Source organism: Lithobates pipiens, unplaced genomic scaffold (assembly GCF_037356315.1).
Source record: "Lithobates pipiens isolate NorthernLeopardFrog02 unplaced genomic scaffold, aLitPip1_a1.2 Scaffold_19, whole genome shotgun sequence".
NCBI classification, from domain to species: Eukaryota; Metazoa; Chordata; class Amphibia; order Anura; family Ranidae; genus Lithobates; species Lithobates pipiens.
This window is the reverse complement of record NW_027507764.1, coordinates 501127393-501199481: the sequence shown is the minus strand read 5'-3', so window position 1 is coordinate 501199481 and position 72089 is coordinate 501127393.

Here is a 72089-nt window from a genome sequence, read left to right as displayed (position 1 = left end):
TTGAGAGGAGGGAAGACGATGCGTTGGCAGCTGCTTTGCTAGTACCCTGAGCCTGGGTGAGAGAGGATGAGGAGGATGAAGAAGGCTTGGTCATCCACTCTACCAAGTCGTTGGCATGTTGCGGCTCAACATGTCCAGCTTCCGAAAAGAAGGACAAGCGTGTCTCATGGCCACGTGCTGATGATGACGATGCACCGCGTCCACAACCAGCACTGTTGTCTCTAGACACAGAGCCTGCTTGCCCTCTTTTATCGTCTCGTGCCCGTCTGCCTCTCCTTGCTGGCCTTCCAGACATGGTAATGGCCTGAAGGGAGTTGGGAAAACCAGCAATTGGGTAGTGTATATTGTGCTGGAGGCACACACAACTTCCACTAACTCCTGCAGATGGCAGATGGCTCAAATAGAGAAGAGCTATGTAGGTGGATATAGCGGTGTATACTGGGTTCAGAGCACGTACAATCTCCTACCACTGACTGCAAGCTCTATTTAAAACGAGCAAGATAGTTAGCTATATAGGTGGATATAGCGGTGTATACTGAGTTCAGAGCACGCAGACAGCACGCACAATCTCCTACCACTGACTGCAAGCTCTATTTAAAACGAGCAAGATAGTTAGCTATATAGGTGGATATAGCGGTGTATACTGGGTTCAGAGCACGCAGACAGCACGCACATCCTCCTAACACTGACTGCAAGCTCTATTTAAAACGAGCAAGATAGTTAGCTATATAGGTGGATATAGCGGTGTATACTGGGTTCAGAGCACGCAGACAGCACGCACAATCTCCTAACACTGACTGCAAGCTCTATTTAAAACGAGCAAGATAGTTAGCTATATAGGTGGATATAGCGGTGTATACTGGTTTCAGAGCACGCAGACAGCACGCACAATCTCCTAACACTGACTGCAAGCTCTATTTAAAACGAGCAAGATAGTTAGCTATATAGGTGGATATAGCGGTGTATACTGGGTTCAGAGCACGCAGACAGCACGCACAATCTCCTAACACTGACTGCAAGCTATATTTAAAACGAGCAAGATAGTTAGCTATATAGGTGGATATAGCGGTGTATACTGGGTTCAGAGCACGCAGACAGCACGCACAATCTCCTAACACTGACTGCAAGCTCTATTTAAAACGAGTAAGATAGTTAGCTATATAGGTGGATATAGCGGTGTATACTGGGTTCAGAGCACGCAGACAGCATGCACAATCTCCTAACACTGACTGCAAGCTCTATTAAAAAAGAGAAATATAGCTAGCTATATAGGTGAATATAGCGGTGTATACTGCGGTCAGGGCACGCAGACAACAACCACTACAGAAGAGCAAGAACGAAAAATCGTCCGATAACGATCGGTGTATACAGTGTTGAAGGTACACAGGACACCCACTAACTCCTACAGACGCCAACACACTACACAAGGCCGCCGCGCTGGCGGCCTTATATAGTGTGGGGCGTGTACTACACAGCCTGAGCTGTGATTGGCCACAGGCATCCTGCCTGTGGCCAATCATGGCTCTCCTCGCTGCCGGCGCTGTGATTGGCCAAGCATGTTGGGTCACAGTGCATGCTTGGCCAATCATGAGCCAGCAATGCACTGCGATGGCGCAGTGCATTGTGGGCCGTGAGCGCCACACGAATTTGGCGCGAACAGCCCATAACGTTCGGAATTCGCTGAACGGGCGAACAGCCGATGTTTGAGTCGAACGTATGTTTGACTCGAACACGAAGCTCATCCCTAAATGTGAGATTCTTATGGTCAGTGAGAATGAAAACCAACACAGTGGTACCTTGAGGAGATGTCTCTATTCTTTCAGGGCTAAAATGATCACTAACAGCTCTCTGTCACCAATCTCGTAATTGAACTCCGCAGGTGAAAATTTCACAGAAGGGTGCCAACTCCAGTCTCAGAAGCATCAACCTCAAGGATAAAAGGAAACGTAGGATCAGGATGTGCACAGGAGCAGAAACAAAGGCAGCCTTGAGACTCTCAAAGGCCTTAATGGACTCTGGAGACCAACTCTGTGAGTTAGTGTCCTTTCTGGTCATATGAGTCAGGGGCTTGACCAGAGATGAGAACTTACAAATAAACTTCTGATAGTAGTTGGCAAAGCCAAGAAAACGCTGCAGAGGACGTAAACCCACGGGTCGGAGCCACTGCAGGGCTGCTGAAAGTTTCTTTGGGTCCTTCAAAAAACCAACAGTAGAAATTACATAATCTACGAATTTACCCTGTTCACGATGGAATTCGCACTTCTCCAATTTACAATAGAGACTGAAGCAGATGACAGACATCTGTGTGGTGGCTCTCCAGGGACTTGCAAAATATGAGGATATTGTTGAGATAAACCACCACACATAACTGCAACAAATCTCATAGGACATTGTTAATAAATTCCTGGAAAACTGTCGGGGCATTACAAAGGCCAAAAGGCATTAGGAGGTACTCATAATGGCCTGTTCTGGAATTAAACACATTCATCGCCCTTCTTAAACCTTTACAAAATTGTATGTCCCTCTCAAATAAAGCTTTGTGAAAACAGTTGCTCCCTTGAGGTGGCCAAATAACACAATAATCAACGGAATTGGATAGGCATTCTTAATTGTGAAACGATTGAGACCCCTATAATCAATACAAGGTCTCAGTTCACCACTCTTCTTCTTCACAAAGAAGAAACCAGCACCAGCAGGAGATGAGGATTTGCAGATGAAACCTTGAGAAAATACCTCTGCAACATACTTCTCCGTGGCCTTAGCCTCCAAGACCGACAAAGGGTAAACCCGGCCACGAGGGGGTATGGCACCAGGTTGAATGTCAATTGCGCAATCATACGACCGGTGTGGAGGCAAACTACTGGCTTGACCTTTGACATCGCTAAATTTGCGGTACTCCTCCGGCAAGGAGGAGAGTGAAGAGGTGCACAGGACCTTGGCTAGCTTCTGGAAGCATGTCTTACTGCATTGTGGTGACCAGGAGAGAACCTCAGCAGGGAGCCAATCAAAAGAGGGGTTATGCCTCTGTGACCATGGATAACCAATAACCAGGGGAAACTTAGGTGAGGAAATAACTTGGAATTGGATTATCTCATGGTGAAGAGCCCCTACGGCCATGGACAATGGAACAGTCTCATGAGTCACATGGGCAGGCTGTAGATGTCTCCTGTCAAGTGCCTCAATGGCAAGTGGAGTGTCACGCAGCTGCAGCAAAATCGAGTGCTTTGATAAAAAGGCACCATCAATGAACAGGCCTGCAGCCCCAGAGTCGATTAGAGCCTGTATCTCAATGGACGACTCAGTCCAAGAAAGGGTAACCAAAATCAGGGGCTTATCCTTCTGGATAACTGGGTATGAAACAAGCCCACCTAAGGTCTGTCCGTGACAGGATCTCAAGGTTCGGGCATTCCCTGGACAGGTAGAATAAGACTTCAAAAAAGGGACCTGCCTGGCCACAATAAAGGCACAATCTCTCTCTCCTCCAAAGGGTTCTCTCATCCGCAGAGAGACACGTGAAGCCCAAGTGCATGGGTTCACCTTCATTGACTGACTCGGTACCAGGAGGCATGGGAGCTGAGGGAGGCAAGGGTGGGACTGCAAAGCTCAGAAACAAATGTACAGGAGGTTTCCGCAAGCGCGTCATAAAGTGAGCCTTTTTGAGTCTGGAGTCAATGAGGATGGCAAACGTGATCAACTTTTCCAGCTCAGTGGGTATATCTCGGGCTGCTATCTCATCCTTGATGGTATCCGAGAGACCATGAGAAAAAGCAGCCACAATGACCTCATTGTTCCAAGCAACCTTTGCTGCCAGAGTAGGGAATTCAATGGTGCAATCTGCAACAGTTCTCGCGCTCTGTTTGATGGACATGAGGCACTTGGCAGCAGAAGTAGAGTGTGCCGAAATGTCAAATACTCTTTTAAAAGAAGCCACAAACTCAGGGTATATCAAGACAACAGATTTTTGCATCTCCCATTGAGGGTTTGCCCAGGCCAAGGCTTACTCAGAAAGCAAAGATATCACGAAAACTACTTTGCTTCTGTCTGTGGGAAACGCTTTGGGCAGCATCTCAAAGTATATCTCAACCTGATTGAGAAACCCTCTGCATTGGACTGGATCGGCCCCAAATCGCTCAGGAAGTGGAGTGAACCAGACATAGCTCTAGACGGCGTACACCGAGATCGAGGCTTGGTTCAGGTCCACAGTGGAACACAGGCGTCGAGCGTGGTGATGTCACTGCCAATAGCGACAACGTTTCTGAGCATGTGCACTGCGTGTAGACAAACAGGCATGCTCCTTCCTCAAGCTTAGGGATACTCAGGCTGTGTTCAGCCTTAAATGTGCTGGCCAATTTGGCCTGTTTGTCTACAAGCAGTGCGCATGCTCCAAAACATCGTCGCTATTGGCAGTGACGTCACCACGCTCGATGCGTGTGTTCCACTGTGGACCTGAGCCAAGCCTTGATCTCGGTGTACGCTGTCATACAGGGAAGTTCTGCGGGTTGGGACCCTCCATCTGATGGGAAAAACATCTACAGGCTCCCTAATGCTGGCTGACGCCACTGAGGACTTTTGTGCTGGAAATTCTCATAACTGTATGCACCTGTGTGTTTCAAATAAATGCAACTGTTTTTAATCTGGTGGCGCCTTTCCTGTCTCTATTTTTGCATGTAACTTGGAGTCTGCTTCCAACTCCCCTCTGAAGGCTTGCCCTGGAATATGGACTTGTTGCTAAGAAAACACAATAAGGTTTTTCTCCTACTTGCTTTTTAATCATTATTATTTCATCTCCAAATTAGAACTGCGTTCCTCTGAATGGACAATAAGATCTTAACACTATTATTCGAGTAACAGCGCCACTTTCCCATTTGTTTCATCTTTCCCTCAACTCTGACCAGTTTCCCAGTCCTGACTGCTGAAAAACATGGTGTTCTTTGGGTAATGTGATGTGTTGGGTTTGTGCCAGACATAGCGATTTCTTTGATGGCCAAAAAGTAAAATTTTATTATCATTAGACCAGAGCACCATTTGGGAGTCTCTCACATGCCTTTTTGCAAACTCAAAACGTGCCATTTTGTTTTTTGCTGAAAGTAATGGCATTCTTCTGGCCACTCTGCCATAAAGCCCAACTCTATGGAGCATATGGCTTATTGTCGGCCTATGTACAGATACTCCAGTCTCTGCTGTGGAACTTTGCAGCTCCTCTAGGTTTACCTTAGGTCTCTGTGCTGCCTCTCTGATTAATGCCCCCCTTGCCTGGTTTGTGAGTTTTAGTGTGCGGCCGTCTCTTGGCAGGTTGGCTGTTGTGCCATGTTCTTTCCATTTGGTTATTATAGATTTGATGGTGCTCCTAGGGATCATCAAAGATTTGGTTATTTTTTTATAACCTAACCCTGACTTGTACTTCTCAACAACATTGTCCCTTACTTGTTTGGAGAGTTCCTTGGCAGTGTTTGGTTAGTGGTGCCTCTTGCTTAGGTGTTGCCACCTCAAAAAGGTGTGTATATGTAATGACAGATCATATGACACTTAGATTGCACACAGGTGGACATCATTTCACTAATTATGTGACTTCTGAAGGTAATTGGTTACACCAGAGCTTTTTATGGGATTCATAACAAAGGGATTTACACACATGCCAATTATCATTTTTTTATTTCTGAAAAATAGTTTTATGTATATATTTTTCTAATTTTACTTCACCAACTTAGACTATTGTGTTCTGATCCATCACATATAATTCAAATTAAAAAAAACATCAAACTAAAGAACTAAAGGCTGTAATATATTAAAATAGGTAAAAAGCCAAGGTGGGTGAATACTTTTGAAAGGAACTGTATAGTCTATACTGAATGCACAGTATATATACACTATACCAGTATGTCGCTGGATTGGAAGAGTGATATCTCAGTCATCACTACAGCAAGGATCGAGATATAATTTTTTACCCCAGCCATTCTGCACAATGTAAAAGTAATCCTAGTGGCTAAGAAGCTACTGCATTACTTTTATAGGCAGTGGAAGGGGGTTCCACCACCACCTTTACTGCCTTTAACCACTTCAGCCACAGAAGGATTTACCCCTTCCTGACCAGTGCATTTTTTGTGATTCGGTACTGCGTCATTTTAGCTGACAATTGTGCGGTAGTGCGACGTATTACCCAAACAAAATTGACGTCCTTTTTTTCCCACAAATAAAGCTTTGTTTTGGTGGTATTTGATCACCTCTGTGGTTTTTATTTTTTGTGCTATAACAAAAAAAAGCAATATTTTTTACTTTTTGCTATAATAAATGTCCCCCAAAAATATATATAAAAAAACTAATTTCCTCCACAGTTTAGGACGATATGTATTCTTCTACATATTTTTGGTAAAAAAAATTGCAGTAAGTGTATATTGATTGGTTTGCGCAAAGGTTATAGCGTCTACAAAATAAGGGATAAATGGGGACGTACAGGTACGCCCTTTTGCCTGCCTGTGGCATTCTGCCGATGTAAATCGGCGTGCGATGGTCGGCAAGTGGTTAAGATGTGACCAGTAGCATCCAGTTTCTGAGACACAGTGAAAGGGATGGAAGTTGTTCCTCCCACTGTGTGATGCCAGAAACCGGCAGAGACGATCATTTTATCAATTCCGGTTTTGGTCTCATGTAAAGAAGCCATTACCGGCTTGAACAAGAATCTGATCAAACTGATTTTGGTTTGATCAATTGCTTTGGAGGCCAGAGGACAGATGTGGCCCATGCTATCACAAGGGATGTTTTTCATCCCTTGTGAAAGCAAAAAAGACAAGAAAAAATGTTTTTTTTTATTTGTAATAAAAGACAAGATTTTTTTATTTGTAATAAAAAAATAAAATAGAATTTAAAAGAAATTTAAACTGCCCCTACTCCTTCATGCTTATTAATTGCAAATGCATGAGTTGGCTCCGCACGCATATGTAAACCTGCATTTTGTTTCAAGCCGGGGTCAGGGACGGGGCCAGGGGTGGGGTCAAGGGCATGGTTGAAGGGGGCCCCATCAGGTGGGCTGTCCGGTGCCCCATTATTTCTAACAGCGGACCTGACTACCACCAAAGAACAACCCAAAATAATTTCTCCTGCTCCTGGTGATAGCAGTGATACCACATATGTACCCGTAGTACAGAGTAGAAACAATAGTGCGCATTTTGATTTTTTTTTTATCCTGCCTAAAACACACTGACACTAACTGACACTGATACTAACGCTGTGCGGCATGCTCCCAGCACAAAGGGAGATACCCAAATATGCGGCCCAACAGAAAAAAGCCCAGTCCAGTGGGGCCGCATATTTGCCTACAGTCAGCGTAAAGGGGTTAACCATCTCATTGCAGTTCAGCTGATGCAGTTCATCTGTAAATTGAGCCTTAGCAAGTAAGATAACCCCTTTTGTGATGGCACAATTGTCACCTTTTAAGGTCACTACATTGCCTTGTTGTGTGAGCTTCTTCACAGACAAAAGATTAATTTCAAGAGCAGGGACATACAGGACATTTTTCACAGGTATCTTTCTGGTGACACTCTGGGAAATAGGAGAGTAAAGAAAACTGTTTCCATTTTCTTCTGATTACATTATTTGCCCATTAGCTGTGGTGATGTTTTCTGTTTAGAATGCATTAAGATCAAAAACCTTCTGCCTTAAGTCTTGGTTCACATTGATGCTACTTTGAAATCGCGCTACTTCATTTGAAGTAGCGCGATTTCAAAGTAGCAAGGTCAGCGCGATTTCAGGTGCTACTTGATAGACATCTATGTGGCTTCATGCACAGATGTCTATTGAAGTCGCACCGGAAATCGGCAAAAGTAGTGCAAGAACTACTTTTGCAAATCAGTGCAGCACCGCAGAGTCGGTGTTGCACTAATTGGAACAGTGTCATTGCATCCAATAGGCTGCGACTTGTCATGCGATTTGATCTCTCAAATCACATGACAAATCGCTCCAATGTGAACCTAGGCTTAGAACCACTTTAATACATTCCTATGTCAGTTCATCATCTGGCTTGCATCAAGTGCTGTGACAAGCTTTTATAACTTTCTGGTGATTCACTGATTAATTGTGCTGCAACATGAAAACCTTTTATTTCTTCTCTTATATCTCTCATGCTTTCAATCATTTTCAAGGTGTGCCTTATACAATCCTGCATATCCTGGCCTTTCATCAGTTGGTTTGGTATAGCTTTCTAATCACAGTTTATTGCTAAAATTAACTCTCTAGTGCACATTTTGTAATCCTTCCCACATTTCTTTAGCAGTTGCACATTTACGTAATTGTACAATTTGATCATCTTCTATGCTAAGAGAGATTGTGCTCTGAGCTTTTGGGTCTTCCTCTATTCACTCATCTGAAGGGTTTTCTAGCCTGACTTCATTTATACATTTCCACGTACCTTCTCTTATTAGCAGCAATAATTTCCAAGACTGGTAGTTCTGGTTTGTCAGATTTGCAAATGAAAGCTTCGTTGCAGCTGTGTTACTGGCCCTTTTATTTTATTTTTCTGCAGTCTTGTTTCTGTTCATGTATCTTGCACATTCCTGCTGTAGAGGGGTGGGTGTCTGGTCTATACCTGGGTCCATAACCTGTTAGAAATTCTGTATATAGCCCTACAAAACAAACAGTGCACAGTCCACATGGGCTTTATCTGCTGCTTAACTGCAAACAGGAAACAAGGACCTTTATTATACAGAGAAAAGACATAGCATTTAACCATAGATACAGCCAAAAATGTATAAACACTGCCATCTACTGGCTGATATAGTTGTTGCACAAAATACATGAACAGTGTATTCCAACAGTTTTAGCGTCCTGTTTGCATGAGGTCTTACATGATGTGTCTCTCTTTTTATGACCTGAACCATCCATATACCTGGGGGTGTTGTGTAGCTGTGAAGAAAACAAGTTGAGGAGGAGTACTGCCTTTTTGATGGATAACTATATATATGAAAGATAAACTCAAGCCTTGTTAGCCTAATATAGGCTGACATTTTTTAGTAGTGAGAGTCCAAATGACTGGTGAAGGGATCAGGAAAATCACTATGCAGGTTCAGTAGTGTGGGCAGCCTGACACACAAAATGAATGCCAAAATCTAAATTAAATTCTCTCATATTTACCAGGTAGTTTAGTTTAAATTCAAAATGTTAAACTTCAGTCTGTCTCTAAATAAATCTTATATATATACAGAATGTTGGACAGTTTCTAGAGACACATCCACATCCCTGGTGAATATAGAGAAAATTGAAGAGAGCACACCAAACCCTCATAAAGTGGTGGGATTTTTAAGGATGTGTTTAAAACTGTCACTGGGGTAAGCACAACCACAAAAAAGTGTTCATAAAATTATTACATTTATTACAAAGATTAACAGGTTAAAAGGTTACAATAATGACATTTGGTCACAGAGAAGTAGACCAATGATCAATACAACAATAACATCTGGCCATAATTGATACTCAATACACATGATAAAGGCAGATGCTTGTATATGTGGAAAGCCGAAGCGTTTCACAGACTTCTTATCTGCTTCTTCAAAGCAGCTATAACATTGTGTAGATTATAAAATATAATACCAATAACAATTATTTTATTCACATTTATAGAAGATTATACAATGGGTATAAGTGCTTACCAAACTTGTGGTATTGATTCTTCAGGGACCGCAACACCAAAAGGGAGTAGAGATGACACACCTTACAATGATAGGGTGGTGAAGCCAGATTCACCAGCCTGATCTGATGGACATTGGACCGTATAGAAGAAAGCTCGATATAATGAGGCCAATGATCACCTAGGAATACCAAACAATATTGTTCAAAGAAAAACGGGTCTATCTTGCCTATGCGTGTGTGTGCTATGGGTGCATGAGGGGTATGGATTGATCCTAAAGGGGCTGAACCTGGGTTAACAGTAGGATTAGTTTGACCAATTTTGGGGGTAGCTCCAAGTTCTTTTTGTACATTTGTATCACACTGTTCCTCGCCAAACATTGATATCTGGGCAGTGCCTGTCACCAAATCACCACGGATGTCTACTGGTGCTATCATCCTTTCTCCCTGTTAGGGTCCCAGGTGGGGTGCCTGAGATGAAACAATATGCTTTTTATTGGTACCCCCCTGTGTTTCATACCCACTACCGTTACCATGCTTTGGTATGCGTCCTTTTCCTGAGGTTCCTTTGTGGATCTTGTTTTGTGATCTCTGGGAGGAAACAGAAGAAGAAACAGAAATATCAGAGTCAGATCTATGCATTGGTGTCTCATAATAGGGGTACTATCGAGTAGGTCTGCCTGTCCTGTTAGAGAATCCCTTCTGCCATTTATATGCATAGTTGCCTGAAAAGGCTAGTTTATGTTTGTAGAATTTTTGATCCTTTTTAAATACTACTATTTTTATTGTATTTTTCTAAGTACGGTATTAAATCCTGTTTTTTCCTTTTAAACTCAGTATTTTGGGCAAATTGGTTCCCACTAGTACGTAGAAGTAGAAGCCAAATGGATCTATAACCAAAGAGCAACTAGTCCGCCTGGTATGAACACAGCACTTTCTTTTAAACCTTTCCTTTAGTAATCTGATATCCACCCAATTCTGGGACCAGGTACTACTCCTCTAAATTTATGTCATAACACCATGGTTATTGCATTTATAAAATAACATCTCCTACATACCCAATTCATAACACTATTGAATTTTTAATGTTGTTGTTTTCGGAGCGTGTTGAGATTGAGGTGCACTTGTACCCTACTTCTCGGTCTTTTTGGGATATTTGTTCTCGACAGTCACTTCGAGGTAATGTCCCATATATTTATGTTTTAATAACCCTAACATATATTCATAGGCATTTAGGATTTGGGTTCTGTTTATCCCACTTTCTTATTGGCAAATGTATATCTAGCAGGTACATTACATTGTGGCAATGGTAGTTTTCCCTATGCCCCATGTTTCTGGTTTATTTATTTATAGTGCAATGGCCATAGCCATCCTACTCGTTAATGAGGATGATTACCCCTGCTGTCCTAAGCTTTGCTCTTTTTGTGTGTGGGTGAGAGGCTGTGATGATTGTGGTGGTGGGGGGGGGGGGGGGGGGTTTGGGTATGGGCCAATTGGATGTCTTATATCCATGCCTTATCCCTGAACTCACCTTACCATTTGCCACATATGATATATATATATATATATATATATATATATATATATATATTGCTATGGTCATGGGTATATAAAGGGTTCTATTCTTTGAACAATTTTGTTTGGTATTCCTAGACGATCATTGGCCTCTTTGTATCGAGCTTTCTATATTGTCCAACGTCCATCAGTCCAGGCTGGTGAATTGTAGGGTGTGTCATCTTCGCTCCCTTTTGGTGAAGTATCAATACCACAAGTTTGGGGAGCACTTATACCCATTGTATAATCTTCTATAAGTGGGAAAATATTTGTTATTGGTATAAATGGTATCTTTTTATAATCTACACAATGTTATAGATGCATGCTGAGCTGCCTTGAAGAAGCAGATAAGAAGTGTCCGAAATGCCCTGGCTTTCCGAATATACAAGCATCTGGCTTTAACCTGTGTATTGCGTATCAATTATGGTCAAATACTTATGACCAAATGTTATTGTTGTATTGATCATTTGTCTACTTCTGAGACCAAATGTCAATATTGTAACATTTTAACTTGTTAATCTTTGTAATAAATGTAATAATTTTATGAACATTTTTTTTGTGGTTGTGCTTACCTCAGTGACAGTTTTAAACACGTCCTTAAAAATCCCACTACCTTATGAGGGAGTGGTGTGTTCTCTCCAATTTTCTCTAAATAAATCTCAGTTTGTGTAGAATGGACTAGCTTACAGTATATATTTTTCTTTATGCCGTTTGTTAAGGGAAGTGACCTCTTTAATACAATGTAGAGACATTACATTTTTCTGTTTGGAAGTATCAGAAACACATATTTCATATTTCTGTGATTATTATCCTGCAGCTACATTTTATTATATGAAAACAGTATGACTCCAGTGTAATGAATGCAGAGCAGCTTATTCTTCAGACCCTTTGGCAAATCTTGTTTTTTTTCTCATTGGGTAGTCAAAATCATTTAGACTGTAACTCTGCAAGCAAGCTGAACCAACAATAAACTCCTTCTGAAATATTGTACTTTTACTGAATCGTTCAAGGTTGTGTATTTTTCTGAAATATAGTATTATTGCTCCAAAAAAATGCCACCAAACGGCATGAGTTCCACCCAAGCCGTTTCCATATGAGAATATACTCTTATGTCTCGTACACATGATCTGACTTTCCGCCAACAAAACCGTGAATTTTTGTTCGAAGGATGTTGGCTCAAACTTGTCTTGCATACACACAGTCACACAAATGTTGGCCTACAATTACGAACGTGGGAACGTGGTGACGTACCAGATGTATGACGGGCCGGTAAAAAAGATAGTTCAATAGCCAGTGCGCCACCCTTTGGGCTCCTTCTGCTAATCTCATGTTTATCTCATGTTAGTAGAAGTTGGTGAGAGACGATTTTCACTTTTCAGCCTCGTGCTTGTCGGTTCGTTCCTGTCATTCAGTGCGTTCTATTTATACTTCGCTTCTTAATTTCAGTGCCATCTTATCCACTCGTTTCTGATTTTCAGCTTGTTCTTCTCAGGTCCTTTCTGATTTTCAGTGTGTTCTGTCAGTTCATTCTGAGCAGCCGTTCTTTTCCTAGCCATGTTGCAGTTACATACTTGTTGTAGAGTTCGTGCTGTTGTTGGGCTTGGTGTTGGAGTTCTTGCTTTGACCCAAGTCCAGTCCATGAACAGGGGGAGGAGGAGTTCTTGGACCAAGAATTGATTACTTAATCGTGACCAATTCTCTCATATGCCTTTGTTGCAGGAACTCCAGCAGAATAATCTTGATGATTTCAGGAACTATGTCCGGATGATGGACCCCGTCTTTCCCCGTCTGTTGGCTTTGCTGTCCCCCTATATTACCAAGCAGGACACCTGCACGCTGATAACCATCACTCCTGAACAAAGGCTCATCGCCACCTTGCGGTACTTGGCAATGGGGAGAAGTCTCCAGGATATCAAGTTTCTTGACTTGGATCTCCCCCCAGGCTCTGGGAATCATTATTCCAGAAACCTATTCTGCCATCATTCCGGTCCTGTAGAAGGACTATATTAAGGTAAGTTTTATCCTTTAACATCACATTCGATTTTTTTTAATGTTTTCTAATGTATTGTATTTATTTCATCATTCCCTAATTACCATAATTGTAATATGCTGTGAATGTCCTCTTCCTTCATGCATATTTGCCTTCATTAACCTCGCCAGCATGCTATCCTGGGCCCATACACACCTAGCCTAGTCACTTAACAATGTATTTTGTCAGCTGCATTGTAGTGCTTACCCTAAACACCCCCTACATTGTGTACAAATATTATTGTTGTCCTTAAATTCAGACAGAGTGCAAGAGGCTTTTGGGAGGCCCAAACTCATTTGGAACCCTCCCCCCAACAGTTAACCGATATCAATACTCTATCTGCTGACTTTGCCAAATCCATAAACACTATACCTACCTTTTTTGTGTTCATATTTATGGATGAATTCACCAAAGCATGTAGTGCAAGTGCCTGCCTGAATACTTTCAAATTGCACTGTTTAAAGTTTTGTTCTCCTATTGTATTGATAGGTAATTGCAGAATGTCAATATGTGCTTCAATTTGAACAATGCGTATTCCTATTTTTAGATTATGACACTTCTTACCTGCCCAGTAGGCTGCCAATAGTGTAAGTAAGGAGGGGCTGGCCAAAGTAACACACATTATGTATGCATTCAACTCTCAATGAAGTGGAGAGGATTACCTGTCCAAAACATCTCCCCCTCCCCACCATAACATTTTTACAATGGGCCATCAGAGGGGGTGAGGAATCTGTTAAGGGGACCTTATACTTTTGTCGTTAAATACTAATTTCAATAAATATTATTCTTATGTTGGCCAAGAATGTTTGTGTCTAATCTTCTTGCAATGTTATGTGCAAAAGTACTATTTTTTTTTCTTGTTTAACTCCACAGTTTCCATCCAACTCATGGGAATGGCAGACTGTGGCCTCCCAATTCGACCAGCAGTGGAACCTTACCCAACTGCGGTGGTGCGATAGATGGGAAACACGTCCGGATTGTCCCACCCCCCAACTACTTCAATTACAAGGGGTACAGTAGTATTGTGATGTTGGTGGTGGTGTCGGCGAATTATGAGTTCCTCTATCTGGACATGGGGAAGAATGGATGTCTGATGGATGAGTCATTGCCGAGACAGAATTTTACAGGCAGAATGGCCAGCTGGTTCAGGCTTTTCCAAATGGCCATCAATATGGCCGAATACAAACTCAGCCGTATCATTATGAGCTGCTGCATTCTTCATAATTTCATAAGGAAGAATGCAGCCAACTATCTGGCCTCAGTTACGACTGAGCCGGACTCACCGGCACAAACAATGATGGTGCTTGAAACTGGCCATCCTGGCTTGCCCCCCCAAAGCGCCGCGAAGTACGGCAAAGCTATGTAGAGTACTTTGTGGGTAGGGGGGCAATTGATTTACCAGAGAATCTGGAAGCTCTTTAAAATAAATTTGTTTTGAAAAACTACACTAATATTTCATTTGATTTACTACTTGTGTTTCTTATCTGTCACCTAGGTTCTCCAATGGCCTTTTATTTTTGGCCATTTTCTTCAATAGTGCAAACGTAACTTATTTGATACATGAGGTGACAATCTCTTCTTCAGCTAACTATTATAATGGTATGTTGTGCTGTGCATCTGCTACACACACACACAATGTTTTTGTTGTTAATGTATGTAATGCATTAATGATAAATTAATCATCCTTTTCAACTCCATGAATTAATTGCTTGTAGTCCCTAAAATGGCCTGATTTTGGCAAATTTTACAGCACAGTGGGGGTTATTTACTAAAGGCTAATCCACTTTGCACTACAAGTACACTTGAAAGTGCACTTTCAGTGCACTTTAGTGCAAAGTGGATTTGCCTTCAGTAAATACCCCCATTGTCACTGTAACTACACCAACTTAATAAAAAAAACTGGTATTGAGCATTGAAAGAAGAAGCCACACATTGTTGAGTATAAAACATTTTACTCCAAGCACATTCACATGTGCATTATAAAAGTTTTTTTTTAACAAACCAACATCTTGTGTATAACATGTATGTTTGTCAGTATATAGCCTTTTTTTGACTAAACAGGCATGTTTAAAACCATAACATACACATCCCCAACTCAGGAACTTACAAAGTTCAACTTTGATAAAGTGAAGGCCAGGTCTGACCAGCGTTTCCTCAATTGCTCCTTGGATCGTCGTACCTCAAATGTCCTGTGCAGACTTCTCACAACTTTAGTCATGATCTTGACCTTTGTCACATTTGGGTTTCTGTACAGTTCATGCTTCCCATCATAGTCTGCCCTCTTCAAGATGTCCACCATCTCCACCATCTCTTCAAAGGACATATTTGAAACCTTATATCTCCTCCTGGATCTGGAACTGCCTTTCTCCGGGCTTTCCTTGTCGTTGCTGATAACAGCACACACCTGCTGTGTCTCCGCCATGTGCTCTCCCACTGCCCCAAAAGAGAAGATGCGGGGAATACACTAGAAAGAAGGACAGGGGCGGAATTTCATGCATGCGCAGTGTATATAAAGCATAACACGCAGGCGTCATATGTACGATCGGTGAGTGGAGGATGGAAGATCGTAAGCGCAAACAAAGGTACAATTGTAACTTGGGGCATCAGTGGTTAGTGGCCTATACTGCTTATAGATTCATACACAGGAAAGTCTCAGCCAGGAGGAGGCTGTGGCAGGCAGCCTGATGGAATCCCAGGTTCTTCTCCTCCACGCGCCAACCAAAAGGATCAGGAAGGCAAGGAATCTTGAGGAGTCCGCAGCTGTTTTCCGCAAACAGTCTACTGCAGCACTTAACAGGAGGCATTTGGACTTGTCACTGCAAGTAAACTAGAAAACACGGAGGAGGGCCAATGCGCAATCTGTGAAGAACTAATTTTCAAGGGGATGTGGGGCGTACTCACAACACAACTGAATTGGTCCATACTCCTCCCCCACCTCTAGAAACACTACCAACACCACAGCCACCCAACCCACCACAGCAGCATGGAAGGAAGAGTGGAAGGAAGTGTTGAGAGTGATGGCCTGGGTTTTCTGTGGTCTGTCAAAAAACACAGGCTGTTGTAAGCCTTGGAACATATATGTTATCTGCTGCTCCTTACGATCTCTCGGAGTCCTGGACCATATTATGCCCCCTATTAAATGGACTCCTCAGGTTACCAATTTTGACAGTCAAATAATTGATGTCTGCCCTGGGGTACAAAGGCTTCACCAATTCCAACTGTTTCTCCAGCATTGCCTTCCTCTTTATTTTGTTATGACCTTGTGCTACCATTTGAATTTCACATTTTGTTTTGGACAAATACTTGGCTATGTGTTTTACTTAAAAAAGGGCAGTTTGTTTGTGAGTAGGCAGGTACATTTCAAAAATACAATGTCAAATTAAAAGGGACACCAACATAGTTGTATTTTTGAAGTTAAAAAATACTTAAAGATAATTATGGTGTTGTGTTAATTTGACACACAAAACGAAAAAATTAATTATGGAGATCACTGGGAAAAAAAAATATTATTCTGGAGATTATGAGAAAAAAACAACAAAAACAAATATTATTCAGAACATCGCTATTAAGAATAAAAAAATCCATTTGTCAGGACTCTCTGAATATCAGCAGCAAAGCAATTTCATTATTATAGCATTATAAAGAAGAAGAGAATGCACTGCTTTGAGAGATTTCATAATTTGGCATGTGACGAATGTGATATCTCCATTATGAACGCTAGTTTTACAAGACTGAGCTCTTCCGGCTCATACTTGATTTTGAGAATGCGTAAACTTTTGTGCGTGGACTTTTGTACACACGATTGGACTTTCCGACAACAATGTTTTGTTGGCGTAAAACTTGAGAACCTGCTAGCCAACATTTGTTGGCAGAAAGTCTGACAGCAAATGTTCGATGGAGTATACACACGGTCGGACTTTAGGCCAAAAAGTTCACATCCAACATTTCCCGTTGGAAAATCCAACTGTGTGTACGCGGCATAAAAAAATATCCTTCCTTGTAACACCTATCTCCGGCTTCATATACCTCCTTTGGCACCCTAATGTGTGCTGATCAGTAGGGTTAAACATACACATTTAGATTTACCAACTTTAGATTTAACAAAGCTATGTATGAAGACCTGCCTAAACTACATGGATAAAGGTGACCTAATAATAGTGAATAGCTGAAAGCTGGAAACATAGAATTTATGTAGTGTGGAAATAAAGAATGAAATATTTATTAGCCATGGGTATGGGCCAAAATATGAATAAATATACTTACAAAAAAAATTTGCCATATTGCACAAACAGTAAACGCAGTGTTAACTGCAACAGGGTAAAAGTTGGACGTAAGTGCAGGAATTATTGGGTGATCCTGACAACACCAAGTGTCTAACAGTTCTGAAAATAGGAAAAATTTGTTAACTATAATTACTTAATAATTATAAAGTGATATTAGAAAGGGAATAAACTATGAAAGGGTAAAGGAATCTGTATAACAGACACTCACCACAAGGGGGATCAACGTTGAGGTAACTGCTATATACCATGGAAAATGTTGGGGTACTCACGGCGGTCCCTAGAAACTAACACAGCACTGAACAGATTCCTGGGTAAGGAATCAGTGAACAGTCTCCAGCCCGGATGTATAATCTCAAAAGTATACCAGAGGGTTTTGAAAAGTAGCTCAAGTGCTGGTAGTCAGAGGTATATACACAGATATAGACCTAAATGGAATGAAAGAGTAGACAATAGGAGAGAGGACTGGAATTAGTTCCATATGAATAACATAAGATGAAACAACAGTGGGAAAAAAAAACAACGCTGTCACACTCTACCTCAGTGATCACCATGCATAGCAAGATCCCTGTGTAGAGCCGCCGCTCAAGTAAAAACAGCTGTAGCAAGTAAACAAGTCAAGGACGCTGAACAGCGTCATTAACCACTTAAGCCCCAGACCATTTTGCAGGCCAAAGACCAGAGCACTTTTTGCGATTCGGCACTGCGTTGCTTTAACTGAAAATTGCGCAGTCGCGCTACTTGGCTCCCAAACAAAATTGACGTCCTTTTTTTCCTACAGAGATATCTTTTGGGGGTATTTGATTACCCCTGCGTTTTTTATTTTTTGCACTATAAACAAAAAAAGATCGACAATTTTGAAAAAAACGCATAATTTTTTACATTTTGCTATAATAAATATCCCCCAAAAATATATAAAAACATATTTTTTCCTCAGTTTAGGCTGATACCTATTCTTCTACATTTTGTTGGTAAAAAAATAAATCGCAATCAGCGATTATTGATTGGTTTGCGCAAAAGTTATAGCGTTTACAAAATAGGGGATAGTTTTATGGCATGTTTATTAATATTTTTTTTACTAGTAATGGTGGTGATCAGCAATTTTTATCGTAACTGCGATATTATGGCGGACACATCAGACATTTTTTACACATTTTCGGGACCATTGTCATTTATATAGCAGTCAATACTATACAAATGCACTGATTCCTGTGTAAATGACACTGGCAATGAAGGGGTTAACCACTAGGTGGCAGTGTAGGGGTTAAGTGAGCCCTGGGGAGTGTTTCTAACTGTGGGGGGGGGGGGCATGGCTGTGTGTGACACGTCACTGATCTCTGCTCTGATCACACATATATCGGCGTGCGACGGTCAGCATGTGGTTAAGTACACATGTCCCGCCTATAGCCAACTACATCATGTCACAACTGAGTATAAGGCTCGGTTCACACTGCCACAAATTGGAACTGATTTGTGAGACTCCAAGTCACGTGACATGTAAAATCCAATTTTAGTCAATGAGAGCTTTCTTAAAGTGGAGGTCCACCCTAAAGTGGACCTTCCGCTCATTGGAATCCTCCCCCCCTCCGGCGCCACAATTGGCACCTTTCAGGGGGGAGGGGGGTGCAGGTACCTGTACAGTACAGGTATCTGCACCCACTTCCGGCGTAGATTCTGCAGAAGGTACGCCCCTTTCCGCAGAATCTACGCCCCTTTCCGAAAGTCCCCCGCTGCCTGCTGGGAAACACACGGATCCCAGAGACAGCGGGGACCATCCTTATTGCGCAGCGCGACTCGCGCATGCGCAGTAGGGAACCGGGAAATGAAGCCGAAAGGCTCCACTTCCTGATTCCCATAACCAAGATGGTGGCGGCAGCACCAGAGAGACGATCGAGAGATCGGCTTCGGGTGCCGACATCGTGGGCGCGCTGGGCGGGTAAGTGTCACTATTTTAAAAGTCAGCAGCTGCAGTATTTGTAGCTGCTGGCTTTTTAAAAAAAAAAAAACGGTGGACTCCCGGCGGACTCCCGCTTTAATTAGCACTACTGAAGTCGCTCCAACTTTATAAAAGGTTCCTGTGCTACTTTTTAGATTGTAAGCTCTTCTGAGCAGGGCCCTCTTAGTCCTCTTGTATTTTATTGTATTGTAACTGTATTGTCTCCTTTTTATATTGTAAAGCGCTGCGTAAATTGCTGGTGCTATATAAATCCTGAATAATAATAATAATAATAATACTTCAATGCGACTTCTATCCGATTTGTGCCCATAGACTTTAATGGAAGTTGGCTCCAAGTAGGATCCTTATCTTAATTGATGTGATTTGGATCTGATATTACAGGAAGATTACCCAGGCATTCCTTGAAGTTTCCTCAAAGTTTCCATGAAGTTGCCTCGATCTTGGCTCGAAGTTGCCTGGCAAAGTCGTGCCTACTAGGGATGAGCCGAACACCCCCTGGTTAGGTTCCCAAAAAATTTGTTCGAACACCGTTAAAATCTATGGGACATGAACGTGAAAAAATCAAAAGTGATCTTAAAGGCTTATATGCAAGTTATTGCCATAAAAAGTGTTTGGGAACCTGGGTCCTGCCCCAGGGAACATGTATCAATGCAAAAAAAAGTTTTAAAACTGCAGTTTTTTCGGGAGCAGTGATTTAAAAAAATGCTTAAAGTGAAACAATAAAAAAAAATTCTTTAAATATCGTGCCGGGGGTCTGGTATGGATATTAAGGGGAACTCCGCACCCAAATATTTAAAAAAATGGTGTGGGGGTCCCCCAGGCCCTATATACTCTGAACAGCAGTATATATACTATACGGCCTGCCATACGCTGCAGAAAATTGAGCCTTAGGTGTTGGTTACCAGAACACTGTAAGCCCTCACAGTTACTCTTGTTGGGCGCAGGAATCGGCACTGCTGTGAAATATTCTAACAAAAGTTGTAATTACATGTCCCTGTTAAACAGGGGCAGAAAAATTGGGCCTTGGGTGGTGGTGGTGCCACAACACTGTAACCCCTCATAGATACTCGTGTTGGGCGCAGGAACGTTCCCTGCTGTGAAATATTATATCAAAAGTTGTAATTACATGCCCCTGTTAACCACTTGACCACTGGGCACTTAAACCCCTTAATAACCAGACCAATTTTCAGCTTTCAGTGCTATCACCAGTGCTATCACCAAATAGAGCTATCTTTTGGTGGTATTTAATCACCGTTGGGTTTTTTATTTTTTGTGCTATAAAAGAAAAAGACAGAAAATTCAGTAAAAAAATGAATGTTTCTTTGTTTCTGTTATAAAATTTAGCAAATTAGTAATTTTTCTTGATAAATTTTGGCCAAAATTTATACTGCTATATATCTTTGGTAAAAATAAGTACAAATTGGTGTATATTATTTGGTCTTTGTGAAAGTTATAGAGTCCACAAGCTATGGTGCCAATATCTGAAAATGTATCACACCTGAAGTATCCTTTTTCATTTCTTGAGACCCTAACATACCAGAAAAGTACAAATACCCCCCAAATGACCCCTTTTTGGAAAGAAGACATTCCAAGGTATTTAAAAAATGAAAATTGTCATATTAGCAGGTTATTTCTCACACACAGCATATGCATACCACAAATTACACCCCAAAACACATTCTGCTATTCCTCCCGAGTATGGCGATACCACATGTGTGAGACTTTTACACAGCATGGCCACATACAGAGGCCCAACATGCAGGGAGCACCTTCAGGCATTCTGGAGCACCCAGGCCAATTCTGACATTTCTCTCCTACATAAAAAATCATCATTTATTTGCTAGAAAATTACATAGAACCCAAAACATTATATATGTTTTTTTAGCAAAGACCCTAGAGAATACAATGGCGTTGTTGCAACTTTTTATCTCGCACGGGACTTGTGCAACAATTTTTCGAAACGCCTTTTTTTTGGAAAAAAACGCTTTGTGCATTACAAAAAACAAAAACAGCCCAATGTTTTTACATAAACAGTTACGCCGAGTAAATAGATACCTAACATGTCACCCTTCAAAATTGCACACACTCGTGGAATGGCGCCAAACTTCGTTACTTAAAAATCCCCATAGGTTTAAGACCTCTTTCACACTGAGGTGCTTTTCAGGTGCTTTCACGCTAAAAAAAGCACCAGAAAAGCTCACGAAAACCTATTTCCATTAAAATCAATGAATGCTTTCACACTGGGGCAGTGCACAGGCAGGGCAGTGAAAAAATGCCCCTCTCCATTGAAATGAATGGAAAGCTCTTTAAAAGCGCCAGAAAAGCTCTTCAAAAGCACCTGAAATCTCTTCAAAAGCGCTCAGTGTTTTACTGGCAGTTTAGAAGTGCCTCAGTGTGAAAGGGACCTACATTTTTTTTTACTGGTTACATGTTTTGAGTTACAGAGGAAGTCTAGGGCCAAAATGATTGCTCTTGCTGTAACGTTCGCACCAATACCTCACATGTGTGGTTTGAACACCGTTTTCATATGTGGGCGGGACTTATGTATGCGTTCGCTTCTGCATGCGAGCACACGGGGACAGGGGCACATACATTTTTTTTTTATTGTTCATTTTACTTTATTTATTTTAGTTTGACACTTTTTTCCCCAAAATATTTTATTTGATCACTTTTATTCCTATTACAAGAAATGTAAACATCCCTTGTAATAGAAATATGGCATGACAAGTCCTCTTTACAGTGAGATATGCGGTCAATAAGACCCACATCTCACCTCTAGGCTGGAAAGCCTGAAATAAAAAAACGAAAAAAAAATATTCTGGCTTCGATTGTAGCGGTCGGTAGAAGCACCGGAAGCGGGAGTTGGTAGAAGCACCGGAGGGCGGCGGGAGGGGGCAATCCCCTCTCTTCTCCTGTAAGAACAATCAAGCAGCGGAACCGCCCTTATGATCATTCTTATGGTGTAGGGAATCGCTGGCAGAAAATGCTGATGGTGGTGCCATGACACTGTAACCCTTCACAGATACTCTTGTTGGGTGCAGGAACGGGCCCTGCTGTAAAACCTGACTGCCAGTTTCTTGTCCTTCTGTGGCACCCCCTCTCTCTAGGCTCACGTTAATCCCTTCCTCAACCTGGGAACCAACATAGGAGCCTTCAAATCGCTGCGCATCCTCCAGCAGCATATAACCGACACTGTGTTTGAATAATTCTGGGGACTTCTCCGTGCATGATGGTGGGGCTACGGAAGGAGTGACTGTGGACAAGGAGCCAGTGGAATAGGCCCCTTTGGCAGCTGCATAGGAAGAAAAACTACTCTGAGCCTGGGTGACAGAGGATGAGGAGGATGAGGATGGCTTTATTATCCACTCCACCAACTCTTCTGCATGTTGAGGCTCAATAACACGGCCAGCAGCAGCAAAAAAGAACAAGCATGCCCCACGGCCACCTGCAGAGGATGTACCATATCCACGACCACCACTGTTGACTGTAGACACATAGGATGCTTGCCCTCTTTTAGTGGCCTGTGAGTGTCCGCCTCTCCTTGGTGGCCTTCCGGACATGATGTATTTTTTGTTTTGCAACAACACACTACACTGTATTAGATACTGTGTACATCGCTTGAACTGTAATATATTGTACACACTGTATTAGAGTATCAGGTTTTTAACCTTGAAGAGGTGATATTGAATTGATATTGTATTGATATGGAGATTTCCTTATGTTTTTTCTAGCCCTGATGAAGTGGGCATTTTTGCACACCCAAAATGCATTGTATGCTTTTTGGAATGTACCCCTGAATTTTAAAGGAAAAAAAGTTGGATCTAGATCTCTTAGCAGATGTGTATTGCTTCAGCTTACACTTTTGTTACATTACCTGCCTGTGTTCCCCGCTAGGGAGATTCAAATGCCTATTTTTCCTGGTGACCATTGTGATGGGACTAAAAGTGAAATCCATACCTCCCAACATTTGGAGATGGGAATGAGGGACACCTGCTACCAAATATATGTAGGCATAGGGCACGCCCCCTGTCACACCCCCTTAGAGATGAATTAACCAAAAAAAGGTTAATTAAATCCACAAGGGCTTTTTTTTTACCACTACTATTCCTTTATATTGGCTTTTAAAATTTACAAATGCACCAATTTAGAATTTGGGTGAAAGGTTTAGCACTGGGAAACACTTTTGAAAGATAAAAAGTGCATTTTACTATATAGATCAGACCAAAATGAGGGACAAATAAGGAGGAATGAGGGACAGAGGGACATTGCTCCAAATTAGGGACAGTCCCTCGAAATCAAGGACAGTTGGGAGCTATGGAAATTCACAATTTTACAATTGTCATTGTAACAGAAGGTGAGGGGAATTCCTCTCTGGTAACAACCATGTCAGATGTGATTTCCACCCACTTCCTGTTGTGTCCCTGTAAAACGATGTCCAGGAAAAGCTCCCTGATAAAAGACAGACAGCAAAAAGAAAACTGACAGCAGTTTTACCATTTTTTACTTGATCCCAAAAATAAAAAAATAGACATTGCACTTTTATATGTCGCCCAACATGAACATCTTGACACAGTTTTATATGATTTGCATGTGTTGTGAATGGCTCAGTTCAAGAGATTTGAACTTGACAATTCAATTCAATGTATGGCATGGTGTGAAAAGGCCCTAAAGAAAACAATGGATATTGTAAATTCATAAAAATGAGCAGGTAATCAGAAAAAAGTTTCCCCATTATCTACTGCATATAGAAAGTGGTCTTCATCATATAGAGTGCAGTATTCTAGAGGAAGTGTATGTTTGTTGGAGCTTGTAATAGAACGTTACAATCATGTCTGATGATGTTCCATGAATCACACCACAACATCACTACAGCCAGAGCATTGTGCAGACCAGGCAAACTCGCAGTGTCTGTACTCTCATTATCTCACTTCCATAATGATTAACACCCCTGTAACTACATTTGTGACATACATCACCATGAGCCACATCTGGATGGCAGAAGTGATGAGCAAATGATTTACAAATGGAAAATGTGTGGATAGAATATCTGCCATTGTTCTCTATAGGAGGGGGAAAGAAAACATTGGCTGCAGTTCACAGTACATTGCAAGACAGAGAGGCTCTATAGGGGCTAGGCATTAAAACAAAGCAATAAAAGAACATGTGCTTACATTGTTTTACTTAATTAACAACGATTCTTTGTTTCACCAACCCCTTGCCTGTGCATACAAGAAATAGAAACAGACATTTGAAGCAAAGAGTTTTGTAAAAATATGATAACCCATAGGGCACTATTTATAACTATTTTCACTCAAGATTGACCCAATTTTTACACATTGTTCCAACTGAATCTAATGAAAAAAATGTGTACACATTGGGTAAAGGTTATGTGAAAACATTTATGTAGCACTGACCCTCCTAGGAGCAGCTGATTTTGTTGGGCTTACTGTTACCTTCTTGACCTCGTATACGTCTAGGGGTTTCCCAAGGTAGATGGCCCACAGAACTGTAGAAACTGACACTGGATCCGCTGTTGTGATTTTTATTTTCAAAAAAGAGTAGACAAAACACAGTCTCTCAATGAGGGTTAGAGGGTTTAGGTAGAAAGTTCAGGTACTCTTGGAACTGCTCAAAATAGAAAGTCTCTAGAAATAGCCACTCACAACTGGATTCTCACAGCTACCAGATAGACCTCTTCTCACTAGGCTTAGCAGCCGATAGAGTGTTCAGATAAAGCAAAGTCTCTGCCACAGACTTGTTGTAGAACATTTGTGAATAAAGTCTCTGCCACAGACTTGTACAACGTTTGTGTATAAAGTCTCTGCCACAGACTTGTTGTAGAACGTTTGTGAATAAAGTCTCTGCCACAGACGTGTTGCAGGACACTTGTAGTAACTGAAGGATGTAGACAAATTTAGAGAGCCCTCATACGGTACCAGTATCTTGCAGCCGGACCGGCGATACTGTACGAGTGTAGATTCACTTGATGTCTTTCTACTAAGTCTCCAGGCTCTTTCCGAGAATCCAGCCTTCAGCGTGGCCTTCTCCCGAAGAGTCCTTCCCTGGTTGCTTCCTCAGTTGCTGGGCCTCTCCTCAGACGAGACGGCACCAGACCACCTTTGAATCCTGCTTCCAGTTACTTTGCCTCAGGCTACCCAGCCCCGAGACTCAGAATTGGATGGATCCGCACCCCAGGCCATGAGACCCATGGGGGCTGGTCAGGAGGACCAGGACCAAACAGACAGAAAGAGCTTCTGGACCGGAACCCAGAAGCACGTGATGTCAGTACCTTAAGTACCCTCTCCCAGAATGCGCAGCAAGATGACACTCCCACTGGGCTGGTTCAGAGAAAAAATGTCACTCAATGCGCCCAGCTGAACTGCATTGTCACACTTGCTAGTGATGATAGTGCCACCTGTGGCCAAGCAGAACACAGTGCAATCCAGCTAGACTGGTACTGAAACCATAATTTGGTATAATCAAGCCCAAAAACAAACTGTGGTTTTAGGAACTTAAAATAGAGAAAAACACATAGCATATGCTCTTCAGGAGCCAGCGCTACATTTATAAATATATTTTACAGTAACTAATATCCAAAAGAGGTAAAAAACAAGGGGGTAGATGTATGAACAGTTATTTTTACCAAGAGCAGATAGGAATCATATGCCATAAATTGATCGAAATAAGGCTAGGCCCAATTTTGATTCGTTTGTGGCCATTCCTGCTGGATGGAAGTCTATCTAGCAATCAGCTTCTGTTTATTGGAAATCTTGGAAAATGCAACAGTAATCAGTGTTTTCTGATAGCGGAGGTGTCCCCACTGTTCGATATACAATAACACAATGAGGAGGATTCCTCTATCTTCCTCACTTGTATGAATGGGGTAATCTGTTCATTTTTTATGACCCATCTATGGGCAGCCATAGATTTAATGCACATGGATGCAATACAGCCCACTGTAGTATGATTGACGGTAGTGTTACTAGAGTACAGCCTCTGCTGGGAGGGTGGCAGTATTTTATATAACCACCCTACACTGGCCCACTGAAAGGGATCCTTAAAAGGTTCTTAAACACTGGACCCTTACTCTGTCCCTTCTTGCTAGAAACCTCTCCCTGTGCTAAGCACTGTCCCCACTTCACCCTAACCTACCACCCACTCAAAGCATGCCCAAATGATGTGGGATTCCTTATTTAAAGGCTCCCTCGTTAAGATCTCTGCCTGAACTCTAGTTAGACACCTTCTTCTTAAATAACTAATAGAGTTTCTAAGGGGACAAATTCTCTTAACAAACTCTCCTTCTCCTGCAGCACTGGTACAGTGCCACCTAAATGAAAAAAGAATGCCTACATCTGCCTACATGCATGCACAACTTTATGCAGCTAATGCATAGCTGTCTACAGCTGCCTTCACCCAGGGCGGCACAGTGGGGTATTGGGTAGCACTCTTGCCTAGCAGTAAAAAGGGTCCCTGTTTCAAATCCCAACCATGACACTACCTTCCTGGAGTTTGCATGTTTTCCCTGTGCCTGCGTGGGTTTCCTCCCACACTCCAAAGACATGCTGGGAGGTTAATTGGCTTCTGTCCAAATTGGCCCTAGTATATGAATGTGAGTTAGGGATCTTAGATTGTAAACTCCTTGAGGGTAGGGACTGATGTGAATGTACAATGTATATGTAAAGTGCTGTTTAAATTGACGGCACCATGTAAGTACCTTAAATAATAATAATTTATTTCTAAAGAACATTCAAGGCACAAAACTATACAGCTTGTTTATGTTGTTCTGGCGAATGCAACCATGTACTCCTACTTCTGGACCTCTCTGCTGCCTTTGATATGGTTGAATTCCTCCTCAAAAAACTCCACGTCTTTGGTCTCCATGACTGTACTCTTTGCTGGTTCTCTACCTACTTATCCAACCACACCTTTAGCGTTACTTACAATTCTACTTCCTCCTCTCCTCTTCTTTTCTCTGTTGGAGTCCCCCGAGGTTCTGTTCTTGAATCTCTCCTGTCAATCTGCACCTTCTCCCTGGGACCATCTCTACGCTGACGACACTCAAATCTATTTCTCTACCCCTCAACCCACTCCTTCAGTTTCCTCACGTATCACTAATTTAATATTAGATATATCAGTCTGGATGTCACACTACTTCCTCAAACTTAATCTATCCAAAATCAAATGTATAATTTTTCCCACGTGCCTCTTCCCCTAATCTCTCTGTCAAAACCGATAGCATAACTATCAGTCCATTCCCACATGCCATGATCCTAGGCGTAGTCTTGGACTCTGAAGTCTCCATGTCCAATCACTGTCCAAATCTTGCCGCCTCAACCTCTGCCTCAACCTCAACATCTCCAAAATACACCCCTTTCTAACCAATGACACAACAAAGCTCTTAATCCACACCCTGGTATTTCTGGCCTCGATTATTGCAGTTCCCTTCTCATTGGCTTACCTCCACATACTCTATTCCCCCCTTCAATCCATCATGAATGCTGCTGCCAGACTCATCCACCTTATCAACCACTCTGTCTCTGCTATTCCTCTCTGTCAATCCCTCCACTGACTTCTGCTCACCCAATGAATTCAATTCAAAATACTAATAACTACCCACAAAGCCGTCTACAACTCTACCCCAGCTACAACATTGACCTAGTCTCAAAATAACAACCTAATCGTTCTCTTCATTATTCTCAAGACCTCCTGCTCTCTAGCTCTCTCATCACCTCCTCCCATGCTCGTCTCCAGGACTTTTCCAGAGCCTCTCCAAACCTATGGAACTCCTTACCCCAATCTTTCCATCTTGTCTCCTACTCTATACGCTTTTAGACGATCCCTGAACACCTTCCTCTTTAGAGAAGCCTATCCTACCCACACCTAACAACTGTATTTTCATTTTGTCCATCTGATAATCCCCCACAGGTACTACCCTTTGTTCCACTTGACCCTCCCTTCTAGATTGTAAGCTCTAATGAGCAGGGCTCTCTGATCCCTCCTGCATTGAATTGTATTATAATTGTAATGTCTTCCCCCATGTTGTAAAGTGCTGCGCAAACTGTTGGCGCTATATAAATCCTGTATAATAATAATAATGTGCATGAGGCCTTATGCTTATGTGTGTCATGCAGTGTTTTGTTCTACCTGTATATGTATAAAAAGGGAGATAGGTACATATGACACTAGTACCACATTGTTCCTGTATAAGCCCCCCTTCAGACTTAGTATTGTAGTAAAAATGCACATGCTACCAGTCAAACAACAACAAAGAAAAATTCCAAGCTCAACTTACCAGTCAAAATATGAAAAAAGAAAAAACTGCGCTATTAACTAAACCCACCCAGTGAGCAGCAACTCAAATCGCTATACAACAACACACAACAATTATCAAATATAAGGAGCTGTGCTAAAAATATTTATCTTATACATGTATAACTGTGACTAAAAGAATTGATTAATGATAACCCAATCACAATTAACAGTGTAAACAATATAAAATATAAATTCATATATGAATAAATAAATAAAAATACATAAGTGAAATTTCATGAAAAAAAACCCCTATGAGTGACAATTAATAAATGAATAAATTACCATATAAATGAAATGTAAATTCATAAATAAATACTATAATGAAACGGAATGAAAAACTTAATAGGGCATATAAAATGTCCCAAACACTTATACTCATGCAAAGAGATCAGCAAAAAATCCAGTGCAGGATCAAACAAAACACCCTTTGGAAATAGTGCTATGAAGAGCAGAAGATGCCACCACCATTAATAACTCTGGCCGCTTACCAGAACCCTAGGTCCCTGTCATATGGGACCAAAAGAGCATAAACTGATCATCAAGATTGACACTTGGAATGGAAAACAGGAAGACTCTCACCCCCAGCGACGGGATGTTATACCGCAATGAAAAATTCCATATAATTCCATAAAGAAAAGAGAAGATGCTCACATAGCATAAAAACCTTTATAATTTATTAATAAGGCACATACATATAAACTCACATTATCTGGATACAAGAAAGGCCATAAAAACACAACGAGCTGGCCGGCTCTCGACTACCGCCTGTTAGTTCCGGGACTGGCGTAGAACGCGGTGACATCAGCACGCCGTTCCTCCCAAAAGGACACAAACAAGACATTTCTGGATTCAGGGATTTCTGCTGCTAAACACGTGTAAATCTCCTTCTAAGCGCAGGTGGCCAGTTTGCACGAGGACTTAAAGTATTCTTCAGTGAATGGAGCAATGGAATAGCTGGGCCAGCATAGACGGTAAATAGACACTTGCAGAAGAGGAGAGGGCTCCCAGATGTCTTAATTGTTTGTAACAGTAATACGGACAATGAATGTATATGGAGGTCCATGTCACTAGACACTTAATAGCTACTGATCCAAAATGGAATTTAAGTCCCTTCTGTAATTTTCTATTTTCAGATATCCGTGTCAGACAGACACTGGGGAAACAGTATTTTAGCTACCTATTAGCAGGGCCCCCCTTCCCCAAAGCACCCCCCCCCCATGTTGAGGGCACGTGGCCTAGTACGGCTCAGGAGGGGGGGGCTGCTCGCTCGTCCCCACCCCCTTTCCTGACCAGCCGGGCTACGTGCTCGGATAAGGGTCTGCTATGGACTTTGTGGGGACCCCCACGCCATTTTTTTGGCATAGGGGTTCCCCTTTAAGTCCATACCAGGTGACAGGGCTAGCGAGGTGTCAATCTTGCCGATGAATGGACTCAACAGATGATGAACGGACTCAAAGTGAACGGACTTTACTCTGTGTGTGGGCAAGTCTGTTTATTTCAAAAGTCTGGTGGACTAGCACACAGACGGGCAGATTGTCTGCCAGACTGCCAAGTCTGGTGGACAATTTTGAGTCAAAATTTTGAGGACAAAAAGTCCACCGTATAGTCCGATCGTGTGTATGCGGCATAATAGTCAGTGACAGGTACTCTTTATGGAGGGATCTGGGGCCTATAAGACCTCAAATCCCTCCTTTGAACTTAAAAATATTCAAAGTGCCAAGTTTGGCTGTTTTGAATACTGAAATTTTTTGAGAAATTTGGCGCATTTAAGTCTTCTGTAAACCGGAAGTGATGTCGTAACATCACTTCCAGGTTACTAGATCTGACACCAGATCAAAGCTGATTCCGGCTTCATTTGGGTCTCTGGCCAGCCGGTGGACATGCTAGCTGGTCACTTGGGCCTTCCAGTGGGACATGAGAGCCCGGATGAGCTGCGGAAGGTGGGACATCCCCGCTTGCTGCTTGGGATAACAGCCAAGTGGCTTCTTAGCCCCATCAATTGTTATGCTTAGAAAGCCAACCGCGAGGTGATGTGTGCAGCTGCATGGAAGGAAGAGGTAATATAAATGTTCAGAAGAACTATTTGTGTGCATGTGCTTTGCTGTCAGGGCTGGATTTCTGCATAGCCAGCATAAGTCTTGGCTCAAGATGGCAGGGCTGCTGTGGGCAGCACACAGCCACTCACATACCATTTTTCTGACTCATTCTTGTATACAGCTGTGGTAGATATTACTATGGTATACTAAGTATAATCACAAGTGTCAAAGTCTTTTATTGACAATTAGATTATATTTATGCCAAGAGTCAATATTTTCAGTGTTGACCCTTCTTTTTCAAGACCTCTGCAATTTGCCCTGGCATGCTGTCAACTTCTGGGCCACATCCTGACTGATAGCAGCCCATTCTTGCATAATCAATGCTTGGAGTTTGTCAGAATTTGTGGGGGTTTTTTGTTCACCCACCTCTAGAGGATTGAACACAAGTTCTCAATGGCATTTAGGTCTGGGGAGTTTCCTGGCCATTGATCCAAAATTTCGATCTTTTGTTCATCAAGCCACTTAGTTATCACTTTTGCCTTATGGTGAGGTGCTCCATAATGCTGAAATAGGCATTGTTCATCACCAAACTGTTCTTGGATGGTTGGGAGAAGTTGCTCTCAGAGGAGCAAGCACTGCAGTGGTGGTACCCCGATCCCAAAGCTGATTCAACTGTAGAAGACGGTCCTGGCGCATGCTGAACTTTCTTGGGCACCCTAAAGCCTTTTTCATATATGCAGTGGAAATTATTTTTTGGAATTAAGTAAATTTTCTTGGCAAAGATGTACTCTGAAGTTAATTGCAATTCATTTAGTCACTTTTCATTACATTCTGGAGTATATGCAAATTGCCATCATAAAAACTGAGGCAGCAGGCTTTGTGAAAAGTAATATTTGCCTAATTTTGAAAAATATTGGCCATAGTAAAAAAGATCCTGATTTCTCCCTGCCACCTGGCCTTCATTGTTAGGATCCCTAATCGGTTTGTGCATTTTTTTTTAAATAGCTTGTTTAAAGTGCACCACCTCTGGGACAGGAGAGAATGACAGTACATTCTGATAGCTTAGTACCACACCAAGAAATACGCACCAATCCGTCCTCCCTCACCACCTCCCCACTGCAGGAGTTTGGTGTCAGATGAGTCAATTCTGGTGTCAGGCGGCACCTGAGCTTACTTGGATGGATACCACCAGTGCCCTCTCCCCAAATTCTTCCCCTTACCTGAATGTTTACAGTAAAGGAACAAGGGTTCAAACAGAACAGGTAGGCAGTTAGGAAGTGGTGATGGATGAGTACACCTTGCTGGGTAGGTGGATTATCAGGAATTATCAGGAAGGACACAAAAGGCCAAAGTGACAGTGTCTCCTAAAACTGAATTTCTAGCAAATAAGATTGATGCTTTGTAATGCTCTTCTAGTCATCTATAGCAGGTGTACTAATGCAAAATGGGCAAAGAAGTTCTTTAAGAACATTCACGTTAAGCCTTAGTGTACTTTGTGTGGCTATGATGTCTGATCTTGTTAGTGCGCTACTAAGATTGACCTTTTAATTGGAGTAGGATGTGGGCAGTAGGGGTGGGCGAATGGTTCGGCCTGAGCATAATTTTGTGCCGAACTTTCGTTGTTCAGACATTCGGCGAACAGCTGAACAAACGTACCGTTAGACCATTTCTTCGGCCCCCCGAACTGACCGCAATGCATTGTGGTGCTAAACAGCTCATTGCAAGCCCTGACTGGCTGAGGCACTGAAAGCTTCAGTCAATCAGGTCACAGAGCACTGTCAGAGTCATGATTGGACACTGTCATCATGACTTATCCATTCATGGCTCATTCCACAGTATAAAAGTATTCTTTCAATGGCAGCCATTTTCAGTGTGATTTCAGCATGGAGAGAGATAGAACAGGGCTATGTTCAGTGCTATCAGTTAGTGTGCTATACTGTGCTATTTTGCTTCAATTGTCAGTGTAGAATATTAGTTTGGTGTCAGTCTAGGGATAGTGTGAGTGTAGTGAGGAGGACCATCATTCAGCTTTGCATAGTGTGGCAGCTAGAGTAGGGGCAGCTCAGATAGTTTCAATGTAGTGTAGTGAGACCATGTCAGTAATCTTGACATTAGTGTATAGTTAGAGTAGGGATAGTTCAGATAGCGTCAGTGTAGTGATGGTTGAACATCATCCATTTGATTGCGTTACTGCCAGTGTAATGCCATTTATTTCTGTGTGCGCTACTGGCAGTTTAACGCCATATAGTTCTGTGTGCTTTACTGCCAGTTTAACGCCATATATTTCTGTGTGCGTTACTGCCAGTTTAACGCCATATATTTCTGTGTGCGTTACTGCCAGTTTAACGCCATATCGCTTTGTGCATTACTGCAGGTTTATTTCCATATAGTTCTGTGTGTGTTACTGTCAGTTTAACGCCATATAGTTTTGTGCGTTACTGCCAGTTTAATGCCATTTACTTGTGTGTGCGTTACTGTAAGTTTAACGCCATATAGTTTTGTGTGTTACGGCCTGTTTAGCACAATATAGTTCTGCGTGTGTTACTGCCAGTTTAATGCCATATAGTTATGTGTGCGTCACTGCCAGTTTAACGCCATATAGTTTTGTGCATTACTGCAAGTTTAACGCCATTTACTTCTGTGTGCATTACTGCAAGTTTAATGCCATTTATTTCTGTGCGTGTTACGTCAAGTTTAATGCCATATAGCTCTGTGCGTCACTGTACATTTGGCGCACTATATTGCAATATAATATAGTGTATCTGTGGAGTGTGTCTGTGTAGTGTGAGTACCCAAATTAAAGTGCACCAAATACCACTTTACACTGATTAAAGTGCATCTATGTACAGATTTCCACTTCTTTTTTACATTTGCTTATAAGCACCGCCCCCTCCCTCACAATAATGTTGGGGAGGACAACAAGGAGAGACAGATGTTCTCTTGGCAGTGTAAGGGGACCAGCAACAAAGATGTCCACAGGCAAAGGTAAACATGGCGGTCAGTCCTCAGGCAGTGCATAATTTTCTCTGTCTAGTGAGTTTGCCCATGCTATCCAACCACAGCATGCGGGTGGTGGACTGGCTTACTAAACCTTCCTCATCCTCCTCATCCTCTGTAACGCAAGCAGAGGCAAGTGTGCAGTCCCCTGCAGTTGCCAGAGTGGATAAACCTGCCTCCTTGTCCACATTTATTCCTGCCATAGCCCCAACATCAGCCATGGAGGAGTCAGCTGAGTTATTTGACCTCAGTGTCAGCCACTTGCTCCTTGATGATGCCCAGCCGTTACTGGATTCAGATGTTGGTTCTGAGGTTGAGGATGACAGGAACATGAGCCTAGAGAGAGGGGAGAACACTGGTAGTCAAATTAGCATTCATGTTCCCCCAGTATTGCCAAGTTGTCTCCAGTGGTAATGATGATGCAATTTTTTACAGCAAGGCCAATTCTTGCTTTCATGAAGAGTACCTCTATAAGGTTATGGTGGGAAGGCGCCACCGACACCCAAAGATCAATTTTTCTGCACCTGTCTGACAGGTGCAAATCAATGCGATTATTTACAGCATGGCCAATTCTTGCTTTCATAAAGAGTACCTCTATAAGGTTATGGTGGGAAGGCGCCACCGATACCCAAAGACCAATTTTTCTGCACCTGTTTGACAGGTGCATATCATTGCAATTTTTTTACAGCAAAGCCAATTCTTACTTTCATCAAGATTACCTCTATAGGGTTACGGTGGGAAGGCGCCACGACACCCAAAGACCAATTTTTATGTACCCGTTACTTCTATTCAAAGTCAAAGTGACACCAGAATGTATCCTAAAAATCTCTAATCTTGTTCCCAGTGTACTACATTGTGGCCTCATCATACACACTGGCACCCCAGCTGTTTCTGAGAAAAATAAAGGCAGCTTGCAAGGAAAATGTCATTTTCTTGGCTTTATAAATTATTTATAATTATAAATTATAATTATAAAAATTATAATTATAAATATGCAATTATTGCTGCAGCAGATTCTAGACATGGTACAGATCTGTCACTTTACAGGTAGACTAATGCTGCGTACACGCGACCAGACTTTCTGGCAGACTAGGTCTGACGGTCTTACCGACTGACTTTTCGGCAGAGTTCTGACAGACTTCCGAACAAACGGACTTGGCCACACACGAATGGACTAAGTCCGTTCGAAAGTCAGTTAATTTTGAACGTGAGGACATAAGGTGAGACTAAAAAAGGAAGTTCAATAGCCAGGAGCCAATAGCTTCCCTTGTGTCGTATTTGGTCCGTCGGACCAGCATACAGACAAACGATTTTGAGTCCGTTGGACAGATTTGAAACATGTTCTATTTCTAGGTCTGTCAGATTTTTTTTTTGAAAAAGGATCGGATTAGTTCACACACGATCGGATTGTCCGATGGACTGATTCCGTCGGACCTAGTCTGCCGGAAAGTCCGGTGTGTGTTCGTGGCATTAGGGGACCCCCCAGGTACTATATTTTTAATTTTTATGCTTTCACTTTAAAAATCAAAAAATCACTGCTCATTTAAAAATGAAGTTTTTCACAAACTTTTTTTTTTTTTTGTCAAATAACTTTTTATTAGTATAAAGTGAAACATTACACGACAGACACTTCAGTACAGCATTGGGGGAGCGAAAGAAAGAGAACAGAAAAATTACAGGGGAGAACATACCATAAGAGCATATTGGCCTACATAATATAGCCACCTGGAGCAGGTACAAGCCAGGCCAGGTAGAGCTATTCACAGACAGCATGTTCTGTAACACATGTAAGTCAGGGATAAAGTCCAACCAATAATAAACCAGTCCTCAAAACTCAACAGCCAGTCAAGAGTGGCAATCCGAGGATACAGGTGTCGACTAATAGTGTAAGATACTTATAGTACACTTTAACCCAATCAAACACCCCCCCTCGGGGGGGTTTGGAAGAAAGATAGGAATAAGAGAAAGGAAGAAGGGAAAAAGAGAAAAAAAGAGAAGAAAGGGATACCAAAGGGTAGAAAGAAAGGTAGAGAGGAAAAGGAGGGAGTAGGGGTGGGTAGTCATCCGAAAACTTCCGCTTGCCTGTCAGGGTCGATCGCCCTTAAGATTCCAGGGATTCCAGACTACGTAATGCGCTTCCAGCCGGTCCTGTATCCTGGCGGTCATCCTCTCCATAAGCTCCACGTCTCTAATGCGAGCGTATAATGCGTCCGGGGTAGGGAGGTGCGTTTTTTTCCAATGGAGTGCAACAAGACACCTCGCTGCGGTCAAGATATGGCGGGATAATTTCTGTAGGGATTTGGACAGTTTGGGGAAAGGGACTCCCAGTAAAAAGTGCTTTGGGTTCAAGTCCAGGGGTTGGTCCAGGACACTGGCCAAGAGCGTACGGACTTCCGTCCAGAAAGGGACTATACGAGGGTATTGCCAGTATATATGCAAGAGGGTGCCCTTATGCCCCACACAGCGCCAGCACCGGTCTGTTGTAGAAGGATAAATAGCGTGCAGGACATCCGGGGTCATGTACCAGAAGAACAATATTTTGTATGCATTCTCCCGGTAGAGCGTACACATGGAGCTCTTGGGTGCCTGTGACCAAATCACCCGCCATTGCTCCTCCGTGAACACTTCACCCAGAGCCTCCTCCCATTTAAGCATATATGCATGTTTGCCGTTAAGACCCATAGGAAAGGCGGTAATTATTTTATAAATATCCGAGATCATCCCCCTCTGTGCCGTACCTGCTGAGACAACTATTTCAAACAAGGTAGGCGGGGAGAAACGGAGGTCTGATGAGATGGTCTGGGCAAAGTGACGGATTTGTAAGTAACTATAGAAGCTCTGCCGGGGGAGGTCAAACCGGGATTGGAGTTCAGTGTAAGTCAGTAGTCTCCTAGATCTGGGGTCCACCAGAGATCTCAGATGGAAAAGGTTCCGGGAGGACCAGGGGTGTTGCATCTGGCGAGATAGGCTATCTGGCACTCGAGGGTTGGATATAAAAGAGGTCAGGAGCGATTTAGCCGAGGTCAGGGCAAACGCCTTGGAAGACCTACGCCATAGGTTCTGCAGGTGGGACATGGGGCCCAACAATTGGGACTGGGGAACCACTGCCGCCGCACTCCAGAGCATACTATTAGGGTGTATAGGGGCCAACCACCGGGATTAAATTTCCGACCAGCGATTGTGAGGCCTCTGGGTAGTCCAAGAAGCGACCGCGCGGAGTTGGGCAGCCTGATAGTACCTGACTAGATCCGGGAACGCTAACCCCCCATCCGATTGGGAGGCGGTCATGACCGAGCGAGGTATCCTGTGCCTTTTATAGTTCCATGCGAATCGAAGTAGGTCCCTTTGCAATTTTTTCAGGTGAGAGGAGGGGACTGGAATGGGGAGGGTCTGAAAAAGATAAAGGAGTTTCGGGAGGATAGCCATCTTCACAGAGGCTATTCTACCAAGCAGAGAGATTTGGTGTTTCCGCCACTGTAGCAACAGACGCCTAATATCTCCATAAAGGGATGGGTAGTTTGCCTGATAGAGGGAGGTATAGGTTGGGGTGATGTTTACCCCCAGGTATCGAAGGGAGGTGGACCCCCAGTGGTAGGGAAAGTTGGATCGTAGATGTTCCACCTCCAGCGGTGGAATGTTAATCGGGAGGGCTTCGGACTTCGACGCATTAAGTTTGTAGCCCGATAGCGCACTGTAACGATCTAACTCTATATGCAAGTTGGGCAGGGATATCCTGGGTTGGGTAAGAGTAAGAATTACGTCGTCCGCAAATAGCGAAATCTTAAACTCCTGGCCTCGCACCGGAACCCCTCTTATAGCCTGGTTCCGCCTAATAGACGCCGCCAGGGGTTCAATACAGAGGGCGAATAGTAGGGGTGACAGCGGGCATCCCTGACGCGTACCGTTGGAGATGGAAAAGGGCGAAGAGGTGGCAAAGGGGGTCTTCACTTGAGAAGACGGGTTGGAGTAAAGATGTTGTATGGCCCGCAAAAAAGGTCCCTCCATCCCTATGTGGGTCAGCGTGGCGAACAGGAAGGGCCAACCCAATCTATCAAATGCTTTTTCTGCGTCCAAGCTCAGGAGCAGGGACGGCATTCCCTCCCTGTTCGCCACGTCAACCAGGTCTATCACCTTCCGGGTGTTATCCCCTGCTTGTCGGAGGGGGACAAAGCCCACTTGGTCCTTGTGGATCAAAGAGGGTAGGACCTTGTTAAGGTGCAGAGATAACAATTTAGTAAAAATTTTTAGGTCTGCGTTCAACAACGCAATGGGTCTATAATTCGCGCAAAGGATGGGGTCCTTATCTGGCTTGGGGATTAAGGTAAGGAAGGAACGTTGCATATCTGAGGGGACGGGTGTTTTCTGTAGAAAAGCATTAAAGAGGCTGCTCATGTGCGGAGTTAGGAGGGGGGAAAATGCTTTGTAGTATTCGTAGGGCAGACCGTCTGGACCCGGGGATTTATGTGCGGGGAGGGATTTAATGGTCCGTTCCACTTCGTCCTCCGTGACGGGCATGTTCAAAATGAGCAAGTCCGAATCTCAAATTTTGGGGATGGCGCTGTCGGACAGGTACTGCTGTATACGCTGTGAAACCTCCACCGACACAGGGTTGCTAGGGATGTCAGGACTATTATAGAGCTCCGCATAAAAGCCAGCAAACGTATCAACTATGTCTTTGGGGTGGGAAACAACCGCATTAGATCTAGTTTTTATCTGGTGTGGAGCAGAGAGAAGGGTTTTGTCTTTGAGCTTCCGCGCTAGGAGGGAGTGTGCTTTATTGCCCCTATCATAGTATGTCTGTTTGATCCTCAGCAGGGCTTTCTCAACACGGCGAAGCGCCAGGTCCGCAAGCGCCATTCTCAAATTGACAATTTTCCTAAGGAGTGATACCATCGGTGAGGCCTGCAGTTTCTGCTCTAACTGTCTAAGTTCCTTCTCGGTGTTAAGCTTGGTGGCTGCGACATCCCGCTTCAAGGCCGAGGAAAGCGCAATGCATCTACCACGCATCACCGCCTTGTGGGCTTCCCACACAGTGGGGAGGGGGACGTCTGGGGTCAAGTTCTCAACAAAATAACGACGCAGGGTCGAGGCTAATTCCGATTGGGAGGGAAGGTGCTGTAGAAGGAAAGTGTTCAGCTTCCAATTATATGGCCAAGTTATCGGGGGGCCTAAATCCAGGGTGAGTAAGATCGGGGCATGGTCCGACCAGGAGATCGGCAGGATAGACGCGCCACGCGTCGCTCTCAACGTAGCATTATTAGTGAAAAGATAGTCAATCCGAGAGTGCATATGGTGAGGGGCTGAATAGTATGTGTACTGCCGATCCCCGGGCCGGAGAGCTTGCCAAGCGTCAAACAGTGCATAGCGGCGAGTGAGTTGCCGAAAAAGCCTTGAATCCCGGAGGGCTCTAGGCGAGGGCGCGCGGGTGGGCGCCGTCTGACGATCAGCCGTGGCCGAGTGAGCCAGGTTAAAGTCTCCTCCCACCACCAAATAACCGTGGTCTTCCTTAAATAGACGTGCAAAAACCCTGGAGAGGAAGCTATGCTGATGGACATTAGGGGCGTATAGCGTACACAGGGTGATCGGCCGTGATTGCCACGTACCCTTAAGTATCAGGAAGCCCCCCCGGGGATCGCTGTAATGATCAACATAGGTAAAAGGTGCTCCTTGTCGGATCAGGACAGCCACCCCCGCCCTCTTATGGGACCCCGAGGATAGATACGCAAGCGGAAAGCTCCTGGAGGCGAAGGCAAAAGATCCCCCCCTGTCAAAGTGCGTCTCCTGAACCAGGATAATATCTGCTCCCGACTGTTTAAACTCCCTTAGTGCCAGATGCCGTTTCCTGTTTGAATATAGGCTGTGAACATTCATAAATAGAATCTTAGAGATCAGTCAAGTCCGGGGGGGGGGGACCGCCAGGAGCCAGGAGCAGACGCATTCCGGTCGTAGGGCCCCGCCACTACGTGTCCGATCCCTGCAGGCAGCGGAAGGAAGACAGAGGAGAGAAGAGAGGGGGAGATAGAAAGTGAGAGAAGGGAGAAAAACTTTAGTACAACAAGAAAGGCATCGCAATGAAAACATGGGCCCATAACCGGACCAAACATAGGGCAATATTCGGCCCCGGGTAAAAAAGTCATCCGGGACTGCACGGATTCCCAGGGGGCCACCAGACCCAGCGCACGAGGCTTGGGCCTGGCGGCCGCATAGGAGTCCAGGTCTCCTCATTCAGGTCCTAAGGAGGAATAGAGGAGCGTAAAATGTGTAAAAACTTGAACAGGAGCAAAACCACTAAAATATAAATAAGATGAATAAAGTAAAGAAAAAAGAAAAACAACCCAAAAAAAAGGGTTAGGGGGAGGGTCGTGAGAGCAAGGGGGAACCCACTCTCCCGAATCTCCCAACCAGCAGCCTAAGTGCAGTAAGTTATTGAAAGGGCACCAAAGGGGAAAGGGTAATGAGTGCAACTGGAACCAGGGCAATACAACGTCCGAGCACTATGCCGCTAAGCGGTCAGGGACGCTGCAAAACTTCATCTCCACCAGCAACAGGTCACGGGGGGCCAACCAGGCAGTGATGAGAAAAGATAAGAGTCACTTGGAAAAAAAAAGGGGAGGAAGGGCCGGGATCTTCAGCCAGGGCCTTGTCTCTTAGGTTTGTTTTGCGTTTCCCGGTTTCTGGGTCGTTGGCTTGAGGGAACCTTTTGCCACAGCGTCGGAGGTGTGGGTTGAGTAGCGATGAGGTCCCAATCGGGAAGCCGGGGGGGGGCGGATGCCCAGATCTTCACAGAAAGTCGGCAGATCTTCAGGATACCGCAGAGAGGCCGATTTGCCCTGATGTTTGGCAGTGAGGCTAAATGGGAAACCCCAGCGGTAAGGGATCTGGGCGTCTTGCAGGGTACGGAGCAAGGGTTGGAGAAGTCTACGTTTTTGCAGCGTAATCCAGGAGAGGTCCGGAAAAAGTTGCACTGGGTGGTTCCGGAAAGACACCTCACGGGCTAAACGGGCTTGTCGCAGGATATCCTCCTTAAGGTGGAACGAGTTGACTCTGCAAATAAAGTCCCTGGGGCCAGAAGTAGCATTTTTGGGGCGTAGGGCCCTATGAGCTCTATCCATCTCAATAAATTTAGTGGGAGGTTCTCCGAGGAGAGTGTTGAATAGTTCCTGCAAGATAATCTGAGCGTCCTCCGGGCCCTCCGACTCCGGAACCCCTCGCACTCTGATGTTGTGCAGGCGCCCCCTGTTATCCAAGTCCTCCACATGGCGCTGCATATCTCTCAGGAGCAGATGGTGTTCAGCCCCTTGCGTTTGGGTTTTGTGGACCGCAATTTTGGCCTCTTGTATCTCCTCTTCAGCCATCTCCACCCTGTCCGCAAGGTGCTTAAGGCCAGAGTGGAGCATTTGTATTTCCGCCCGACACGTGGATTTGACATCTTCAATCAATTGTTTAAAATCCTCTTTGGTAGGGATCGCTTGTAAGTATAATTGCCACTGAGGGTGCGGTGGTGTTGTGGTCATGTCTCCCGGGTCGTCCCGGTCTATGCGATGACGTGGCGACAGTGGCCTAGGGTCCACGGGTCCAGCAGTGCGAGAGGAGGGGGCATGCTCAGGGGGAGAATCCCAGACCCCCGGCCTCTCTGAAGTATGGGCCAAGGGAGGTGGCTGGTGTCGTCCCCTCGTATCCTGGGGTGGAAGGGCTACGGGTCCCCCCGGGTATGCCGACACCCCTGGTCATCCCCCGTGACCGCGTGGGGGGAAGGGGTGCCCCGAGGTGCCCGGCCTCTGAGACTTAGGTGGGGGCGACCCCGAGTCAGGATTCAGCAGGGGTCCGTCCATTCCCCCGGGCCCCCGGTACGCCCAGGACAGAGGCTCCTCAGGGGGGGGGAGGGCAGGGAAGTCCTCAGCCGCAAAAGAAAGGGGGGACCCCTCGGACACAGCACTGGAGTCTGGGGGCGTCCGGAGCATCCTGGGCAAGGCCAAAGAGCACTGAGTGTCCGGAGGAGGGGGGGGGACCTACTGCCAGAGGGCCCCAGGCCTAGTCCACCACCCTCCCCGATCCATCCAGTCCCGCACAGGAACTCCCCGCCGGCGTCCAGAGCTGCAGGCGTGCGGAGGGGGGACTGCGGTGCCGAGCAGCACGGGGATAGAGAGGGTCCCAGGGGGGCCTAGTCTTGTGCCCTGGCGGCGGAGTGGGCGGCGTGGTAGGCCACAGGCCTAGCTGGACGGCCTCAGAGGCGGGCGGGACCGGGGATCGACTCACCGCACCGGAGGCCTCCAGGCCCGGGGATGTCAGCCGCGGTGTCCCTCGATCCCCCGGTCCGTGCTGGAGGTTCGGATGGGTCCTGCGGCCCGGAGAAGAAGCCCGCGCCGGCGCGGCTGCGGCCGCCGGCGCCATTTTGGGAGGTCCGTCGGTCGGGAGCTCCGTCGTGGAGAAGAAGGACCGGAGGTCCGTGGCTGTGCCCAACGAGGCTGCGGGAGGTCCCCTGGAGCTGGAGGACCGTGTGGCCCTAGATTTCCCCATCGGATGGGGCTGGATTTTCCCCGTAGGTGCGGTGTAGCATATTGATACATGTCCCCCAGGGCAGGACTCGGATCCCTATAACCATTGTATGACCAATTAATATATGCATATAAGCCTTGAAAATGGGCACTTTTGATAATTGACATTCATGTCTGATTGACTTTAATAGGGTTTGTTACTCGGGTTCGAACTTTCTTGGTGTTCGAAAATTTTGGTGCGAACCGAACAGGGGTCCATTTGGGGGTCCATTTGGCCCATCCCTAGTGGACAGCACAATAGAGCTAGCCTAGGGAGCAGGAAGTGTAAATCTAGATCCGTCTGTTGTGCCAAGCTGCTAGCTACAATATATACAGTCAGAAATGGAACTGTTACTTGCCTACCAGTTGCATCTTTTTATTCTATCTTTTTCCATGATATAGCGATATGACCAGACAGCCAGATAACTGATGCATCGAAAGGCTGCCAGTCTTTGTACATAAAAAACATTTATTATGAAACCTCTCGTGGACAGGATAACAAGGGCTGAAGGATACAGATATTGAGAATTGTATTACCTATAGCACGTCAGGGGTTCCCATATGGTAGTATTTAATTCACAGTACATAGCCCCAGTTAGCTTCTGTAAACCCTAAGAAAATGTAATGTAAATATTCAGGAAGCACCTGTATGCATTGTCGATAATACAATCTGTCTCCCATTGTTCAAAATGGTTCATCTCCAGTGATGTGGCCAACATTCCCCCGTGAGTGCGAGATGTGGCACATCATGTTTGCTGTCTGTCTCTATAGAGAATTATTAATCTAATGACTGAAACAGAAACAGAATGATGTCCTGTGAATCATTGTCTTCCTTTACTTGTAGTAAATTATTTTCTCGGTGGCTCTACTTTACAATGGTCAACTGTGGGTCACTGCTATTACCTAATGTCTGCCATCCCCTGTTAAAGTAGTTGGAATAATTATTTGGCTGATATCTAGTAATTATAGCTGATGATATCAGTCTTACCTAAGGACTGAGCCACTTTCTGAGATTTGTTGTTTAAAATGGTGGTCGTTGCAACACTTTCTGTCACACTGTATTTGCGCAGCGGTCTTACAAGTGCCCGTGTTTTGGAAAAAATACACTTTTTTGAATGAAAAAATAAGACAACAGTAAAGTTAGCCCAATTTTTTTTATATTGTGAAAGATAATGCTAGTAAATTGATATCCAACATGTCTCACTTCAAAATTGTGCCCGCTTGTGGAATGGCGACAAACATTTGCTCTTAAAAATCTCCATAGGCGACGTTTACAAAAATCTACAGGTTGCATGTTTTGAGTTACAGAGGAGGTCTAGGGCTAGAATTATTGCTCTTGCGGCAATACCTCACATGTGTGGTTTGAACACCGTTTTCATATGTGGGAGCTACTCACGTATGCGTTCGCATCTGCACACGAGCTTGGCGGGACAGGGAGCACTTCAAATTTTGTCATTATAAAAAAAAAAGAAAAAAGGCTCTTTAAGAGCTATGGGCAGAAGTGACGTTTTCACATCGCTTCCACCCTGCAATGGTATGGAGAAGGGTGGGGGCCATCTTCCCCTCACTCCTCTCCATGCCTAACAGGAAGAAGGATCTGATCGCCTCCGCCGCTGCCGATGGCTCCGGGAAGCGGCGGAGGGCACTCTCCCACCGCCGATAAAAGTAATCTCACCGTGAATCCGCTGAAGAGACCACTATTATCGGAAACCGAACCGCCCGCCGAAGAAGAGGATACCAGGGTTATGGCAGCTAGCTGCTGCCATAACAAGATATCCCGCTTCAAAGTAAGGGTGTATATTGGTGTGTGGCGGTCCAGAAGTGGCTAGAGTGGAAGAAAGAGGAAGTCATCCAATCACTATTTATTTAGGTATAGCAAAAAGGCAGGATGATGCGTAGTCTGTTCTGTACATGATTAGTTATGAATGGCTGTTGTGGGCATCATCGAGCAAATTTCTCTTAATCCTGATAAATACGTTTAAAAAATCTTTCCACAGATACAACAAAAAACCAACGAGCCTTTATGCCCTAGGGCCCCTATTTTTAATGCTGAACTCTGGGGAAATTTAAAATCTATCCTTGCAGTGGGACTCTCCTTGCATTGCAAGAATTAGATGCTCATTAAAACATTAACCCCCTTCCCGCTGACCACCTCCTGGCCCTTTAAGCGTTCTAAAAGCTGGGAGGTGGAGGAGGGCGGGAGAAAAAAGGTAAGTAATACTACTTCTTCTTTACTGGTACACTGCGCAAAAATTAGCATTTAACCCTTGCAGTGTATGGGAAGCCCCACTGCAAGGGTAGATTTTACATTCCTCCACAGTTAAACTTTAAAGTGAACCTTCATCCTCACCACCCACTTAATGTGATTCTAAATGTAGAAGCTTTTTTTTACTATAATGCACTCTATTCATTAAGGTAGAAATCTTTCTGTCTCCAGCCACCACCCTGCATTTACCTGAGCCCAATGTCTATCCATGATCATCCCTTCTCAATGGTGGTGCAGGGCCCAGTGCACGGCAGTGGATTGCAGAAGGACAATGCGGTATTCATTGGGGATGTGTGAGTACATATTTTGAGGATAACACAGGAAACAAGGTAAGAGCGTATTAAAAAAAATCCCTATGGCTAAAACCATGGTCAGTGGATCCTTCTTCGAAACAGTTGTGGTGTAAGATATCTTAAGATGGCAACTGCCTCTTTGATTCCAAGATGGAGTCGGCCATCTGGAGAATGCCAGGGGGCAAGTCTGGTCTACTCCCACAAGACAAAAGACAGCGAATGTCAAATCCTTTTTCCAGTAAGCTCCATTCCTACAGATCCTAGATTCTCTCAGCAGTCCAGGGCCCCCGGGCTGGAGGCTGGAGGGGGGGCACAGTCATCTTTCCCTAGAGCCCACAAGCAAAACACGTAGAGTGCCCCGCAGGAGCCTAGTAAATCTTTTTGATGGTGCACAGTCCCAGATGCTTCCAGTAGGGGCCAGACTGGCACACTTTGCAAACATCTGGGTAAAAAACTCTACAGGTTTCTCAGAACATCTACTCCAGATTGTTTTTTTACCCACCAAGATTACAGAGACGCAGTAGAAAGCAGCTGTCCTTCTGCAATACGTTCATTCCCTCCAAAAGCAGAAAGCAGTAATTCCAGTTCCCTCCTCGGAAAAGTACTCCACCCTAAAGGGTCTAAATCGTTTTTTCTGTTGGAACCAAGGCCGCGGAGGCCTTGGTTCCCTTTTGCTATACACCTCAGCAAACAACATCCAATCCCCTTGCCAGTATTTCCACACCTACCAGTAGAAGGCAAGTTCCTGCATCCTAACATACGCAGGCTGGATCTTTGGGCTTGGCTATTGAGAGGGAGAGGCTGGAGAACTAAGGTTGCTCCTCTGAAGTTATTGCCACATTAATGAGGGCCAGAAAACCCACTACTAATAGGATCTACAACAAAATCAGGGATAGATTCACACTCTTACTAACTGAAAGAGGTCTCAATCCTGCAGCCTCACCTCTATCAGCGGTGTTGGATTTCCTTCAGTCGGGCCTAGACATGGGCCTTAGCCTCAGTTCATTACAGGTGCAAATATCTGCAATCTCGGCAATAACAAAGCTAAAATGGGCAGAGGAACCGCTAATTAAACAATTCTTGAAAGTAGTTGTCAAAATTCACCCTCCGAATAAAAGAATATTTCCTCAATGGGATCTGTCAGTTCTACTGGACTTTCTATCAGCCCATCCCTTTGCTCCAACTGAGGATTGTAGCCTTTGGGATATAACATACAAGGCAGTTTTCTTAACAGCAATTACCTCTGGTAGGAGAGTGTCGGAGCTTCAGGCCCTGGGAGCCTCAGAGCGCATATAAGATTCTTTCCAGATTGGGTCAAACTTAGATCGGTTGACCATTTCATTCCAAAGGTGGCAACGCCCTTCGACCAGACTGGTATTTGGGCCTTACCCAACTTCCCAGGAATTCTGCACGAATTAGATGTCTCCAGAACATTAAAGAAATACCTTTCTGTTACTTCACCATTTAGGGCTTCGGAGAAGCTCTTTATAATCCCAACAGGGAGGTTCCGGGGGAAGGAGGCCACTTCAAGAACCTTGGCAGGATAGATGGTCAATCTCATACACAGAGTGTACAGAGCGAGGGGTGGCGATCTTCATACAGTGGTGACTGCACACTCCAACAGGGCAGTGGCAGCGTCCTGGGCGGCTCATTCGAATGTATCTATGGAAACCATCTGTAGTGCAACATCTTGGTCTTCGAGAAATACGTTCTTAAAACATTATAGAATCGACCCAGGTACCTGTAGATTTCTGAAGGAGGACTATGCAGTCTTCTGTTATAATTTAAAATAAATTTGGTTTGTCAAGCATTACCCACCCTGTCAGCTAGTTATTTATCACTAGTATGCTGCCATGTTGGCGTCAGGAAAACAGAAAATTGTATCAAATACTTACCGTAATTTTCCTTTCCTGACGCCAAACCATGGCAGCATATGTGTGTTCCGGTATGTGGCTTGTTACAAAGAATGGGTGGCGGCTAACCATGCCTTCATTTATCCTATTCACTGGTCCTGGGGGAGAGGTCAAGAGAGGACAAGATCACTAGTATGCTGCCAAGGTTTGGCATCAGGAAAGGAAAATTACGGTAAGTATTTGATACAATTTTCTGTTTTTGCCACTTTACTGTTTATAGTTTTATTTACACATTAATACAAGGTTTAAAATTTGAAGATACATGGTTTATATTTGTGAAAACAAAACGCTTATTTATTTGAAGAAGATTGATGGACATTTTATTGATAATTTGCCCTTGATCTATTTAAGTTTATATTTGAATAAATACTGGAATGTTCTGTAACACCAGGAGTGTATGTTTAGCTCTGGTATGAAATCCCATGTCCCAGTACCTCTAATCCTACTTGAGCATTATGCTTTATGTCTACTCTTCCCCCCCTGGACTTCCCCTGAGAGACCACCTGAGCAGACCCTTGAGCCCACCCCCAGTATTTGCCCTTACTGCTTCTGTCTAGTGTGGTTTGATCTTTTTGATTTGCTCTGTCTGTGTTTCAATGACATTAACTTCATCTGACATCGATGCAGAACCTGTTTGTCATGTTACGTTTTGTATTTCGTACATGCCACATTTTGCAATAAAATTTATTCTCCAAAAAAAAAGTGTGTATTTCTAGCATTTTTGCTTGCATATGATTGAATGATGGAAATCAGCAGAGCTTCATCACACTCAACAAGCTCTGGGGAGAATAATTGCAACTGCACCTGCACAGTGCACAATACAGTCCATTTGTTTTTAGTAAATAAACCTCTTTAAGTCTGAAAAATAAAGATTCTAATATGATTTGGTAAATGTCTACATATTTTAGTCCCTTGAACCATTCTACTCAAGGCACAAACAGCTGGCAAAAGTAGAAAAGATACACTATATTGTCAAAAGTATTGGGACACCTGCCTTTACACATACACATGAACTTTAATAGCATTCCAGTCTTAGTCCGTAGGGTTCAATATTGTGTTGGCCCACCCTTTGCAGCTATAACAACTTCAACTCTGGGAAGGCTGTCCACAAGGTTTAGGAGTGTGTCTATGGGAATGTTTGACCATTCTTCCAGAATCGCATTTGTGAGGTCAGGCACTGATGTTGTACAAGAAGGCCTGGCTCGCAGTCCCTGCTCTAATTCATCCCAAAGATGTTACATCGGGTTGAGGTCAGGTCTCTGTTCAGGCCAGTCAAGTTCCTCCACCCCAAACTCGCTCATTAATGTCTTTATGGATCATGCTTTGGTCCAAATCGTTTGGTGGAGGGGGGATTATGGTGTGGGGATGTTTTTCAGGGGTTGGGCTTGGCCCCTTAGTTCCGGGGAAGGGAACTCTTAAGGCGGCCCTTAAGTGGAAAAAGGTTGCGATCCCTGCTATAGAGGATAAACTTGGGACAGGCTTACTATAAAGCCCCGTACACACGGACAGAACGTCGGGGGATATTTGACGGTTCAATAATACAAAAAAACATGGCCAACATTCTGCCTGTGTGTATGTCAGTCTGTCATTTTACTATGCTTCAGTTATGAATGGACTCAGTGAACTAGTGTGTTTACTGTGTTTATTTAGAAAAGGAAGGGGTTGGCTAATTACATTTATTTACTAGCCCCTTCCCCCACTCTTCATCCTGAAACATAACCGGCAGCCAGGGGGAAAGGAGAGGAAGGAAACCAGCAGCCCTGTGGGGTGGAGGGGTCAACAAAGTGGGGGAAGCCTGGGCAGTAAGGGGAATCAGCAATGCACATAATGATTAGGGTGTGTCCAGGCACACCCCCCTGTGCACGCCTATATATCAATACCTGCCTATACAGTAAATACTAATGAGTTTACAGAAAAAAATAAACAAACCTACTCACACTTGTCCCTTTTTCCTCCTGTGGCTGGTTCATATCTATGCCCTGCAGTTTTCTGTTAAAGGCAAAGAGAAAATATACAGGCCCATTTACACCTACCGTGTGCGTTATAATGGATGCTGCATGCACACAGAACAATGTGAATCTAAGATAACTCGTCTTGAATTCAGGTAATGTATTAAGATGCACTCATTTGACTGCTTCAATATTCGGCGCTCATTCATGCGGTCCATGGGAAGGAGCGTGATTAATTGGATGCCGAATGATTTCCAACTTGTTAGATATCTGAGCACATGAATTGCCCTGAAGATATTAGGTGTAACTAGGCACTATGCTAATTTTCCTTTCTGCTTCTGTCTGCAGCTGGCACCTTCTGTCTGAAAGTAAGACAAGAGTCATTGAGCTTTATGCTATGAGAGTCTCTGAGGATGTGGAAGAGTCTGTTAGGAAATCATACTGCAGATTCATGAAGATGTAGGTACCTATCACACTGTGTGTAATAGGTACCTACACAAGGGGGTTTATTTTCTAAAGGCAAATCCACTTTGCACTACAAGTGCACTTGGAAGTAAAGTTGCTGTAGATCCGAGGGGGACATGCAAGGAAAATAAAAACAGCATTTTAGCTTGCACGTGATTGGATGATAAAATCAGCAGAGCTTCCCCCCTCATTTAAGATCTACCCCTTAGATTTAGAGCAACTGCACTTCAGTGCAAAGTGACCCCAGGGTGACACCCCCAGGGTGTCCCTACAACCATTGGCCCATATTCTCTGAAACAACACTGCAGACACTAGGATAAAAGTCATGTTAAAGTTTATCTAAAGATAAACATTTATTTATTTCAATGGAGTATGGAATTTTTAAACCTCATTTTTTTTTTGCCATTAATGTCCAATTGGGGAGATTAACCTTCACTTGCTCTCCTATAGACACAACAGGAAGGCAATTTCTCCAAATTGAGGGAACTGCCCTTTAAGGAAGTAGTCACAAGTAGTGATGGACGAACTTCCGACGGGACGTTTCGCGAACGCGAAACGCGAACGGACACAAACGTTCGCGAAAACGACCGTTCGCCGCGGGCTCCATTGACTTCAATGGGAGGCGAATTTCGCAAACCTTTAGGTCGAATTTGCGGCCACGGGGTAATTATTAGGGGGTAGCACGTAGTCCCACCACCTGGACAATAGCATAATACATGTATGAGGTGAATTTGGGATCGATAACTACAAGCATTTTTTTTTTATTTGGGAAATTGTTCTGACAATTCAGGACTATGGAGCTAATGAAGGCAATGGAGGAGAGGGAAGGTCAGGGACCAGGGTAGGCAAACAAGAGGGTGCAGGAGATACAGAGCACTGACAGCAGCACCGTAATACAGAGCACTGACATCAGCACCGTGACATACAGCGCTGACAGCAGCTCCGTGACATACAGCGCTGACAGCAGCTCCGTGACATACAGCGCTGACAGCAGCTCCGTGACATACAGCGCTGACAGCAGCTCCGTGACATACAGCGCTGACAGCAGCTCCGTGACATACAGCGCTGACAGCAGCACCGTGACATACAGCGCTGACAGCAGCTCCGTGACATACAGCGCTGACAGCAGCTCCGTGACATACAGCGCTGACAGCAGCTCCGTGACATACAGCACTGACAGCAGCTCCGTGACATACAGCGCTGACAGCAGCTCCGTGACATACAGCGCTGACAGCAGCACCGTGACATACAGCGCTGACAGCAGCTCCGTGACATACAGCGCTGACAGCAGCTCCGTGACATACAGCGCTGACAGCAGCTCCGTGACATACAGCGCTGACAGCAGCTCCGTGACATACAGCGCTGACAGCAGCACCGTGACATACAGCGCTGACAGCAGCTCCGTGACATACAGCGCTGACAGCAGCTCCGTGACATACAGCGCTGACAGCAGCTCCGTGACATACAGCGCTGACAGCAGCTCCGTGACATACAGCGCTGACAGCAGCTCCGTGACATACAGCGCTGACAGCAGCTCCGTGACATACAGCGCTGACAGCAGCACCGTGACATACAGCGCTGACAGCAGCTCCGTGACATACAGCGCTGACAGCAGCTCCGTGACATACAGCGCTGACAGCAGCTCCGTGACATACAGCACTGACAGCAGCTCCGTGACATACAGCGCTGACAGCAGCTCCGTGACATACAGCGCTGACAGCAGCACCGTGACATACAGCGCTGACAGCAGCTCCGTGACATACAGCGCTGACAGCAGCTCCGTGACATACAGCGCTGACAGCAGCTCCGTGACATACAGCGCTGACAGCAGCTCCGTGACATACAGCGCTGACAGCAGCTCCGTGACATACAGCGCTGACAGCAGCTCCGTGACATACAGCGCTGACAGCAGCTCCGTGACATACAGCGCTGACAGCAGCTCCGTGACATACAGCGCTGACAGCAGCTCCGTGACATACAGCGCTGACAGCAGCTCCGTGACATACAGCGCTGACAGCAGCACCGTAAGCAGCCCCAGGAGGAAGTCAGCACAGCACAGGGATGGTGTGATCCCCTCATAATAAGAACCCCCAGGAGGAAGTCAGCACAGCACAGGGATGGTGGGAGCCCCTCATAATAAGAACACCCAGGAGGAAGTCAGCACAGCACAGGGATGGTGGGAACCCCTCATAATAAGCAGCCCCAGTAGAAATATGACACCGCTCAACCTCTTCAAAGAGGAGGGTAGGGGCATATAGTACGGTGTGCTTTTTTGGGTCAGGGAAGTGAGCCAAATGAATTAAGAAGGTCTGTGTGCTTGATTCCAAAAATTGTTTATAGACATATACATGGTCTACTGATCACATGTGTTGAATTCCTCCGAGATCCATGCCTCATTCATTTTTAGAAATGTGAGGTAGTTAACACTGTGGTGAGCTAGGCGAGTACGCTTATCGGTCACAATCCCCCCTGCTGCGCTGAACGTCCTTTCGGACAGGACACTGGATGAGGGGCAAGCCAACAGTTCGATTGCAAATTGGGCAAGCTCTGGCCAGAGGTCAAGCCTGCCCACCCAGTAGTCTAGGGGTTCATCACTCCTCAGAGCGTCCACATCGGCCGTTAACCCAATGTAGTCGGACACCTGACGGTCTAGGCGTTCCCTGATGCTGGATCCGGATGACACCTGTCGATGGGTCGGCTGAAAGAATGACCTCATATCCGAAGTCACCAACACATCTTCAAACCGGCCTCTTCTTGCAGGCGCTGTTGGATTGGTACCCGCAAATCCTTCTCTGGGAGTGGGAATTGCTCCTCTGCCAGCGCACGCAAAAGCAGAATGCAGCATTTCTCGAAGCAAGGCCTGGAAGTGCTGCATTCTGACAGCCCTCTGCGACGGCGGTAACATTTCCGCCATTTTGTGTTTGTACCGGGGGTCTAAGTACGTTGCCACCCAGTACTGGTCCTTGACCCTCATGCTTTTTATACGGGGGTCCCTATTAAAACACTGGAGCATGAAGGCCCCCATTTGCACTAAAGTGGAAGCGGTGTGGTGGCCTGGCTCCTGCTCATCATCCAGGATAATGTCGTCCTCTTCATTCTCCTCTCCCCATCCTCGCACAACAGGGATCCCAGAAAGGTTTAAAGCATGCTCTTCTTGCTCCTGCTCATCCGCCCCGGCACCATCCTCCTCTGACTCCTCATCAGACTCCTGTTGTTGACTTGTCTCAGATAGAGTAGCCCCCCCTGGGAATTCATCCAGCATTGCGACTTCCTCATCTTCCCGCTCCTGCTCCTCCACAGCCTGATCAATGACACGACGCAATGCACGCTCCAGAAAGAAGGCATAAGGTACCATGTCACTGATGGCGCCATGGCTGCGACTGACCAGTTTGGTGATCTCCTCAAATGGCCGCAGAAGTCTGCATGTGTCGCGCATGAGCAGCCACTGGCGCGGTGAAAAAAAACCCAGCTCCCCAGAACCGTTTCTTTCGCAGAGTTCATACAGGTAGACGTTAACTGCACGTTTCTGCTGGAGCAGCCTATCAAGCATATAGAAGGTTGAGTTCCATCGCGTCGGGCAATCGCAAATAAGACGTCTGACCGGCAGATGGTGTCGCCGCTGAATGTCAGCAAGGCGAGCCATGGCCGTGTAAGATCTTCTGAAATGGGCCGAGATTTTCCTTGCCTGCCGCAAGATGTCCTGGACCCCAGGGTATTTGACAAGGAATCGCTGCACGACCAAGTTTAAGACGTGTGCCATGCACGGCACGTGCGTGATTTTGCCCTGTTTCAATGCGCTAAGCAGATTGGCACCGTTGTCACACACCACTTTACCAACTGTCAAATTGAGCGGTGTTAGCCACTCATCTGCCTGTGAACGCAAAGCTGAAAGGAGTGCCGGGCCAGTGTGGCTCTTTGCTTCCAGGCACAACAGACGCAGCACGGCATGGCAACGTCTCACCTGGCATGTGGAATAGGTTCTGGGGAGCTTGGGCGGTGCAGTGGAAGAGACGCTAGCAGCGGAAAAGGAGGAGGCAGCTGAGGAGGAGAGGGAGGAGGATGGAGTAGGAGGAGGAGAAGAAGAGTCAGGCCTGCATGCAATCCGTGGCGGTAAAACCAAATCTACACGGGTGCCACGGGTTACATGCTTGACGGCCGTCAGAAGGTTCACCCAGTGGGCAGTAAAACTGATATACCTTCCCTGCCCGTGTTTGCTAGACCACGTGTCTGTGGTCAGATGTATCTTGGCACCGACACTGTGTGCCAGAGATACATTCACTTGCCGCTGAACATGGCCATATAGCTCTGGGATGCCCTTCTCTGAGAAATACTTCCTTCCTGGGACCTTCCATTGTGGTGTTCCAATGGCCACAAATTTGCGAAAGGCCTCCGAGTCCACCAGTTTATATGGCAGTAGTTGGCGGGCTATGAGTTCTGACAAGCCAGCCGCCAACCGTTGGGCAAGAGGGTTATCCGGCGTCATCATTTTTTTACGCTCAAACATTAGGCCCACGGAAGCCTGCCTTTTTGCAGAAAAATGTGAGCTTGGCGTGATGGAAGGTGGAGTGGAGGACAATTGTGAGGAGAGAGGAGAAGGAGAAGTAGAAGACGAGGCTGGACGGTGAGAGCCTGCAGTGTGGCTTTGTGTGTTCCGTTGCTCCCACTGGGCTCGGTGATGGCTGCTCATGTGCCTTCTTAAGGCGGTCGTCCCTAGGTGAGTATTGGGCTTACCGCGACTAACGCGTTGACTGCAAAGATTGCAGATGGCAACGCTATTGTCAGCAGCGGACACGTTAAAAAAAGCCCACACTGCGGAGCCATGTGCCGGTGTCCTGGGAGCGCCAGATGTGACCGTACATGGTCGATGACTCGCTCCTGATACATTTGCAGTCTGCTTTGTCCCTGCTGTGCAATGTAAGTCATTGCTGCTTCTCCTCCCTATCTGCTGGTCCATATCTCCCTCTGAACTCCCCTCCTCTTCCTCTCTTGTGGGCACCCACGTGACATCACTAGACACGTCATCATCAACGTCACCTTCCCCACCGCTATAAGTAGAGTAGGCAGCAACACCGGGGACCAACCTCCTCCTTGGGCTGATCTGGGTACTGGCGTCAGACTGCTGAGTAGCGCTTGTTGCTACCTCCTCTTCCTGATCCAATACCAAGAGTGGCTGCGCATCAGAAATGTCCTCTTGATATGGATCGGAAAATAATTCCAGTGACTCAAGCGGAAGGTATGTGGTGGTGGTGGTGGTGGTCGTGTTGTTGGTGGTAGTGTCTTTGGGGGTGCACATAGCAGAGAGTGAAGAAGAGGGTGCAGATCGAGAGGATGAGGAGGGTGCAGAAGAGTAAGGCTGAGCGAGCCACTCAACCAAGTCTGGTGCATCCTTTAAAGTAATTGAACGCACCTTCTGCAACTTCCCACTTTGGCTCAAGCCTGTTGCTCCTGCCCTACCCCTACCACCCCTGCGGAAGGGCCTGCCTCTTCCTCTGCATGTCATTTTTTAAATGACCCTGTGACAAAACTCTTAGTCCCTATACCGCTGAAGGACTGCTGCAGTATAGGTGAGCGGTCAGCAGTGGTGCACGTCAACCCTATCTATTGTGGACCTATAGCGGTCCTTACAGAACAGCAGACTGTACCGCACTCAAGCCTATGTACCGTAGCACCCTATACCAAGTTACCAGTCCTTATAAGAACTTTTGTGGACCAAGCAGGTTGTGTATTAGTGTTTAGCAGACTGTACGTCAGTCCCTATACCGCTGAAGGACTGCTGCAGTATAGGGCAGCGGTCAGCAGTGGTGCACGTCAACCCTATCTATTGTGGACCGATAGCGGTCCTTACAGAACAGCAGACTGTACCGCACTCAAGCCTATGTACCGTAGCACCCTATACCAAGTTACCAGTCCTTATAAGAACTTTTGTGGACCAAGCAGGTTGTGTATTAGTGTTTAGCAGACTGTACGTCAGTCCCTATACCGCTGAAGGACTGCTGCAGTATAGGGCAGCGGTCAGCAGTGGTGCACGTCAACCCTATCTATTGTGGACCGATAGCGGTCCTTACAGAACAGCAGACTGTACCGCACTCAAGCCTATGTACCGTAGCACCCTATACCAAGTTACCAGTCCTTATAAGAACTTTTGTGGAACAAGCAGGTTGTGTGTTAGTGATTAGCAGACTGTACGTCAGTCCCTATACCAATGAAGGACTGCTGCAGTATAGGGCAGCGGTCAGCAGTAGTGCACGGCAACCCTATGTATTGTGGACCGATAGCGGTCCTTACAGAACAGCAGACTGTACTGCACTCAGGCCTATGTACCGTAGCACCCTATACCAAGTTACCAGTCCTTATAAGAACTTTTGTGGACCAAGCAGGTTGTGTGTTAGTGTTTAGCAGACTGTGCGTCAGTCCCTATACCGCTGAAGGACTGCTGCAGTATAGGGCAGCGGTCAGCAGTAGTGCACGGCAACCCTATGTATTGTGGACCGATAGCGGTCCTTACAGAACAGCAGACTGTAACGCACTCAGGCCTATGTACCGTAGCACCCTATACCAAGTTACCAGTCCTTATAAGAACTTTTGTGGACCAAGCAGGTTGTGTGTTAGTGATTAGCAGACTGTACGTCAGTCCCTATACCAATGAAGGACTGCTGCAGTATAGGGCAGCGGTCAGCAGTAGTGCACGGCAACCCTATGTATTGTGGACCGATAGCGGTCCTTACAGAACAGCAGACTGTAACGCACTCAGGCCTATGTACCGTAGCACCCTATACCAAGTTACCAGTCCTTATAAAAACTTTTGTGGACCAAGCAGGTTGTGTGTTAGTGTTTAGCAGACTGTGCGTCAGTCCCTATACCGCTGAAGGACTGCTGCAGTATAGGGCAGCGGTCAGCAGTGGTGCACGTCAACCCTATCTATTGTGGACCGATAGCGGTCCTTACAGAACAGCAGACTGTACCGCACTCAAGCCTATGTACCGTAGCACCCTATACCAAGTTACCAGTCCTTATAAGAACTTTTGTGGACCAAGCAGGTTGTGTATTAGTGTTTAGCAGACTGTACGTCAGTCCCTATACCGCTGAAGGACTGCTGCAGTATAGGGCAGCGGTCAGCAGTGGTGCACGTCAACCCTATCTATTGTGGACCGATAGCGGTCCTTACAGAACAGCAGACTGTACCGCACTCAAGCCTATGTACCGTAGCACCCTATACCAAGTTACCAGTCCTTATAAGAACTTTTGTGGAACAAGCAGGTTGTGTGTTAGTGATTAGCAGACTGTACGTCAGTCCCTATACCAATGAAGGACTGCTGCAGTATAGGGCAGCGGTCAGCAGTAGTGCACGGCAACCCTATGTATTGTGGACCGATAGCGGTCCTTACAGAACAGCAGACTGTACTGCACTCAGGCCTATGTACCGTAGCACCCTATACCAAGTTACCAGTCCTTATAAGAACTTTTGTGGACCAAGCAGGTTGTGTGTTAGTGTTTAGCAGACTGTGCGTCAGTCCCTATACCGCTGAAGGACTGCTGCAGTATAGGGCAGCGGTCAGCAGTAGTGCACGGCAACCCTATGTATTGTGGACCGATAGCGGTCCTTACAGAACAGCAGACTGTAACGCACTCAGGCCTATGTACCGTAGCACCCTATACCAAGTTACCAGTCCTTATAAGAACTTTTGTGGACCAAGCAGGTTGTGTGTTAGTGATTAGCAGACTGTACGTCAGTCCCTATACCAATGAAGGACTGCTGCAGTATAGGGCAGCGGTCAGCAGTAGTGCACGGCAACCCTATGTATTGTGGACCGATAGCGGTCCTTACAGAACAGCAGACTGTAACGCACTCAGGCCTATGTACCGTAGCACCCTATACCAAGTTACCAGTCCTTATAAAAACTTTTGTGGACCAAGCAGGTTGTGTGTTAGTGTTTAGCAGACTGTGCGTCAGTCCCTATACCGCTGAAGGACTGCTGCAGTATAGGGCAGCGGTCAGCAGTGGTGCACGTCAACCCTATCTATTGTGGACCGATAGCGGTCCTTACAGAACAGCAGACTGTACCGCACTCAAGCCTATGTACCGTAGCACCCTATACCAAGTTACCAGTCCTTATAAGAACTTTTGTGGACCAAGCAGGTTGTGTATTAGTGTTTAGCAGACTGTACGTCAGTCCCTATACCGCTGAAGGACTGCTGCAGTATAGGGCAGCGGTCAGCAGTGGTGCACGTCAACCCTATCTATTGTGGACCGATAGCGGTCCTTACAGAACAGCAGACTGTACCGCACTCAAGCCTATGTACCGTAGCACCCTATACCAAGTTACCAGTCCTTATAAGAACTTTTGTGGAACAAGCAGGTTGTGTGTTAGTGATTAGCAGACTGTACGTCAGTCCCTATACCAATGAAGGACTGCTGCAGTATAGGGCAGCGGTCAGCAGTAGTGCACGGCAACCCTATGTATTGTGGACCGATAGCGGTCCTTACAGAACAGCAGACTGTACTGCACTCAGGCCTATGTACCGTAGCACCCTATACCAAGTTACCAGTCCTTATAAGAACTTTTGTGGACCAAGCAGGTTGTGTGTTAGTGTTTAGCAGACTGTGCGTCAGTCCCTATACCGCTGAAGGACTGCTGCAGTATAGGGCAGCGGTCAGCAGTAGTGCACGGCAACCCTATGTATTGTGGACCGATAGCGGTCCTTACAGAACAGCAGACTGTAACGCACTCAGGCCTATGTACCGTAGCACCCTATACCAAGTTACCAGTCCTTATAAGAACTTTTGTGGACCAAGCAGGTTGTGTGTTAGTGATTAGCAGACTGTACGTCAGTCCCTATACCAATGAAGGACTGCTGCAGTATAGGGCAGCGGTCAGCAGTAGTGCACGGCAACCCTATGTATTGTGGACCGATAGCGGTCCTTACAGAACAGCAGACTGTAACGCACTCAGGCCTATGTACCGTAGCACCCTATACCAAGTTACCAGTCCTTATAAAAACTTTTGTGGACCAAGCAGGTTGTGTGTTAGTGTTTAGCAGACTGTGCGTCAGTCCCTATACCGCTGAAGGACTGCTGCAGTATAGGGCAGCGGTCAGCAGTGGTGCACGTCAACCCTATCTATTGTGGACCGATAGCGGTCCTTACAGAACAGCAGACTGTACCGCACTCAAGCCTATGTACCGTAGCACCCTATACCAAGTTACCAGTCCTTATAAGAACTTTTGTGGACCAAGCAGGTTGTGTATTAGTGTTTAGCAGACTGTACGTCAGTCCCTATACCGCTGAAGGACTGCTGCAGTATAGGGCAGCGGTCAGCAGTGGTGCACGTCAACCCTATCTATTGTGGACCGATAGCGGTCCTTACAGAACAGCAGACTGTACCGCACTCAAGCCTATGTACCGTAGCACCCTATACCAAGTTACCAGTCCTTATAAGAACTTTTGTGGAACAAGCAGGTTGTGTGTTAGTGATTAGCAGACTGTACGTCAGTCCCTATACCAATGAAGGACTGCTGCAGTATAGGGCAGCGGTCAGCAGTAGTGCACGGCAACCCTATGTATTGTGGACCGATAGCGGTCCTTACAGAACAGCAGACTGTAACGCACTCAGGCCTATGTACCGTAGCACCCTATACCAAGTTACCAGTCCTTATAAGAACTTTTGTGGACCAAGCAGGTTGTGTGTTAGTGATTAGCAGACTGTACGTCAGTCCCTATACCAATGAAGGACTGCTGCAGTATAGGGCAGCGGTCAGCAGTAGTGCACGGCAACCCTATGTATTGTGGACCGATAGCGGTCCTTACAGAACAGCAGACTGTACTGCACTCAGGCCTATGTACCGTAGCACCCTATACCAAGTTACCAGTCCTTATAAAAACTTTTGTGGACCAAGCAGGTTGTGTGTTAGTGTTTAGCAGACTGTGCGTCAGTCCCTATACCGCTGAAGGACTGCTGCAGTATAGGGCAGCGGTCAGCAGTAGTGCACGGCAACCCTATGTATTGTGGACCGATAGCGGTCCTTACAGAACAGCAGACTGTAACGCACTCAGGCCTATGTACCGTAGCACCCTATACCAAGTTACCAGTCCTTATAAGAACTTTTGTGGACCAAGCAGGTTGTGTGTTAGTGATTAGCAGACTGTACGTCAGTCCCTATACCAATGAAGGACTGCTGCAGTATAGGGCAGCGGTCAGCAGTAGTGCACGGCAACCCTATGTATTGTGGACCGATAGCGGTCCTTACAGAACAGCAGACTGTACCGCACCCAAGCCTATGTACCGTAGCACCCTAGACAGACCAAGTTACCAGTCCTGATAAAGAGCTTTGTGGAACAAGTGAGTTGTGAATGATTAGCAGACTGCAGCAGAAGGGCAGCAGTCAAGTATAATATTCTTTCTATATTTGGAAGAAAGAATATTATACGTGTACAAGCCTATTACCGTACCACTGATACCAGTCCTGAAAAGAACCTTTGTGGAACTAATAGTAACAGCAAGTCTTTAAAATTATCCTCACTGCCTGACACACTGCTTCCTGCCTGTCCCTATACAAATTGGCAAAAAAGAGTAGGCTGGAACGATTAGCTGGAACAGCTCTTTTGTGGACCTGATAGTAACAGCTAATGATGATGATGATGATGATGATGAAGAAAGACTAATCTGGCTGAGCTGTCCCTAAAATAGCAGCATACAGCGCTCTGTCCCTTTATCTAAACTGACAAAAGAAACTCAGGCTGCTGACCTAACACCTATACCAGTCCTGAAAAGAACTTTTGTGTACCAAATAGCTAGCGTTTTCTCTGTCCCTACTCCACACAGGATCCTTTCCCTACAGTGACAGAAGAAAGAATGTAAAATGGCCACCGGATCGGGTGTATTTATAGGTTAGGGGGAATGTCCAAGTGTCCATGAGCTGTCATGTCTCAATTGGTTGTCCTGTAACACATGATAAACGTGTCACGAAAGGTTAAAGTTCTTGTATACATTAAACACGTAAGTCCGCCGGGGCGAACGACGGAAAAAGGCGTTCGAACCCGCGGACGGCGAAAGTCGGAAATTCGCCGCGAAACGACCGCCGGGCGAACCGTTCGGCCATCACTAGTCACAAGAGCAAGTGTCCCCATTAGCAGACTTCTCCTTTCTGTTCTGTTTACAATTCACAACTCTTGATTTAACCTTAAAGTGGAACTTAATTCAGAAAATTAAATCCTGCTAGATCACTTCAGGCTGGCCCCTTTTGCTGGTATAGATATGTAAAACATTAAAAATAAGTGCCTATACTCAAAAAAGGTTTTTTAAGGTAAACCAAGCCTAAGAGAGTGGGATCCCACTCTTTTAGGCTTGGTTTACCTTAAAAAACCTTTTTTGATATTTCTAAAAAGGGATGAGGTGTCAATTAATGGGGTACTGATGGAGGTTTGAATCATTTCCTTGTTTGAAGTGCCTATACTGTTTAAAATCTAGTAATACACTGTCTCACCTTTCTCTGCTCATGCTCAGTTCCTCCTATTTTTTGACACAGTGCCATAAATGCAGAGGCCGATTTGCGGAAAGTCTAAAGATTTACTGCTGCTTAGGGGTAGTGGTTATGGGCTTCAACAAAATGGCAGCCTCCATTGAGAAGAAACAGGAGCAATGCTGGAGACAATTTACAGCACACACTAATTTTGGTGTGGAATGGACCAGACGGTGGAATGTAAGTTCCTTGCTAAAGAACGTTACACAGACAGACTCTTAGAACTGGAGGACCCAGCTACAGATTTGAGGCCTCTATGCCCAAACCAGCATTGACTGCTTTAACCACCCCCCCAGACTTAGAGAAGATGTTGACATAATCATCTCAAAACAACCTGATGCTGGGGTCTCATCTGTTTACTGAGGTGTCTTTCTCTCATGGTATAATTTCCCCATTGTGTGCCTCCTAGGTATGAATAGACATTGTTAATTTAGTTACCTATTGTTTCTGTCTGTCTGCTAAACCTCTTGGAGATGTGACTAGCATTGTGTCCACTTTACCTTGTTACCAAACTATTGTGGGATGTTTATATGTTTTTATATTAATTTGATTACTGTTTGATTAGCGTACTGTTTATACTTATTTTAGCCGTTCATTAGATGTACTGATAGTACTGTTTACAGTTTGCATTGTTTAGAATAATGTGATCAAGTTCTTATCTTATTTTGTGTGGTATATTTTCTGTGTGAGTTAATAAAGTCAGTTCCAGTCTGCACCTACAGTAAGCTAGTGTCATTTAGCTCTTGGGTGCAATATTCTGCTATAATACCTTGATTGAAGCACCCTGGCTGGGTGTCAAGCAGTCTGTCATACTTACCAAAGTATTAGCCAGTAGAGTAAATTACGTCATCAGACAGGAAGATCAGACAGGATTTATGCCTGGAAAGGGAATGGATATCAACCATAGGAGACTGACTGTATGTGGTTCTGGCAGCCTCTGAGCACCTCATTCCATCGGATCTGGTAGCCTCCCTTGATGCTGAGAAAGCATATGATTTGGTGGAGTGGGTCTATCTGTGGGAGGTCCTAAGGTGGTTTGGCTTTGGACCTAATTTTATCTTGTGGGTTCGAGCCCTATATAGCTCTCCAAGGGCTAGAGTACATACGGGATACACCATTTCCCCGCCCTTCCTGCTCCACAGAGGCACGAGGCAGGGGTGCCCCCATCTCTGACCCTCTTAGCGTTGGCTATTGAGCCAGTGGTGATTCTCCTGCAATCCTCTGAGGTGCTGGATGGGATCTCCATTGGTCCGGTGTAGGAGAGGATTTCCCTCTACGCTGACGACATCCTGCTATATTTATGTAATGATAGGGACTCTCTGGGGGTGGCCCTAAACATTATAGACATGTTTGGTCGCTACTCTGGAATCTGCATCAACTGGGGTAAATCAGTGTTATTCCCTCTGTCCCCTGTGGACACAACTCCGCCAAATAAAACCCCACTACAAATTGTTTCCCAGTTCCAATATCTAGGTGTCGTTATACATAGGGAGTTGTCGCAGTATATTAAACTGAACACAAAAGTCAGCAGCTACAAATACTGGACACTTACCTGTCCAGGGATCCTGCAATATCAGCACCCCAGCTGGTTTTTCAATCAGCTCTTGGGTGCTGTCGCTGCCATTTCTTGTAAGGGAATGTTTCTCAACTCCTGTCCTCAGGGCCCACTAACAGGCCAGGTTTGCATGATAACTGAAATACATCACAGGTGATATCATTTGCTGCTCAGAATTGCAGTATTCTAGTCTGCATCTCCCCAAGGTTATACTTAAAATCTGGCCTGTTAGTGGGTTCCGAGGACAGGAGTTGAGAACCACTGTTGTAAGGGAAACCAGCAGTGAAGCCTTGCGGCTTCACAGCCAATTTCCCACTGTGCATGCGCAAAGCACGCTGCACTTTGTGAATGGCCTGGCAGCAGGGGAAGGAGGGGGGGGGGAACTTCCAAATAACTTTACTACCACAAAGTCAGCCAGAAATGGAAGCAAGTACCTGTCAAAAACAGGTCTCCCCCGAAAGGTGCCAAATGTGGCAGCAGAGGGAGTGAGGAAGCAAACTAATGGAACTTCCCCTTTTGGGTGGAGCTCTGCTTTAACACAACTGAACTGCATGCACCTAGCAACAGTATATAAAGAGAGTCTTACATTGCTCTAAAAGCCCTAGCTTTGTTTAGTTTTAGGCTGGGTTCACATTGCAGCGGTGACGAGAACCGGATGTGATTCGCACCGCACTGCAGTGCAAATCACATCCGATCTCTGTTCAATGCGAGTTCAGCCATACAGATAGTATGGCTGAATTCGCATCACACCCGGCCCAAACTCGCACAGGACCCTTTTTTTGGTCCACAGCAGAATCGGATCGCATGGGTGTTCACACCATGCGATCTGATTCCTGTCCGAGTTTGCAGATCTCACTGCGATATGCGAACTGATCTGGGGGTGTCATTAACGTTTCACTGACACTCCCAGCAGTTTGCATAGGGCAGTGTGAACTGCCGCCGGGAGGTATGCGATGCGGGAACCAGCACCGTGATAGAGAGCACCGACACCAGCACCGTGATAGAGAGCACTGACACCAGCACTGTGATAGAGAGCACTGAGACCACACCAGCACAGAGATAGAGAGCATTGACACCACACCAGCACCGAGATAGAGAGAGAGCACTGACACCAGCACCAAGATAGAGAGCACTGACAGCAGCACTGATACCAGCAACTCGCTGCGGGACCCAAAAAAATGACACCGCTCAACCTCTTCAAACAGGAGAGTACGGGCATATAGTACGGTGTGCTTTTTTTGTACAAGGAAGTGAGCCAAAGGTAGAGAAAAGGTCCATGTGCTCGATTAAATAAATCGTTTATAGAGTTATGCATATACATGATCTACTGGTCACATGTGTTGAATTCCTCTAAGATCCTCATTCATTTTTATAAATGTCAGGTAGTCAACACTGTCGTGAGCTAGGCGAGTGCGCTTATCACGATCCCCCCTGCTGCACTGAACGTCCTTTTGGACAGGACATGGGACGAGGGGCAAGCCAACAGTTCCATTGAAAATTAGGGAAGCTCTGGCCAGAGGTCAAGCCTGCCCACCCAGTAGTCCAGGAGTTCATCACTCCTCAGAGCGTCCACATCGGCCATTAACCCGATGTAGTCTGACACCTGACGGTCTAGGCGTTCCCTGATGCTGGATCCAGATGAGACCTGTCGATGGGTCGGCTGAAAGAATGACCTCATATCAGAAGTCACCAACACATCTTCAAACCGCCCTCTTCTTGCAGGCGCTGTTGGATTAGTACCCGCAACTCTTTGTCTGGGAGTGGGAATTCTTCCTCTGCCAACGCACACAAAAGCAGAATGCAGCATTTCTCGAAGCAAGGCCTGTAAGTGCTCCATTCTGACAGCTCTCTGTGACGGTGGTAACATTTACGTCATTTTGTTTTTGTACCGGGGGTCTAAGTATGTTGCCACCCAGTACTGGTCCTTCACCTTTATGCTTTTTATATGGGGGTCCCTGTTAAAACACTGGAGCATGAAGGCCCCCATTTGCACTAAACTGGAAGCGGTGTGGTGGCCTGGCTCCTGCTCATCATCCAGGATAATGGCGTCCTCCTTGTTCTCCTCTCCCCGTCCACGCACAACAACAGGGATCCCAGAAATGTTTAAAGCATGCTCTTCTTGCTCCTCCTCATCCGCCCCGGCACCATCCTCCTCTGACTCCTCTTCAGACTCCTGTTGTTGACTTGTCTCAGATAGAGTAGGCCCCCTGGGAATTCATCCAGCATTGCGACTTCCTCATCTTCTTGCTCCTGCTTCTCCACGGCTTGATCAATGACACAACGCAATGCACGCTCCATAAACAAGGCATAAGGTACTATGTCACTGACGGTCAGATGTATCTTGGCACCGACACTGTGTGCCAGAGATACATTCGCTTGCCGCTGAACATGGCCATATAGCTCTGGAATGCCCTTCTGTGAGAAATACTTCCTTCCTGGGACCTTCCATTGTGGTGTTCCAATGGCCACAAATTTTCGAAAGGCCTCCGAGTCCACCAGTTTATATGGCAGTAGTTGGCGGGCTATCAGTTCTGACAAGCCAGCTGTCAACCGTTGGGCAAGAGGGTTATCCGGTGTCATAATTTTTTTACGCTCGAACATTTGGCCCACGGAAGCCTGCCTTTTTCTAGAAAAATGTGAGGATGGCATGATGGAAGGTGGAATGGAGGATAATTGTGAGGAGAGAGGAGAAGGAGAAGTATAAGACGAGGCTGGACGGTGAGAGCCTGGAGTGTGGCTTTGTGGGTTCCATTGCTCCCACTGGGCTCGGTTATGGCAGCTCATGTGCCTTCTTAAGGCGGTCGTCCCTAGGTGAGTGTTGGGCTTACCGCGACTTATGCGCTGACTGCAAAGTCTGCAGATGGCAACACTATTGTTAGCAGCGGACACGTTAAGAAAAGCCCACACTGCGGAGCCATGTGTGGGTGTCCTGGGAGCGCCAGATGTGACCGTACATGGTTGATGCCTCGCTCCTGATACATTAGCAGTCTGCTTTGTCCCTCCTGTGCAATCTAAGTTCTGCTTGCTTCTCCTCCCTATCTGCTGGTCCATATCTCCCTCTGAACTCCCCTCCTCTTCCTCTCTTGTGGGCACCCACGTGACATCACTAGACATGTCATCATCAACGTCACCTTCCCCACAGCTATAATTAGAGATCTCGGAGTAGGCAGCAACACCGGGGACCAACCTCCTTCTTAGGCTGATCTGGGTACTGTCGTCAGACTGCTGAGTGGCGGTTGTTGCTACCTCCTCTTCCTGATCCAATGACAAGCGTGGCTGCACATCGGCAATGTCTTGTGATGGATCGGAAAATAATTCCTGTGATTCAAGCGGAGGGTATATGGTGGTGGTGGTGGTGTTGGTGGTAGTGTCTTTGGGGGTGCACACAGCAGAAAGTGAAGAAGAGGGTGCAGATCGAGAGGATGAGGAGGGTGCAGAAGAGTAAGGCTGAGTGAGCCACTCAACCAAGTCTGGTGTGTCCTTTGACGTAATCGCACGCGCCTTCTACAATTTGCCACTTTGGCTCAAGTCTGTTGCTCCTGCCCTACCCCAACCACCCCTGCCTCTTCCTCTGCCTGTCATTTTTTAAATGACCCTGTGACAAAAGTCTCTAGAGAAGTGCAGTATGTATTTGGAAGAAGGTATATAACACCCCGCTTCAATCTGTCGTTTTTGGGGGCCACTGGTCTATCACACCAGTTATAATACTTTTTTTTAATTGCGTTTGTCACTCTTTGTAGTATCGCTGCAGAACTGCTCAGCAGTCACAATGCTGCACAGTGGAAATGCACTATACTATGCTTTCTATATGTATTACACCCCTATATACTGCACACAAAATAGTACACCTATACCAGTCCTTAAAAGGACCTTTGTGGACCTAATAGTAGTTAGCTAGTAGCTAGTGATTTGCAGACTGTCCCTGCTCCAAAAACCAAACTGTCCCTCCCTACACTGAGAAACGATAGCTACAGAATCGGTCAGCAGCACAGCAGTGCAGTGCACTATAATATGCTTTCTATATTTGAAATAAAGTATATTATACGTGTACAACCCTATATACTGTACACCTATACCAGTCCTTAAAAGGATCTTTGTGGACCTAGTAGCTAGTGATTTGCAGACTGTCCCTGCTCCAAACACCAAACTGTCCCTCAGTCCCTACACTGATAAAAGACAGCTGCAGAATTGGTCAGCACCCAGCTCAGCAGCACAGCAGTGAAGTATAATAGGCTTTCTATATTTGAAAGAAAGTACAGTGCCTTGCGAAAGTATTCGGCCCCCTTGAACTTTTCAACCTTTTGCCACATTTCAGGCTTCAAACATAAAGATATAACATTTTTATTTTTTGTGAAGAATCACCAACAAGTGGGACACAATTGTGAAGTGGAATGAAATCTATTGGATAATTTAAACTTTTTTAGCGAATAAAAAACTGAAAAGTGGTGCGTGCAAAATTATTCGGCCCCTTTACTTTCAGTGCAGCAAACTCACTCCAGAAGTTCAGCGAGGATCTCTGAATGATCCAATGTTGTCCTAAATGACTGATGGTGATAAATAGAATCCACCTGTGTGTAATCAAGTCTCTGTATAAATGCACCTGCTCTGTGATAGTCTCAGGATTCTGTTGAAAGCGCAGAGAGCATCATGAAGACCAAGGAACACACCAGGCAGGTCAGTAATACTGTTGTGGTGAAGTTTAAAGCCGGATTTGGATACAAAAAGATTTCCCAAGCTTTAAACATCCCAAGGAGCACTGTGCAAGCGATCATTTGGAAATGAAAGGAGTATCAGACCACTGCAAGTCTACCAAGACCTGGCCGTCCCTCTAAACTCTCAGCTCAGACAAGGAGAAGACTGATCAGAGATGCAGCCAAGAGGCCCATGATCACTCTGGATGAACTGCAGAGAACTACAGCTGAGGTGGGAGAGTCTGTCCATAGGACAACAATCAGTCGTACACTGCACAAATCTGGCCTTTATGGAAGAGTGGCAAGAAGAAAGCCATTTCTCAAAGATATCCATAAAAAGTCTCGTCTAAAGTTTGCCACAAGCCACCTGGGAGACACACCAAACATGTGGAAGAAGGTGCTCTGGTCAGATGAAACCAAAATCCAACTTTTTGCCCACAATGCAAAACGATATGTTTGGCGTAAAAGCAACACAGCTCATCAACAGTGGCGTAACTAGAACCTTCAGGGCCCCGATGCAAGAAACCATGAAGGGCCCCCCTGAACCCCAGCCAGGGCCCTTCCCTCCGAGTCCGTCAGTGGAACTCCAGGGCGTGGTCACAGGTATGACCGTTGTGAGCCCTGTAGTTCCACCACTGGTATCAGTATTTTTTATTTTTTTTTACATTTTTAGGTGCCCCATTGGGGGACTGTCCCTAGGCAGGAAGGGATCCCCGTCCCCAGAAGAAATGAGGCCCTTTTCTCCAGGGCAGATGAAGTTACTGTCCCCAGGTGAGAAGGGGTCCCTTTCCCCAGGGGAGGTGGGGGTCCCTATCCCCACGTGAGAAGGGGTCCCTGTCCCCAGGGGGAGATGGAGGGGGTATGTAATAGTATGTGGGGATGGGGTCCTCTCACTCACCATGTCCAAGCTGTAGGCCGTGCACTCATCCATGATGGCCTGGGCTCCATCCAGTGTGCTGGACGGGCGATCAGCATATCTCCCAGAAAGACCTTTCATCATCTGTGTATGACGGGGGAGGAGGGGGGCTGGCAGACAAGCCTGCAGTGTCCTCCGGGGAGCCAGATCTCATAGGGCTGCACTGCATCTGTGTAAGTTTGTTTACCCAGGAGAAGTATGCAGTGCAGTGTGGGCCAGACTCGGGGAGGGGCGGGACTCTGGCTGGGGAGAACAGACATCGGACTGAGCGGCAATGCATGAAGCAGGAGAGGGGTACTCTGAGGAGCCGGTCGAGGACACAGGTCATGCGGGGAATGCACAACTAAAGAGCAGCCAGTGCAATAGTTGAGCATGGAGCTCTGCTAGTCATCCTCCACTTCCAGCCACCCGTGTGCATGGTGCACTGGTACCCCTAGCTGCCTATGCTGCTGCCGGCCATATGTAGAGGGGGCTGCATGGCCCCCTGCATCACAGGGCCCAGTTGCGGTCGCGACTGCTGCACCCCCTATAGTTACGCCCCTGCTCATCACCCTCAACACACCATCCCCACTGTCAAACATGGTGGTGGCAGCATCATGGTTTGGGCCTGCTTTTCTTCAGCAGGGACAGGGAAGATGGTTAAAATTGAGGGGAAGATGGATGCAGCCAAATACAGGACCATTCTGGATGAAAACCTGTTGGAGTCTGCAAAAGACCTGAAACTGGGATGGAGATTTATCTTCCAACAAGACAATGATCCCAAACATACAGCAAAATCTACAAAGGAATGGTTCACAAATAAACGTATCCAGGTGCTAGAATGGCCAAGTCAAAGTCCAGACCTGAATCCAATCGAGAATCTGTGGAAAGAGCTGAAAACTGCTGTTCACAAACGCTCTCCATCCAACCTCACTGAGCTCGAGCTGTTTTGCAAGGAAGAATGGGCAAGAATTTCAGTCTCTCGATATGTAAAACTGATAGAGACATACCCCAAGCGACTTGCAGATGTAATCGCAGCAAAAGGTGGCTCTACAAAGTATTAATGCAAGAGGGACGAATAATTTTGCACGCCCCACTGTTCTTTTTTTTATTAATTTAAAAAGTTTCAAAAATCCAATAGATTTCGTTCCACTTCACAATTGTGTCCCACTTGTTGGTGATTCTTCACAAAAAATAAAAATTTTATATCTTTATGTTTGAAGCCTGAAATGTGGCAAAAGGTTGAAAAGTTCAAGGGGGCCGAATGCTTTCGCAAGGCACTGTATATTATACATGTACAACCCTATATACTGTACACCTATACCAGTCCTTAAAAGGACCTTTGTGGACCTAGTAGCTAGTGATTTGCAGACTGTCCCTGCTCCAAACTCCAAACTGTCCCTCAGTCCCTACACTTATAAAAGACAGCTGCAGAATCAGGCAGCAATCAGCTCAGCAGCACAGCAGTCAAGTATAATAGGCTTTCTATATTTGAAAGAAAGTATATTATACGTGTACAACCCTATATACTGTACACCTATACCAGTCCCTAAAAGGACCTTTGTGGACCTAGTAGCTAGTGATTTGCAGACTGTCCCTGCTCCAAACACCAAACTGTCCCTCAGTCCCTACACTGATAAAAGACAGCTGCAGAATCGGGCAGCAATCAGATCAGCAGTCAAGTATAGTATGCTTTCTATATTTGAAAGAAAGTACATTATACGTGTACAACCCTATATACTGTACACCTATACCAGTCCTTAAAAGGACCTTTGTGGACCTAGTAGCTAGTGATTTGCAGACTGTCCCTGCTCCAAACACCAAACTGTCCCTCAGTCCCTACACTGATAAAAGACAGCTGCAGAATCGGTCAGCAAGCACTCAGCAGCACAGCAGTCAACAGTGCACCATAATATACTTGAAAGAAAGTATATTCTAAGTGTATTACAACCCTATATACTGTACACCTATACCAGTCCTTAAAAGGACCTTTGTGGACCTAATAGTAATAGCTAGTGATTAAACTAACTGTCCCTGCTCCACACAGCGTCCTGTTCCTACACTGCCAAAAGACAGAATGCAAAATGGCCGCCAGATCAGGTCTATTTATAAGGTAGGGGGTATGTCCAATTGTCCATGTGCTGAAATGTCTCAATTGGCTGTCCTGTACCCCATGATGGATGTGTCAGGGGTCAAAGTTCTTCACAATGTAAACAAATATGGCCGCCGCGAACCGCGCCAGAAGTCCGCCGGTTTGGCGAATCGCAACGAGCAAAATTCGCCGCGAACCGACCGCCGGGCGAAACACAAGGCCATCTCTAATTGCGAGAGGAGCGAGCACCGCTGACATACAGAAAGCCGAGTGTACTTCGGCCAGACTCGGCTCTGCTCCCAGTCAGGGGCGGGACTGCAAGAGGAGCCGAGTCTAGCCGAAGTACACTCGGCTTTCTGTATGTCAGCGGCACTCGCTCCTCTCGCAATCAGTGGAGGTGGGTAGGACTGTGAGAGGAGCCGAGTAAAGCCAGTGTACTTTGGCTTTGTGTATCTCAGCTCCGCTCGCTCCTTTCCCCACAATCAGTGGGAGATCGACGGGGGATCGGCGTATAACATGCACCCACGATTTTCCCCTGATTTTAAGGAGAAAAAAGTGCGTGTTATACGCCGATAAATACGATACTAAAATTGGAACATACAAAATCTGCCGCAGCTCTGCATAGAAAGCTTTCCAGTTTTATCCGGTTTTATCGTTAAAGCTTAATTGAACAAGCTGAAGTTAAAAGTTGATTGGTTACCATACACATCTGCACCAGATTCTGCACTCTCCAGTTTTAGTAAATCAACCTCATATTGTTGCATGAAAATATGTTTAATCTGTCATCAACTGTCAGTGAAACTGATAATTTAATTAATCTGTATCATGACTGGTTCTCCATTACACACAGATATTTGTTTGAGCAGTCAACAAAATTCTGGCATGGCCGATCAATGTGGCAGAGCCAAAATCAGTCAAGAGCTCTCTCTAAATTTTTTTGGATAGAGCTACTCTACTTTACATTTTATTTTCAATTTGATCAGTTTATTTGCATCCAATAATCTTTTGAATTATCACATTGATAATTTCCATTGGAAAAATTGAGAATATGCTCTCAAATTGTTGCTGGAATTCCCCCAGCCTAATTTCCGATGAAAAGCTCTCATCGGTCTTTTGCTGGCCGAAATTCCGTGTGTACGTGGCATTTGAGTCCTGACAGGTTACTGAACTGCAAATTCCAGTCCTACTCATTATTTTGTTCTGGAAACTTGTCCACAGCTTCTAGGGCTCTTAGTTATATACATAAATACATTATAAAATATATACATATACACATACATTGGAAAAATGGCACATACATGCCAAAACAACAGTCAATTACATAATAGCATGTTAGCCTGCTTTTTGATGCCAGGTTGTGCACTCAACTCTCACAAAGGCCCCTTTCACATTGGGGCGGTGCGGGCGTCGGTGGTAAAGCGGCACTATTTTTTGTGGCACTTTAACGTCATTTTAGCGGAGGTGGTTTTAACCCCCGCTAGCGGCCGGAAAAGGGTTAAAACCGCCCACAAAGCGCTGCTGCAGCAGCGCTTTGCCGGCGGTATAGCCGGGCTGTCCCATTGATTTTAATGGGTAGGAGCGGTTTAGGAGTGATGAGTACACCTCTCCTTCACCGCTCCAAAGATGCTGCTAGCGGGACTTTTTTCACCGTCCTGCTAGCGCACCGCTCCAGTGTGAAAGCCCTCGGGCTTTCACACTGGAGTGAAAGGGGCCAGTTTTTTCAGGCGCTACACAGGCGCTATTATGTGTATATGTAGTGCCTGAAAACCGCCCCAGTGTGAAAGGGGCCAAACATTCCCTGACCAGACACCTGCCACCTCTAATTGCCTGGAATTCCCTCCTTGCCCCAAAAGCTCACTCTTCCAGCAGCACCAACTACTCCCAGTCATAACCAGAGGTGCCAGACAGTTAATGAAAATCAACAGATTGTCTCCCTAGGCTGCATTTTGGTCCCTAATGGCGTATACCTTATTGTGTTTGCAAACCCTTTTGATATAACTTCACTTTTCCAGGAGAACAGAGTGACAGAAGAGCAAAGTATCTCTTTGCTCTTCTATCACTCTGTTTTCCCGAAGAAACAAGGCCACCCAAAGAATGGTTGTTTTTTTTTTTAGCTGATCAAAACAAAATACAGATTTC